At 41.9% G+C, this 71,377-nt stretch overlaps 5 protein-coding genes across 11 annotated transcripts in view; 2 read left to right on the top strand and 3 right to left on the bottom strand.

Annotated features, from left to right (window-relative positions):
• Positions 1-3,817: 3,817 nt before the first annotated feature.
• On the top strand, positions 3,818-9,096 carry LOC308097927 (uncharacterized protein). The gene is made up of 3 exons (XM_080446066.1): positions 3,818-3,966; positions 4,360-4,468; positions 8,486-9,096. The coding sequence occupies exons 2-3, from the start codon at positions 4,365-4,367 to the stop codon at positions 8,913-8,915; spliced, it is 534 nt and encodes a 177-aa protein (XP_080302192.1). The 5' UTR covers positions 3,818-3,966; positions 4,360-4,364; the 3' UTR covers positions 8,916-9,096.
• Positions 9,097-17,926: 8,830 nt separating this feature from the next.
• Positions 17,927-22,639, bottom strand: LOC308098564 (keratin, type I cytoskeletal 19-like). 2 transcript variants are annotated; one of them, XM_080446975.1, is made up of 9 exons: positions 22,410-22,639; positions 22,060-22,376; positions 21,213-21,295; positions 20,854-21,010; positions 20,529-20,690; positions 20,132-20,257; positions 18,883-19,103; positions 18,528-18,625; positions 17,927-18,313 (listed from the first exon to the last, which is right to left on the bottom strand). In XM_080446975.1, exons 1-9 carry the CDS (start codon positions 22,594-22,596, stop codon positions 18,111-18,113), a joined length of 1,554 nt encoding a protein of 517 aa, XP_080303101.1. In that variant the 5' UTR covers positions 22,597-22,639; the 3' UTR covers positions 17,927-18,110. The 2 variants fall into 2 exon arrangements, with proteins under 2 accessions (XP_080303101.1, XP_080303102.1); XM_080446976.1 differs by having other exon boundaries at positions 22,060-22,355; positions 22,422-22,639.
• Positions 22,640-27,505: 4,866 nt separating this feature from the next.
• Positions 27,506-34,933, bottom strand: ramp2 (receptor (G protein-coupled) activity modifying protein 2). 2 transcript variants are annotated; one of them, XR_013934256.1, is made up of 7 exons: positions 34,834-34,933; positions 34,057-34,122; positions 33,820-33,855; positions 30,914-30,946; positions 30,503-30,668; positions 29,382-30,190; positions 27,506-29,088 (listed from the first exon to the last, which is right to left on the bottom strand). XR_013934256.1 is itself a non-coding variant. In XM_080446304.1 (6 exons), the coding sequence occupies exons 1-6, from the start codon at positions 34,862-34,864 to the stop codon at positions 29,941-29,943; spliced, it is 582 nt and encodes a 193-aa protein (XP_080302430.1). In that variant the 5' UTR covers positions 34,865-34,933; the 3' UTR covers positions 27,506-29,940. The 2 variants fall into 2 exon arrangements, 1 of the variants encoding a protein (XP_080302430.1); XM_080446304.1 differs by having other exon boundaries at positions 27,506-30,190.
• Positions 34,934-38,005: 3,072 nt separating this feature from the next.
• On the top strand, positions 38,006-57,835 carry ezh1 (enhancer of zeste 1 polycomb repressive complex 2 subunit). 5 transcript variants are annotated; one of them, XM_080447726.1, is made up of 21 exons: positions 38,006-38,468; positions 39,542-39,733; positions 40,724-40,920; positions 41,204-41,329; positions 41,877-41,999; positions 42,845-42,962; positions 44,172-44,396; positions 45,246-45,348; positions 46,113-46,276; positions 46,456-46,547; positions 46,687-46,852; positions 48,383-48,567; positions 51,555-51,646; positions 51,938-51,966; positions 52,073-52,198; positions 53,928-54,106; positions 54,232-54,327; positions 55,036-55,117; positions 55,210-55,290; positions 55,412-55,496; positions 56,129-57,835. In XM_080447726.1, exons 3-21 carry the CDS (start codon positions 40,747-40,749, stop codon positions 56,187-56,189), a joined length of 2,307 nt encoding a protein of 768 aa, XP_080303852.1. In that variant the 5' UTR covers positions 38,006-38,468; positions 39,542-39,733; positions 40,724-40,746; the 3' UTR covers positions 56,190-57,835. The 5 variants fall into 5 exon arrangements, with proteins under 5 accessions (XP_080303852.1, XP_080303854.1, XP_080303855.1 ...); XM_080447728.1 differs by lacking the exon at positions 39,542-39,733; XM_080447729.1 differs by lacking the exons at positions 38,006-38,468; positions 39,542-39,733 and adding an exon at positions 38,873-39,118.
• Positions 57,836-63,030: 5,195 nt separating this feature from the next.
• cntnap1 (contactin associated protein 1) overlaps positions 63,031-71,377 on the bottom strand; it is a gene marked incomplete at its 3' end in the record, with an annotated part of 23,365 nt that continues 15,018 nt past the window's right edge. The window contains exons 17-24 of the mRNA XM_080448205.1: positions 71,110-71,328; positions 70,468-70,707; positions 69,721-69,960; positions 69,095-69,222; positions 68,768-68,861; positions 68,127-68,357; positions 67,586-67,630; positions 63,031-63,239 (exon numbers count right to left, since the gene is read on the bottom strand). Coding sequence (XP_080304331.1) covers positions 63,031-63,239; positions 67,586-67,630; positions 68,127-68,357; positions 68,768-68,861; positions 69,095-69,222; positions 69,721-69,960; positions 70,468-70,707; positions 71,110-71,328 — 1,406 coding nt within the window. The remainder of the gene's footprint in view (positions 63,240-67,585; positions 67,631-68,126; positions 68,358-68,767; positions 68,862-69,094; positions 69,223-69,720; positions 69,961-70,467; positions 70,708-71,109; positions 71,329-71,377) is intronic.

Genomic DNA, 71,377 nt, shown 5'->3' with positions numbered 1-71,377 from the left:
GATACTGACCATGATACTGACAATGGTACTGACCATGATACTGACATGATACTGACCATGATACTGACCATGATACTGACCATGATACTGACATGATACTGACCATGATACTGACCATGATACTGACATGATACTAACCATGATACTGACCATGATACTGACCATGATACTGACATGATACTGACCATGATACTGACCATGATACTGACATGATACTGACCATGATACTGACATGATACTGACCATGATACTGACCATGATACTGACATGATACTGACATGATACTGACCATGATACTGACCATGATACTGACATGATACTGACACGATACTGACCATGATACTGACAATGGTACTAACATGATACTGACCATGATACTGACCATGATACTGACATGATACTAACCATGATACTGACCATGATACTGACATGATACTGACATGATACTGACCATGATACTGACCATGATACTGACCATGATACTGACATGATACTGACCATGATACTGACATGATACTGACATGATACTGACCATGATACTGACCATGATACTGACATGATGGGGGGGCACGGGTTGGTGATCTCGCCTAGGGTGCAGGCATGGCCAGAAATGGCACTGGTGGTAAGTGTAACCAGTGAGCCTCACTGACCATGTACCATGGAAATGTCCAGGTATTATGTTACAGATGGATAGATAAATAGAGAGAGAGAGAGACACAAAAACACACGCACGCACGCACGCACGCACACACGCACGCACACACGCACGCACAGACAGACAGACAGATAAAGAGATATAGAGATAGAGATATATATCCAGCTATCCCTTCTTCCAGAAATAAGTGGATTGGGCAACCATCAAACAGACTTTCTAGATAGCCTGTGTAGTGCAAATGTTTGACAGTGCATGTTTGGTGCCATCTGGTGACTTTAAATGATCAAGGAAGGATTCAAATCAACTTCCACTTGCATGGTTCTTAAACCGGAATAGCAGCCAGAGCGTTACTTGTGCTGGTCAATGGCATTATGAACACATCACGAAACAAACAAAAAATACTGCATCACAGTAGTATGCCTCTGCCAACTAGTTGCAATTTACATCCATGTCAGTCCAGATTCATATGATTTACACGTATATATGTAGTGAAGACTAGTGAAGGAATTGATACAGGAGATTCAGCCTCTCTTCTTGTCTCATGTTGTTTTTTTCTTGTTGTCTCTTTCTCCCTTTTTTCCCCTTCTTTTTGACTACCTGTGTGAATGAAGCGAGGCAGGGACATTTCTGATTTGTGATATAGGGTTCTATAAATACAATTGATTTGATTTGACTTGACATTGTTATGGTTTGTTGTTCTTGTTCTGCCGTATGTCTATTAATGTGTAAGTTAAGGTGTTCACATGCTTGGCCAATAAAGCTTATTCTGATGGAACACAAAGTTGGAGCCATGACAGAACTTCAGACTCCACCTCCTCCTAGCACTCCTCTCTCCTCTCTCCTTCTCCTCACCTGTTTTGATAGATGCTAGTTACTGTGCAGATGTATGTTGGTTACTTGTTCATGTTTTTGAAGACTTAGATTTGTTTTTGCTTGAATATTATTTAGATAGCATATTGTTTAGTCAAACGCTAGGTTTGATTTTTACCTGGTGTCGTAGTTTCTTTAAAGCACTACATTGTTGTCCTTGCACTATATGTGACTATATTTACCCCGTAATTTGTTGACTAGGGTTCACGCCATTTACTTGAATGGCAAGATTCGAATTGAATCTTGATCATTAGGTCAAAATTCGTGTCAGATCCTGTGTCTAGGTGAGACATGACCTTTGACACGATCCAAACAAGGGAGACAAAATACGACCACCCCAATTATAAGTTATATTGTATTAATACTAATCTGTACCATATTTAACCAGAAATTCTGTCATAATTTAGTGTATTCATTATTGAGTTATCTCAAAAAACATGTTTGTGTCACAGTGACCTTGACCTTTGACCTTAGATAACCAAATTCTAATCAGCCCATCCTTGAGTCCAAATGGACGTCTGTGCCAGATGTAAAGTAAGATGTAATGAAATTCCCTCCTGTTGTTCCTACCTGAGATATGGCGTTCATGAAACTGGGACAGACGTGAGGACACAGTGACCTTGACTTTTGACCTCCAAAATCGAATGAGTTCACCCTTGAGGGCAAGTATAGTAGACATTTGTGCCAGATTTGCAGAAATTCCCTCAAGGCAGTCCTGAGGTATCACATCCACGAGAATGGGACAGACAGACGTTTGTACAATATGTACGTATAACAACCCGAAAAACATAACACCTCCGGCTGCGGCTGTCGCTGGCGGAGGCAGAATCATTTCTATAGCTATAGAGTTAATTACTATGTAACTTGAAAGCCGTTAATCATACAGTATTTATCTGAAATTATAGCTGTCAGATTATAGTCTCTTTGGAGTTCCACAGTGAAGTCAGCTTTACAAATTGTTTTGAGACATGTTCATTATAATATATTGATCAGTCCAAGTAATGTTTGGCTGCAATTCAGTTACAGTAATGTAATTAAAACTGTAATGTACTGTGCTCTCTTATACAGTATAGAACATTGTCATTATAAACTACAGGTTGGGTAGATTGTCCAAGTAATGTCCAAAACCGTTATTTGTCAGGAAATGCCTGGAAAAAGGAACCTGTGTTCCAGTGGATCCAATTAAGTTATTATTTAGTCAAAAGCTCTTGTTAATAGTTTCAAATAAATAAATAAAAATTCAGAGCTTTTCCGAAATGTTCTAAACTTTCCAAAACGGATCTACAAGCTTACAATTTGTCACAATGTAACACATTGCGAGCTTGTAGATCAGCTAATTTTGCTACTATTGCATGCAAATGAAGTATACAAAAAGTTAATTTAATATGACATTTAATTTAATTTAAAAAACATGAAATATGGTTTCTGCCTGACAGCGACTACATCGACATGTAGTAAGGGAGTCGTCCGCTCCATCCCTGTGGCAGTATGGAGCAAGTGAGAATATGACGTTTACGACGGTGTTGCAATGTGTGGCTGAGCTGTGGAAGGGTTGAGCCCAAAGGAATGTGTCACTTGCCAGCACCTGCAGCATGTACTGAACAAACACCAACAGAACAGACCTGGAGAAAGTCTCGTTCTTCATCCTAGTCAAGTTGGGGCATGAAATGTTCCATGAGCTTCTTTTGTACTGTAGAGAGTACTGTGTATATAGTACATGACTAGATACAGACCCTATAGTACAACGTATGCCATAAGAGCCAAGGAGAAGAGTTAATAGAAAGTTGAATATAGTGTGAATATAAATGTTATTATTTATTTATTTTCTTTGCCAAACATACTTTTCTAAAGTGAATATATTGAAGAATTAATGTCAAGAAGGAAACTGGTGCAGTGCTAAAGTACAAATAACAATATGGACAAATTAATAATTAACTAGTTCGATTTATTTTAGTCAGCAGGGGTCATGTGCCTTGCTTAGTGGCACATTGTGGGAGTTTCATTTGGTCTCTCCATTTGAGAATGTTTCTCATTATACAAAGTCTGTTAGTTCTCCAACAGCCGTTACGTTGAATTCAATCACAATTCTCACCAGAATTAAAACTAATTATTTTATCCATTTGTACAACCACAGCTTATTTTATTTTACAGTACGTTTACTTTACTGTAGGTGTACATGTAGTTACCGTTACCCCAGCGACTACACATTGGCAACAGATGTAAATGCAAATAATTATCTCACAGAAATGTCTTGTTCGATGAGTGGCAGTGCCACTGTTTGCTTCTTGGGTGTGGACACTTCTTGGGTGTGGCCTGTGTTTGTGTTTCAACATGTACTATAGAGGTGAAATCTGAAAGGGGGGATCTTTCTAACTCTCTGTGGGATCTAAAAGTACGGGACTCTACGTGGTGTGGCAGAACTAAGTGTATAACTCAAAAAGGTGAATATATTTAACTTTCTTTTAGAGCCCTTTTAGATGTGATGATATGTTTTAATCATCCTGTTAGGCAAGGTTTATTGAGACAGCAGGAGATGGCAGTAATTCTTATATACTGTATGCATACTGTCTGTTTGCATGAATGTTTGTGATATAACCCTTCTGGTGATTTCATTATATTATAGCGTGAGTCACCATATCAAGGACAAAATAATGTCAAAACATTTTAAGTGTTTATACAGGACTTGACATACAGTACTCTAGTATAATTTGCAACATATGCGCTTTCATGAGAAATTCCTTTGTTAAAATGATTTATTTTTAGTGTTTCTTGTGCGAAGGGTGACCTGCTTAGAAATACTATATTATAAATTTTATGTCCCATTCTCTCTCCAGCCAAGATGCCAGAAACTGCTGAGGCTGTGTCAGCCACTCTCACTACTAACAGACATTGCACCATTGAAATCACTAATGTCAGCAGTAGCTACTGCCTCATCAACCCCAAGTAAGTTGGAAACACTTAACTTACATACTGTACCAAAATTACAAATTGTAAACAAAAGTAAAAATGTAAAATCTGAGGAGCTGAAAACTGGAGGGTCATATTATACAAACACTGATTATTTTATAAATCCAAAGAGGGTGGTATGGAATTAATTTTAACTTAACAAGATAGTCAAAAATAGAGAAAAATACACTGCTCACCCAGTATCAGACTCAGCAGAGATGCTGTAACTAGAAAAGATCAAACTGAATGAAAAGTACATCCGCACACTCAGATCTGTGCAAGAATCTTTATAATTTGTGAGCTTTTGGTCAGAGACCTTCTTCAAAGCCTTGAAGAAGGTCTCTGACTGAACGATTGCAAATTTAGTGTGCAGATGGCCTTTTCATTTAACTTAAGGAGATAAAAAGAACCATGGTTAATTATTGGTACTAACAAGACCATTTAACCAGAAAAATCTCTCAAAATACAGTACATCCACACACCATGTTCCATGATGAGCACATTCATGGAATAACTTGCTTGCATCCATGATATTGTTCTGCTCTTAGCTAGCCTCTAGCATGTTTTTTTTTTACAATACTACATGGGTGAATACTCCATACTGGTAAAATTGTCCAGACATGGGCTTTGGATTGCAGAAGGCTAAAATGATTTTGAAGTACAGTATAATACATCACATTTAGGGCTCTATTCAGAGCCAGATTTGAACAAACCACTAATTAGGGATGAAGGACTAGGCAAGAGGCGTTTCCCCGCAAAATTCGGTATTCTATGGCACCCCCGTGACCCGCCAAACACCTGAGCTACCCGTTACATTATGCATAGGTGTGGTTTGGGCGTTACAATGATAAAACCAATCACCGTGCCAGAAGCCATTGCCTTTAAGAGAAGACTGCGCTAGCCGTCATCCCTATCCAATATATGCTCTAGCCTATCTACCTGTCTGCACTGTTGCCTGGTCTGATTATTATAAGCCACATTGGGCTTGTTTTCCTTCTTTTTTTTTATTTTATCCAAATACATTTTTATATTAATTTGTAGCCTATTGTGTTCACAATAAGCTTGTCATATTAGTCAGATCCGGAATAGTATATGAAAGCCATTTAAAATATGTATACTATTGGTACACACTGGCTGCTCCCAAATAATTAATTACATCATGTTGCGACAACGCTCCTACGTGGTACACAGACAAACAGTAGCACATGGGTATAATAAATTGGACAGTTTTAGGAAAGGTCTATAGCCTACAGTATGTACTCACGTTGGCTGTTATCGTTCTATTTCCACCGTTCTAATGGATTCCAGGGGTGTGTAAACATCTCTGAAGTTGCTCCATAGTTTCCTCTGAAGTGACGCAGTTAATTAAAGTTAACTTACATCCATATTGTCCCCGTTATCTTTCATCATCCACCTTTGTTCAGTAATCCCGAACAGAGCTAAACTTTAAGTTTACATCAATCAAAGCCTCTCAAATCCAGACACATTGCTGCGATGCGTATGTGCGTCGCCTATACCTACCCAAAATAACAGACATACAAGCTATCAACGGCGCTGCATCATGTCGTGTCGACAGCTACAGATCTGTTATTTTGGACAGCACAATGAGGCGCGCGCGCGCCACGGAGTAGCCTATCACTAAACCAAAAACATTACATTACGTGGTCAACAACATAGCCTACTAGACATGTAACTTGCTTGGAGCTTTTAATGCAGTGGTTCTCAACCTGTGGGTCGAGACCACAATGGAGCACCCAACGCCTGGCGAGCTTGTAGATCTGCTATTTTCACAATATTTATCTGTGGAACCGAGTCAAACAAAATGGGGGGGTCCCCAGTTCAAATATGGTTATTTTGGGGGGTCATGAACGTAGCGTTTGCATGGGAGGCGTTGTGAGCTTGTAGATCTGCTATTTTCAAATAGCTGATGTATATGTTAGAGTGCTCATGTGGCCCATAGTCGCTTGACTCGCTTCTTTTGGGCTGGTTTTCCTAGACCTGGTTGCTTGTTAGTTGTTTTTCCTCACAACACTGGCACTGATGATAACTAGACGGCAGCCGTCATAGAATCAAAATGACCCCGCTGGGAGTGGTGGTGGCGTTTGTGGTAGAGTGACCATGGGTTTGTATGAAGAGAGATAGCGCATTTGCGGTAGAGTGAGCATCGGTTTATATGAAGAGAGAGAGCGCATATGCGGTAGAGTGAGCATCGGTTTATATGAAGAGAGAGAGCGCATATGCGGTAGAGTGAGCATCGGTTTATATGAAGAGAGAGAGCACATTTGCGGTAGAGTGAGCATGGGGTTGTACAAAGAGAGAGAGGCATTTGCGGTAGAGTGAGCGAGCATGGGTTTGTATAAAGAAAGAGCGCATTTCACACACAGATCATTCATATATTACCAAGATTTAATGAGAAATAAGGCTTCTTTAGAAAAATGACTGATGGGCTGGGCTGGGTCTAATTTGTCAATTATTAGTCGAGCCGGGCTGAAATATTTAGGGGATATGAAAGCTCTAGTTAGTAGTTTGAAGTGCTCATGTGGCCTTAGAGTTGCTTCTTTTTGTTTTCATAGACCTGCGACTGCGGTTGCTTATTTCTCTCCAAGGCTGGCAACACGGCTCATGGTCCAACGCACAAAGCCATTGTAGTGTCTGTGTGCACTTGACGGGTGATTTTATAAACCAGCGGGTGCTTCTAGAATCCACTATCCCCCGTCCCCAAGCCGTACCCATGTGTGTCTGTAGAATTGCAATGTGGGGGATATAGCAACAACACGCCCACGGACACACCTCCACGCGCAAATAACGGCGTCGGCATAATGGTGACGGGTAGAGCAGGTGCTAGAATAACCTATTGGGGCGGCGCAGGTCCATTATCCCGATTTAACGGGGAATTTTTGGCCTGTGAATAGAGCCCTTAATGCATTACCCCAAGTCATTGTTTTGAATTGCAGTAACACCCAGTATTCCCAGAATATACTGAATGTTTGGATATTTGAAGCAAACAAGATTTTAAACAGGCATAAATGCAGTTCCATAATTTGCCAGTAAGAATGATAAATAAATACAACTTTAAGTGCACTTTTTTATGCATTCATCAAATCACTTGACAACTCATTATTTTTCAATTCTGTATTTTTCATCAGTTGCACTGGTTTAACTTATAATGTAATTGTATTTGTTTTGTTTCATTTTAAATTCAGATTTTGTTCAACTAAGAAGTTTGCAATGTGTAAACAAAAAAACAAGCAAGCAAATATTCACTATAGACTGTTTATTTATTTATTTACTTTAGTCAGTGGCATCATGCATGTACATTTATCCATATCTGGCAGGGTAGCCCATCTCGTGGACGGGTGGTTTTCATGTGTGACATCACTTCGCTGAGAACATCCACCTATCCATCATAGTGTGACACACACCGCCTCATTGCACATTGCATGCAGGTTCACTCGCTGTTGCTTACAAGTCCATAGCAGTACATGCCCAGTCACACTCCATCCATCAGCGTAAGCTGTTTCACCCTGGAAAACCCTCAAACACTCAAAAAGTGCAGTGGAACTCTCTACAAAAGTTACAAAGCGTGGCATCCTTCTGTTACAAATGTTAGTTTTTTTGTAACAGAACGTTAGAAAAAAAGCTTTTTCTTCTTTTCAAGAGATACCACAGGGAGATTCCACAGGGAAAGTGCAGGTTGAGACTCTGATGTTGATTTACAAGAAAGTGTTTCAGGTGCAGAGTGGTGGGTTTCAAAGAGGGGCCACCAGGGGGGCCAATTGGAAAACGAAAGAAAATAATTATGAATAAATAACAAACAAATAAATAAATGATATCCAAAAAAGTCTAAACATTTTCTTAATTCAAGCTTAATGTGATGCATTTTGAGCTTGTAGATCTGCTATTTTTGCTATATTGTATTTCTTTTTAACGGCTATGGCTATTTGGGGATCCTTGGCCTGGAAATGTTTTGGAAACCCTGTGGTAAAGCATATAGTCTCTCTCTGTCCCTTATAGGGTGTACATGAACAGTGGCTTCAATTACCACGCTCCCCAGCCCACCGTGCGCACCACCAAGACCGAGGTGTGCTCCTTCACCAAGGACGACAACACAGCTTCTGGCGCCGTGGGGTTGCTGACCTACGACGTGTTCCATATGCAGAGCAGAGTGTGTGCTGAGCGCATGGCCATCATGTTCTCCGTGCCCTTTGACCGCAACTTCTATAAGAACCGCCTGGCCATTGGCGTGTTTGAGATGTCCCGTGACTGTGACAAGCAGCTTTATGACCAGATGTACGACGCTAAGGACCTCAGCAAGTTTACCCGAGCAGAGGCCAATGGTAGTGGGCTGGAGTACAGGGCGACACATTTTGACTTGAGGGCCACTATGTCCACTATAGGAAAGGCCATCGTTAAGGTGGAGTTCTATGATAAAATGGGGCGCTAATGTAGCGGCATCTACTGTAGCATGATGTCATCTGTTTTCTTAAAACATTATTGTGTAATTTCTGTGCTGTGTCAGCTGAAACATCACAACCCGTCCATTATAGTTTGGTCTATTGCTTGGACCAACACAATGCATTCTTTTTTAATGTAAATAATAAAACGTACTGACAATCCTCATGTTACTGTGTGTGAGAGTTGGTGGTTGTCTTTTTACACCTTATGCACATAATATTCAATATAATAACAAGCCATTCAATTTGAATGGATAGTTAACAAATGAAATGTCACCATACATGTTTTACAGTGTCATGATACTGGATTTTTTATGTCCTGAACATACCCTTGTCCTAAAAATATGATTTTCATCATTTGCATCATGTTTTCAGAAAATAGACAGTTAGTTAAAAGTAGCTTCATACTGTAGGTACTGTGTTCAATATACAGTATATAATGTTACATCATTTTTGCACATTCTGTTTGCATAATGTTCCTGTCACACACATTATCACACACTTCCAGGACAAAAAAAGTGAATGTGCCATGTTTAGCTGAATGTTCTGAATCCAATAAGCCAGGTTGTACAGGTAGCCTACTGTATATTCAGTGGTGGAAAGTAACTAATTATATTTACTCAAGAACTGTACTTTTACTTTACTGGAGTATTTGCAATTTGCAATACTTTTACTTCTACTCCACTACATCTCAGAGACAATTTCAGACAAATATTGTACTTTTACTCCACTACAATTATTCAAAAACTTTAGTTACTAGTTACTTTGTAGATTTGAATTCTTATTACAAAACATACATTAACCTCTTCAGCCCTTTTTAAACTTTGGCTATTTGAAAATAGCCGATCTACAAGCAGCTTGTAGATTTGGTATTTTCAAAAGATTTTCATTCATTTTATACATAATATGTATAACATATTATGATACCTTGTGATGAAACGGGACATTCTGCATAATGAGTACTTTTACTTTTGGTACTTTTAAGTACATTATGATGCCAATACTTTTGCACTTTTACTCAAGTAAATGTATTTATTTATTTTGATTACCGTACTTTTACTTGTGAGAGAATGGGAGGTCGGGGGTTCAATCCCACTCGCTGTCCCTCTTCAATCCCCGGCCAAGTCGTACCAAAGACTATAAAAATGGTACCCAACATGGCGGTAAGTCCCCTTGCGGCATACTAGCAGGGGATGTACTCAATAGTGGAAAAAGTACTCAAATGTTTTACTTTAGTATCAACACTGCAATGTAGTAGTACTCTGTTACAAGTAAAAGTCTGGAATAAAAAAATTACTTGAGTAAAAGTACAAAAGTATTGGTATCAAAATGTACTTAAAGTACCAAAAGTAAAAGTACTAAAATGTTTGAAAATAGCAGATCTACAAGCTCACAATGCGACGCGTTGTGATCTTGTAGATCGGCTATTTTCAAATAGCCGAGGTATAAAATAGGGCTAAAGTGGTAAATGTATGTTTTATAATGTAATAATTTATATCTGCAAAGTAACTAGTAATTACAGTTTTAAAATAATTGTAGTGGAGTAAAAGTACAATATTTGCCTCTGAGATGTAGTGGAGTAGAAGTGAAAGTACTGATAATTGGAAATACTCCAGGAAATTTGTGCAAATCTTTGAATATATATTTTTCAAAGCGAACATTTGTTAAATATTTAGTTCCAGCAACCCCCAGAAGCAAAGATTTGAGTTACAAATGTCTGCTTAAAAAAGAAAATCTAATATTTGCCAACATTTTGCAGATTTGCAAAAAAAAAAGCGTAGCTATGAGCTTGTAGATCTGCTATTTTTGAATAGCCAAATAAATCTAAAATGACAGAGATGCGTTCCTGGATTGAATGGGTTAAGCAGCAGTGTTTATTAAAATACGATTTGATAGATACAGCGTATATGCTACAACGCTTTGGAACCCCCAGCATATACTGTAGAACTATAGCCGTTTATTGGGGCATGAATGTCTAATGAGGTTTGCTCATGGGGCATCCGTTTGATTTGTATCTTGTTCACTGTCAATAAAAAGGACCATTATTTTCTCTAGTTTTTTCTACTCTAAACTCATTATTGCATGGTATTTAGTGTTGTAATTGAAGAGGCACCCTCACTAATGAGGCATTGAGAGTCAGCCACTATTCTCTAATTGTTCACCACTGCTTTGAAATAATCTCTCATTAGCATCTGACTTGCCTCATACATAACGTAACTATCACAACATATTGAGACGTCTTCATGACTTATCTCAGGAGGGAGACAATTAACCGAGACATCTTGAAAGATGATTTGCAAGTCATGAAAAACCCATGGCCATGAAGAAGAGTGCATACCGTATCTGTGTCTATGTATTCCCTTTTCTACAGATGCAACTTTAAGTATTGCACAGTTGTGAGGCTTTCAAGCTAAGCTCAATGAACACAATGAACACATTTCTGTTGTGCAGAATCATACACGGACAGCAAAGCCTTTCCAAGATGACAGAGTTTGCCGAAGAAGTTGCAGCGGATATACTCAGCAAAATAAATTTTACCATTGAGATCGCTAACCTCACTAATAACTATATTCTGATTAACCCCAGGTAAGGCCCTTATGTCTACCTTTACGTTTGTAGGTTCATGCTCCAACAACGTACTCATGCACAATATTATCCTTAGTGTTAATTTATCCATATGTAACTCCAAGAGCATAACGCTCCCAAAGTTAAATTAACCACATGAACCCCAGCGTCCCTCTTCTGGGCATGTCATAATAGGAAACCATTATGGCAAATAAGAAATAGGAAACCAAATAGGAAAACATCTGACAAAAATAGAAGGTTGCGATGGGTTGTGAGGTTGTGGAGCTCTATATTCTCTATTTTAGGTACAACGTAGCACAGTATACAGTAGGGTGTTAATACTCACGATTTTACTGTGTGGATTACGATACGATAATACTTTATTGTCAGTTCACACTGAAATTTGTCTTGCGACCCAGCAGCCATGTATGCAACAATAAACAATAAACAGTACACACATTTGACATGACACAAGAAAACAAAACAAAACAAAATACATACATAAAGACATACAAAGACAAGAGCAATGTCCACCTCTCAGCCTACCCCAAGCCTACAACTCCTGATTAAGCCTCAATGTCGTCTGATGGACAAAGGACCTCTTCAGTTTGACCTTATTGTATGTAGGAACACTGTATCTCCTTCCTGAAGGCAGCAACCTATATTCTCCATACAAAGCATGGCTAGTGTTTGAAGTGATATTCCTTGCCAACCTTATCATACTGTCATTATACGTAGATGTATAGAGCCTCTGAAGTGGTTGTCCAACAATCTTTGAACAAATGTTCAGTTGCTGCAGCAGTTGTGACTTTAAGGCTACAGACAGACATCCATACCAGGTGGTACTACAGTACTGCAGAACACTCATAATAACAGAAGTGAAAAACAAAAGAAGAATCTGTCTACTAGCACCAAAAGATCTCAGGCGGCGAAGGAAATAGACTCTCCTAAAATAAACAATCTCCTCTGTCTTTTTTGTGTTAATGATAAGAGCGTTGTTATCACTCCACTCCACCACCTTATTTACTCTGTGTTGGTGCAGTCCAGGATCACTGGAACTATCCAAAAGAGAAATCAAAACTGTATCATCAGAGTACTTTAGAATGTATTGGTCTGGTTTGTCAGTGCGACATTCAGACAGACATTCCTCAGTACGACAGCTGTCAGTATAAAGGGTGAAAAGTACAGCTGAGCTTACACAACCCTGGGGAGCACCAACATTAGTAGTTAATGCTGAGGAGAGGGTTTTGTTCACTTTCACCCTCTGTACTCTGTTCGTAAGGAAGGAAGCATACCAGTGAATTAAGTATGGATTCAGTTCCAACTGTACCATCTTTGTCACCAGAATATCAGACTGTATTGTATTGAAGGCTGAAGAGAAGTCTAAGAACAGCACCCTTGCATGATTCTTGTTAGACTTATCTAGGTGTTTTGTAATGAAGTGGACCAGTGTGACAACCGCATCCTCTGTACCGCAACCTTTCTTATAAGCAAACTGACAGGGGTCAAATTTGTCTTTAGTTATACTTACAAGATGTTGCAACAGTATTCTTTCCAGTGATTTCATGGTCACTGAAGTGAGAGCTATGGGTCTATAATCCTTATGTTCTTTTTGGACATCGGATTTTGGGTAGTGATGGCAAGGGTGTACCTCAAGAGTGGGGACACATAACACACCTCAACCCACAGTTCGTCCCCTGAAGACAAAATTGAGCACCTTCAGCAAGGAAAGTGTCAAAGCTAAAGGCACTAGGCAGTGTCGGTGTGCTGACCTACAGTATGACCTATACGAAAGTACGCAGAACGGCTACATGGAGACTGTGGCCATGATGTTCTCTGTTTCCCTGGGACTATTATATCACCTGTAGAAGAACTGGTTCGCCGTTGGCATCTATGCCAAGGGCCTCAACTGTGACGAGTCTCTGTACGAGATGTACTATGAGAAGAGCCAGAATTGTTTTATCAAGGAGGAAGCTAATGGTTCGGGAATCAATTGCATAGGGAACTACTTAGACATCAAGGCCACCATGTCTCCCTTGGGCAGAGCCAGCATGAAGGTTGAGGTGTTGGATAAGCCCATAGTCCAGCTGACGTGCTCAGGTATTCCCCCTCACTAAATCTGCTTAAGATCACCGATTAGTTCGTTTACAAATCCAGGCAGCAATATCCATATTTTTTTTGAAGCCCCTGTCTGCTTCAATAGCATCCAGCTTTAAACTGGCACCTTTAGAAATTGAAATCAAAGGATGGCTTACCAGTGGACGAGGGTGCATAGCTTAATGAAACACACAAGGGCTCATCTGTATTTGCCTTGACATTGCAGACTGAGAAATAAAATAAGCCTTTTCGTTGAAGCTATTTGTGTGTGTCTATTGATTGAGTCTGGAATGGCAAACAAAGTCTTTAAAGATAAATAATATTGAATGGTTTGAATAAGAATACAGGAGATATTTCTATGTATGGCATACACTTAATGGTACAGAGGATGCTCAGTTTGCATTTCCCACTGCTTCAAACAGATCACTTTTGAATAGGGAGGAAAGGATACAATTTTCCCATGGAAGGTTCAGGTCCAGATCTTTCTGCTAGACCAACATTAAAGCAGCACTATGTAACGGCACGGCACTATGTAAAGTAGTATAATTCTTGACCTTACAAGTTGTAAGACCTTACAAGTATACTTATGTATACTAATGTTGCACACAAATTATAGTGCATTATAAGTATGTTTATAATGCATTATAGACATGGGATGCATAGCAAGCGCTACCGTTCTATATCAGAATTGGAGCACAGCGGGCCTTTTGAAGTGTTTACCCTGGCCTGGCCCCTACATAATCTTTCGTCTCTGAGCTAATGGGCTAAATGTGCATCTTTCCGTCAGCGACACATGCAACAGTAACACAGCCATTGTGTATTGAGCAAACAACTGAGAACGTGGATGCATTATTTGCAGCCTTGTAGGTGGTGGCCGCCTTTCACAGTTGGTTCTTGAGTTTCGCCAGCAGATCTTGAGATTAAGGAACTCACCAAGTCAAACATGGAGGAGAGCTGCCTGCCAAACAACAGCTGATTTGGATAGTGTGGTAGGATTCTCTTGGCTGAGGAGACTTTGAGTTTATCGGGGCGCAAAAGGAAGGAGGAAAATAGCAACCTTTGACAGTTCACAAAATGGGTGTGTAATGGTGAGGCTGGCAGCCAGCAGCACATGCTGTGTCTTGTGCAACAACTCCCTACACTGCCAGGAAATCCCAGTGGGGCTACCTTTTCATTCGCTGGGGCAGTTTTCCACAGCAGTACATACAGTATGTGGAATCTTGGATGGTGTTCAAGTTCTTCTTAAGCCACACAGCAGATTTTGACAGAATGTCAACCCAACTTTGCAGAATCAGGGTCCAGCAGAGAGAGGCCAGGGAAGTACAGTCCTACTGATGAGGACGTTAAACTACATTGTTCTAATTATACTGCTCAGTAAGTAAGAAATTCATGCTTACATGAATGTTGATTAAAGCACTAAGCACTGTTAAAATGCTATTTTTTTGTTGTATTTGGGAATAGAAATACCTATGGCTATAATATAAACCAGTTATGTTCGTTATAAGCTGCTGCAATGTCCGAGGAGCCGAACAAAGATGTGTATACTCTTATGTGCCTGTACACAGGACGTAACAATAAATAACTTTGAACCTTAAAGGGGAAGAGCAGGGAGGGAAGCTGTATGTGACGTCAGACCAGAGTGCGCTCTGTGAGAAAGAGACAGAGAAAGGGTGAGGGAGGGAGAGAGAGAGAGGGAGAGAGGGAGGAAGAGAGCTTTGCCAATGCTGAGTACTAGAACATGAACACACTGATCGACGCGCCGCAAAGCGACACGTTAGAGCAATAACCCCGGCAATGCTGGTCACGCTGTTAAGCTAATAAGCACCACATTTTCTGGCAAGGACAGTGAGAGAGGGAGGGAGGGGGAGAGAGAAGGGAGAGTCTGAGAGAGCCCTTCTGAATGTCACCCACGCAATACCCTAGCAAATGCTGGGTACCGAAACCTGAACACGCTGATCAATGCTTGTTATTGTCGGTATCAGAAGAGAACGTGGGAGTCTATCCCCATTTCAATGCATTAGAGAGCCCTGGGAGATGGATTGCTGAGGTAGAGCGCAACACCTAGCATCAGCTCTCAGTAGGGAGACCGGGGACAAAAGTAACAGGGGGCAAAAGTAACACACTCAATAATTCTAATTAGAAATAAGCTAGAGGGGTGAGACATCTTGTACACATGCTCAGTAGGGTCCTATCTCTACCTATGGAAGGATAGAATTATCATTTCATCTCAGCACAAGTTTTCAACAAAAAACTGATTTTGAGGTGTAAACGTACATTTTTGAGTGTACAGTATTTTCCTTCTGCTGTCTAAAGATAAGATGTCAGCTAATTTAAATTTAGATGAATTGTATCTCTATGTTATTGGTCACAAATTAACGTCAGCAGCCTATGCTAGTATAGGTGTTTCTAGCTAGAATATGGGATTTTATCATGGTTGCCCCATCGGGGGCAATTGTAACAAAGTGAAGGGAGGGAGAGTGCTAAAGTGAGAGCCTACAGCCGACACCTGAACACACAAATGAAATCATTACTTTGAATATTTTGATTTGAAAAGTTTCATATGTCTTCGAAACGCATATCTTAAGATATGCGTTTCGAAGACATATGAATTTCTACCTCCATTTAAAACATAAACATGTCAATTGACATGTTTATGTTTTAAATGGAGGTAGAAATTCATATAAATATACCTTCAGGCTTCTATACCGCATGAAATGAATTTCACCCACTTCTATAGATGTAAACCTGTTGAGTTGGTGCTACAGTATATAAGGGATATAGTGACAGGTGAACACGCCTCATCATTTCATACAGATCAATAACTCAATTAGACTTAAGTTTTTAGCCATCTCTCTTTCAGAAATGTCAATCTTTATCACATCGTCATAAACTCTGTTCTGTCTTACCCAAATGACAGGCCGACAGCAACATCTGCACGGATGCTTTCATTAACCTCAGGAAAACAACAGCTGGCACTGAGGTATATCTCGTCATTTACATTCCAGGAAGACATTATTGAGTTCCTAACCACAATTCTATTTACAATCTGAATACTGCTGTTTCCCTGCTAGGTTCATTATGCTTTTGCAGCATTAACTGGTTACTGGCACAAAGAAGCCCTGATCAAAGGTTTTTGCTTGCCGCCACCATTACATTTGCATACAAGCCATACATAATATAGAGGGATAAACTAGGTCTGTTTAGCCTCAATCCCTGAAGTACTGTCGAGACTCGAGTGTTGAAGGCCTATCGGAAGAGTGACATACGGTCCCAATAAACAGATGGGGACAGCATTCACACACTAAGCAGAAACTTTTGTTCCTCCTCGCTTTGAAATGGGGATAAATCCCCACACATATCTCTCAGTTTTCCTCTCCTTCAAGCGTGTGTATTCTCTACACCTGCACACCCTTAATGTGTGCTTTCATGTATTGTGGTGTATTGTGTTTGTGTACAGTAGATATTTCTGCCAGTGATGGGCATTACCTCTGCCAAATATCTGTAGAAATGTAGGCCTATTTACTTATTGTACTTTTAATATATGTATTTAGCAAGGTTGAAAAACTCTAAAATGCACACATTTTAACTTAATTATTTACAAAAAAGCAGAACAAAATGGACACATAGCCCATATCCCCCTGTGTAGATATTCTCTATTAGTTCAGAGCTTTGATATGAAACTGGTTTTGACCAGTTATGGTCAAACCATTAATGTGTGAGGAAAGTGTGAGGGAGACTACTACAAAAGTAGCAGTATTTATCTGTTGAACTGATGAATAAATTACAATATATCCAACAAATATTCCAACAGGAAAGACTACATATGAGTTCCAGTTACAAATCTTGATTATAGTGTTTTTGGACAAATTGGGTTTTGAACCAAGAAACACTACATTCTAAAACAAATATATAAACAGTAAGACATGTTTACAAGGCAAGTTGTTAAATAGATAAATAATAAATTCACATACAGTACCTCAGTTTTGACAGGGTCACTAGTATTGTTTTGTGTCTGATCGTTTGTTATTTAAGTTTTGTTTTGGGCTTTTCTGAGCCTTTATTTCATAAATACATTGTAGAGAGATGGAAACATTGAAGTCCCCGGGAATCAAACCAGGGACACGCTAACAGGCACTATCTAGCGGCTATTGGGTCGCACCAACTGGTATTGTTTGCAATTAAAATACATTTGCATTACTATATTTTTTGAAAGGAGCATTTTTTGTATTTGGATACAGTTTGAGAGATATTTTATCACACCTTTATCGATTTTTGTGAGGTCGCTCACTGATTGTAGAGAGAACTTCATCATCATTAATCATGGACAGTCACACAACAGTCATGGTCGATGTATCTCTTTTATTTGCTGTTATTTTGGGTATTTGTGGTGTATGTGAATGATTGGTTTTCAGTGGTGAAGAAAGAGTGGAGCAAGGAGTCAGACTACTCCTCTGTTACCACCACCTCCTAATGTGGTAGTTACGGTGGAGGTGTTGGTGAAAAGAGTGGAGCGAAGAGTCAGACTACTCCTCTGTTACCACCACCTCCTCTGTGGTAGTTACGGTGGTGATCACATCGCCAACTACTTCCTCCACCACCTCTGTCACCTCTGCCACCTCTGTCACCCCTGTCACCTCTGTCACCTCTGTCACCACCTGTGTCACTGTGGTGCTGGTACTTGTGTGGCTGTGGACGCTGCTTTCTGCCACCACCGCTGCAATGGATGCTGTAAAGATAAGGAAACATTCAATACATCATTGTTTGAACTACATGGGCCTTAAGTACAGCATATAAACTCAACACTCACTAAGGTGCTCATGTTCAGAGACCTGTGTGGCAGGTCCGACGTTTCAAATGAAGCCTATAATAATAGCATTATATTGATTGCGTTCTGGTACTGCACCAACAAAAGAATAAAAGGAAAATGCATTTTCTCTGACCTGAAGATTCAAATGCAACCACAGGTGCCGCAGCCTTCGTGACTGTTATCACCTCAACCTTGGTTGTGCTTTTACTTCCACCTCCAACTGCAACGACACTATGAGGAAGAGAGCACAAGTTATTCAGCCGTGAAGTGAAACACAATATAACACAGCAGCAACTTGAACTGTGTATGTTCTCCAAGGCTGCCATCTGGAGGCTGCTTCAATGTAAATTCTCATACAGTAAATATCTACATTCATATTTCACTTAATTTTATTTAATGACTCTACATAATAAAAAATGTCTAACTCATTGACTAGAACTGGCCAATGGCTGCTTTTTTTTTGTTGTGCTCAAAACAAACCCGCCTACCCTGTAAATTCTCCTTCAAGTAGCCTGCGGTATTCAGTGATCTCCATCTCCAAGCGGGTCTTGATGTCCAGCAGGGCTTTGTACTCCTGGCCAGTTCTCTCTGTGTCCGCATGGATCCGGGTCAGCTGGCCCTCCAGGCTCACGACAGACGCCTGCAGCGACATCATCATAGCTCCGTACCGGCCCTCCAACTCAGCCAGGGTGAGCTCCAGGGAGGCTTTCTACAAGGGCACATTCAAACAGACACAGTTTGAGCTGAGCTGAAGCTGTTTCGGTCGTTTTTTTTCTCCATTCCCCACAGACATTGTTCCTACTGTAGAGAGATGCAAAGGTCGAAGGTCACTTAAGGGGCCCCTTAGGAATTGTCTGCTCGCGTTAGCTTGTTACTTCGGTGCTTCTCGACATGCAGATGGACCCTTGTGACGTTTGTGAATCTTTCAGGGCATTATCAGAGATCACAGATCACATGTTTATTTTGATGATCATTCAATCGATTGAGTTCCACAGTATTATTTGGGTTTTAAAGGAAAAATGGCAAGACAGTAATATTATATTCATATTATCATTTGGGGCCCACTTGCAGTATCCTCACAGCCCACTAGTGGGCCCCGACCCTCGGGTTGAGAATCACTAATTTCGGGGTATGATGATGACTCTGATTGATTCATGTCCTAATTACAGTTGTTCAGTAAGTAATACATTCATGGGTACATTCATATTTATATCTATTTAAAGTATACAATCATTTTAGCAATAAGCACTGCTTAAAGGAGTAGTTCACCCCAAAAATTACTTATTTTCTATCAATTACACACACCCCATGAAGCCTTGAATTCATTGTTTTTGTCACATTCCAAAGCCAATAATTTGATGGCCAGGTCATCGGTCAGTAGGAGACTCAGAAGGAGACTCATTGAGTCTCCTACCGGAGACTCCACCGGTCATCATGTTATTGGCTCAGGAATGCGTCAAAAACGAATATATCACCATGAATGGGTTCATGGGTTGTGTAATTGATAGAAAATAAGTAATGTTTTTGGTTGAACTACTCCTTTAAGGGCTATTTTTTCTCTGTAATTGTGAATAAATATGGCTATGGGTATATCATAAATCAAGTTATGATTAAGTGACGATTACGGTAAAATGTTTAAATTTTCAAAGTTAAATTCACACTGGATTTTATAGTGCCTTCGTAACCAATGCCATGATATAGGCATCCCTACTACTCTGTGATGTCGGGTGTTCTTACCATGCTGAGGAGGGACTGTAGCGACAACTCCAACTCCATGAGTGTGGACTTGGTTTCTTTCACTTCCATGCTGGTGGTCTGGATAACTTCTACGCTTTGCATCACCTCCTGCTGAACTACTTCTGCCTGAGAGAGCACAGTGCACACACAAATCAGCATTACGAGGCACCACGCACACACAAATCAGCATTCAGATGCACCGTGCACACACACATCTGCATTCTCCACCTTTCACATATTTCTGATAATGATGTCAAGATAACAATTCATACACTGTGGGATTTGAAGTAGAAGAAAACAACAACAACAATGGAGAATCAACAATCAATCGTATAGGAACCGATTTCATTTCTGGTGTTTTACAAGTGTTGCTAGTGCAGTGTCATGACCCCCTTACCTTGCCCTTGAACCAGGCCTCTGCGTCTTTGTGGCTCTTCGCTATGCTGGCCTCATACTGCTCTCTGATGTCACTCATGATAACAGATAAGTCGGCTGCGGGAGCTGCATCCACCTCCACGTTGATCTGACCGCCCAGCTGTGTCCCTATTGTTAATTTGTCCTATGGAAACAAAAGCAGTAACTTCAGCACAGATGCACTGCACTGGAATGCACATTACCATTCACAGCACTGGCATACCAACAACGTTAACTGCGTCTACAATCATCTTGGTGCAATAAATTACAGCAAAACAACAGTAGCTATTACATGATGGTGCTCCTACCTCCTCGTGATTTCTTGTCATGTACTCTTTCTCCTCCCTTAGGCCCTCCAGCTGCATTTCCAGGTCAGTTTTCATGAGGGCCAATTCTCCCACCATCCTCCTCAGGCCAGCAATGTCAGCGTCCACAGACAAGCGAAGGCCAAGCTCACTTTCATACCTCAAATGAGACAGTTATGCCAAAGTTATGCCAAAGTTATGCTTTGGCGACAAAGTGTGAAAATAAGTCAGGTTTTAGACTTGTAACCTACAATAGTATAATTTATTTTTTATTTCCCCCAACTACATGGGTTTGTGCCAAAGATTTCTCTGGGATTATTCAGATTGCTCAAGCAAGCAGCAAGTTTGGATGTCAAACGTACTTGATTCTGAAGTCATCTGCTGCCAGATTGGTATTATCCACCTCAAGGATCAGCTCTGCAATCACAATGCCAGCAGCCACGATCTATCACATGCAAATAAGTACTTGTGTCACTTTACATCCTCTGCATCAGTGAGCATAATCATGTAATTTTCATCAAGACTGTCAAAAGAGCGTTGTGCTCATAATCTAGTAAATCAGTCAGAAAGTTGGGCTGGGCAATATATGGATGGATATTGATATAATATCCATATTGTGATATGAGACTATATTGTCTGGAGTTTTTGAATATCGTTATATTATGATATGGCATAAGTGTTGTATTTTCCTGGTTTTAATTAAGCCATATTTTATACTTTATAAAAAAAAAAAGAAAACAAAATGGCCAATCTACAAGAAATGTTGTATTATCGTCTAATACTATATATATATCACAATATCGATATATGGCCATACCGCCTACCACTAGTTTAAAGGTTTTTGTTCAAATCAAAGGCAACACCTAATAAAGAGTACTGTAACCTTCACTACAGCAGTGGTTCTCAAAGTGGGGTCCAGGGACCCCTAGGAGTCCCTCAGCAGCTTCCAGGGGTCCCCAGCTAAATTATTGATCGTTATAGGAACAAAATGGACCCTGACCGGTCTGTAACTCAGAATGTGTACTTTTGGTTCCATTACACTCTTGAGTTACAGGGGTCCATGGCCTCTAATGCATACCAAACTGGGGGTCCTTGAAATGAAAAAGTTTGGAACCATTGAAAAAACAGTACGTGACTACAGAAGGACTGAAACTACATGTCATCTGTGCATGAATCTGTTGTCATCAGAACAATGTGGTTGAACGTTACCTTGGCCCGGATCTCATCGATAATGATCAGATGGGCACTGAAATCTCGAGCTTCCACGACACGGCTGAGACCCCAGCTCTTGATCTGCTCCTCTAGCGTGAAGTTGGCTTTCTCCAGGGTGGCAACCTTTTCCAAGTACACTGCCAGACGGGTATTCAGGCCTTGCATCTCCATCTTCTCGCTGACGGCCACCACGTCACCACCTCCACCCCCACCTCCCATGCCGAATCCTCCACCTCCACCTCCAAGGCCGAATCCTCCACCTCCACCTCCAAGGCCGAATCCTCCACCTCCACCTCCACCTCCAAGGCCGAATCCTCCGCCTCCACCTCCAAGGCCGAATCCTCCACCTCCACCTCCACCTCCAAGACCAGTGGATATGCGGACACCCATGCCCCCTGCTCCTCCATACACGCTGCCAGCTTTCCCTCCCATCCCGAGGCGAGAGGACATGGCGGATCCAGCGCCCATTCCCACAGCCCCACGGCTGGAGAAGCTGCTGCTGCTGCTGCTGCTGCGAAAGGTGGAGCCCGTCATCACTGCAAAGAGATGAAGGTGTCTGGTGTCCTGTGCGAGGTGCTCAGATGGCTGAGTAAAGGCGTCCTCCCCTTCATTGATATATATACGCAGGGTTTGGTGGGTGTGACAGGTACTTTTTGAAGCCAGTAAGTAATTGATGGACGTGTGGAATGTGCTGACTTGGATTTCCTAAGGCAATTACTGATTTCACATTTTGTTCACTCTGTTTCTCACTGTGCTCTCCCAGTCACACATGTGCACGCATGTATGCATGCGTGCTCGAGCACACACACACACACACGCACACGCACACGCACACGCACACACACACACACACACACACACACACACACACACATTTATGCTACGGGGGGAGCCTTGTTCCATACTGAAACTGTTTACACTGCTGTTAGATATTGTGCATAATGTACAGCATTTGTGTGGTCTTATTTAAGTCCATTATTATGCAGTCAAAACTCTTCCACACCAACACAACATGTTCATATATTATCATAATCTCCATTAAGTCATTCCCTGGTATTAATAAGCTATGAATTGTACTAAATACACATTCATCAATTCTGTATGGTGTTACATAACAGAATGTATATCTACAAATGAGGGATTATTTTATTTGTTCCTCCAACATGTTCCCTGCTCCATTTGTGGCAGAGCGAGATAACAGCCCCATGGCGACCTGTCAGCCCATTATATGTCAGCGAAGATTGTTGAAACGATGATGCCTAGGGGACACTTTCATATCAGGTGATTTCACAGTAGTTTGTGCAAGTTCTGGCATCTCACAATGTTATGTAATGTACTGCGCCTTCGCTGAGGGGCTTTCAAGTATTGAGCTACAGGCGTTCTACGTTTAAAGATTTATTTCACAAAATAGATTGTTTTCAAGATGAGGTGACCGTTTTTTTGTATTCAGCCTGCATTTAATAGGTCAATAGGTCAAACACATAGATCACATAAAGTTAAATAAAATAGATATATAAAACGTTTCCTATGCCTGTTTAAGGTAGTGTATGAGTATCTAAGATGTGTGCGTGTAAGTGTGTGTGTGCGTGCATTTGCGTGTGCGTGTGCAAGCGTGTGTGAGTGTGTGTCTGTGTGTGTGTGTGTGTGTGTGTGTGTGTGTGTGTGTGTGTGTGTGTGTGTGTGTGTGTGTGTGTGTGTGTGTGTGTGTGTGTGTGTGTGTGTGTGTGTGTGTGTGTGTGTGTGTGTGTGCGCGTGTGTGTTTTACTGGGTGAATTAGCCTACTTGTTTTGTTATATAAGTTCATGTAACACAAGAGTCACATGGAGGAGCACCTGTACCTCCACCTGCAGCGACTGCAAGTGTAAACCCATCCTACATGAAACTCTGAAAACACTTTACTGGCATGTTATGTGACTGATGAGTTTGATAAATAATGTATTACTGTTTGTTTGTGGTTGTTTTTTGAGTCAGCAAAATCTCATGAATCGATGAGAACGTAAGGCAAGACCAGACAACTGCAGAGCTCTGACTGTCTATTTATTTGTTTGATTTGTAGGCAAATGAAGTGAGTAGGCAAATGAAGTGAGATCAGATTAAAATTCACTTAAGCAACTGATCCCTGAGGGCAAATTCAGTGTTACAGGAACAAAGACACAAACGGTGCATGACAATGTATACTGTAGCCAGCGAGGGGCAAAAATACATCAAAAAGTATTTTTATACGAATTACAAATACTGGGTCAAAACATTTATCACAATGCAAATACAAAATACTGGTCTGAGAAATTTATTTGAGATACAAATACATATTTTGTATTTTGAAAATACATTTTATAATGATTAGTCAATTCATAGATTGATTGCCAAATATTAAATTAATTGCCTATATGTCAGAATTTCTCAGAATAAATTGATCATACAAGCTGAGTATTTTTCAAGGTGTTAGGAGCAGGCAGCCAAAATGTTTACCAGTGTGTGTGATAGCGCAGGCCTTGTTATCGTTGAAAGCGAGACAAGGGCATGAACTATGGCATGAGATTGAATGCACAATCCTACACAGAGCTGCCTCTACGCTTGTTCTTCACAGACACCAGGATACTAACACCAGGTTACTACCAGGGTACTGACACCAGGATATTGACCAGGATACTGATTGGTTGATTGATTGATTGATTGATTGATTGATTGATTGATTGATTGATTGATTGATTGATTGATTGATTGATTGATTGAATACTTTATTAACAGTTTGCTGAAAGCACAGTTTAATACAAATACAATGCTAAAAGGATTGAACCCAGAAAGCACTATATGGTTTGTTTCCATTTGGATCCTGTGTATACAATTCATAGAAACATTTAGTGATGTTCTCCCCCTGTTAAACATGCAGTAATCCTGGTCACTATACTGCCTCCCCCTGGCCAGCCGGGGCACCTGATGGAGGGGAAGGGAACTGGTTGGAATAACGTGTTCCTTCCACGCGCTACGTCCAACCAGGGAAGCTCTCCCCTATCAGGTGACAAGAAGGTCAGTAGGCTCTCATGCATGCATTGAAGGAGGCATGAGCTCGGCCCTGGCCTCCCTAGGTTGGCAGAGGGAAGGTAGTGCCCAGGATTACAATTGGCACTGCGTGTAAAAAGAATGGGGTAACAAAAATCGTGGGATAAAAATTTAGAATACAAAAAAAGAAACATTTAGTGACAGACAAATAGTAAACGAGTAGTATTCAAAAAATAAAGATATGTACAGTAGACAGGTTTTGAAGGAGTGTAAGGATTCACACTTTTTTATGACTGTTGGTAGGGCATTCCACATTTTGGTGGCATAGTAACCCCTTGTTAGAGCTAAGTCTGGGTTGAACGTGATTTGTGGAGCTCCCTCTGGTGTTGTGTTTGTGGACATCTTTAACGTTGTTTAAGTAGTTTGACAGGTAGGCTACATGGGTGTCTTTGTGTTTGAAGTCTAGTGTATCTTGTAGACCAGGCCAATTGCAAGTTGCTGTACTCTGTCCTCTACCCTGAGCCATCCCACCCTAGCAAAATGAGCAGGGGTTAGATGAGTTGCAGGTGTCTGACCAGTTTGTTTTGGGATGTCTGGAGACATGTTTTTAAGGCCTTTGTGGTGCTATGGTACCATGAGGTGCATGCATAGTCATAGTGACATTGGATGAGTGCTCCAGCTAGAGTCCTCAATGTATTCCTTCTGACCAGTGAGGAGATCCTGTACAAAAATATTGTTCTACTGACACCAGGATACCGATAACAGGATACTGACACCAGGATACTGACACCAGGGTACTGACCAGGATACTGACACCAGGATATTGACCAGGATACTGACACCAGGATACTTACCAGGATACTGACCAGAATATTGACCAGGATACTGACCAGGATATTGACTAGGATACTGACCAGGATACTGACCAGGATATTGACTAGGATACTGACACCATAATACTGACACCAGGATACTGACACTAGGATACTGACACTAGGATACTGACACTAGGATACTGACACCCACCAGAATACGGACCAGGATATTGACCAGGACACTGACACCATGATACTGACACTAGGATACTGAACATACCGATATTCAGGAATATCAATAGCTGCCTACGCTACACATTAACAAAATGGGGAACACAAGGGAACTGCTACATCGTGTGCAATAGAAGAACAAGTCAGTTTACATTTTTGCTTTTAATGACTACTAGTAGGCTACTAGTCCTCCATTCTGCTCTGTCAGAGAGATTCAAAAGAAAGGAGAAAGAAAGAAGATTGTTTCTTTAGCTTACACACTGTTGTAGAGGAACAGTACACCAGTGACACCTGCTGGTTTGTAGAGGCATTGCACCCTTAAGTGTGATTTGTCCTCAAGAGTCAGACACCATAATAAGGGGCAAAACTGGATAGCTGAACATTTTCATAATATTTGGTAAATCATCAAGAGCTAACTATCCTTGGGGATTTACCATTGTAATGTTGCCCATGGTCTTACAGTAAAGAACAGTATGGCATGTATATTCCATACAAATATTATCTTATAACAAAAATGTTGTTATAAGAGATAAATTGTTGTGTACTTGGCTTTGAATTAGCTTTTATGTGTTATGTATCTGTGGGGGAAAAAACTGTTTTGGCCCTCTATAATAGAGTGAGGACTAATACAGTTTTGGGATGAGATCAGTAGAGGGCGGGACAGGGATGACCTGACTTGTAGAAAGGAAGAGGGTCACCAAACACACTTTTCCACCCAGCCCTGACATACAGTACAGACAGACACGCATGCACGCACGCACGCACGCACGCGCACGCACGCACACACACACACACACACACACACACACACACACACACACACACACACACACACACACACACACACACACACACACACACACACACACAGGCCCACCCAACAGTGTTGCGTGGGCCAGATGAGGGTGTGATACACTGCTGTCACTGCTTCCTTCACTACACTACATCAGCACTTGTAGACCATAGCAACTGTACACAAGTGTACACCGCACACAGAAGCCACAGTGACACATGACATGAGCCACTGAACAACTCTATTAGGGCAATTATTGATTATTTTCTTAGTGATCGATTACTGATGCGAAGAAATAAATGTTTTGCTCATTAACCACTTAGGCCCTATTTTTCAGTTTGTGGTACAACAGCGGCTGTTGTACCACAAACGGGGCGCAGCTTGTAGATCGGCTGTTGAACAGCCGATCTACAAGCTGCGCCTTGTTTGTAGATCTGTTATTTTTTATTAGTTTAAAAAGTTTGAAAGGAAAAAAAGCTATATTCAATTCCCCCCATAATCAATTATGTTTATTAAAATTGATTATTGATCAAATAAATTGTAATCGACCAAACATTTCGTTGGTGGTAAATGAGTCTTAAAATTAACCAACCACATACAGTAGCAATAGAAATATAGATTTTATTATATGATATCAAATAATCACATCGCAATACATACAGAACATAGTGTGAGAACAGACTGTATGTTAGTCCTGAAAAAAGCAGAAATATGGTACAGTATATACATACAGTACACATAATATTTCTTTGTTTAAAAAAATAACAGTGCTTACTTTGGTGTGATTGCCTTTCAAGGCTAAATATAAAAATCATATCATCGTGATCCAGGTAATACTTTACATACACTAATTATCATTGTTCAATTGCTCTATAGAGAAGAGCAGATGATTTTCATCTAGACATTTGATGGTACATTAAGCTACAAGCTTGGCTCTTCACACAACAGTGAGGATTGTCGTTGTCTGGAGAGAAGGCGCTGCCAAATAAACTCTTATCAGTTCACAAAATAGACAATAGCAGGAAAGACATGCCATATTCAGGGCGTACCCACACATTGTGTCCCGTCTGTGACCCTTGACCCGAACCTTCCACAGTCAGTGACTCACATACCGAGGCCAAATATGCTTATTAGACTTATCCTCCTGTCCATTATTTCAACGCTCACTCATACGCTATGTTGTTGGTCCAAGGAGGAGGACCGTTGTCATAAATTAAGTGTATTATCTTATTAAAAATATTCAATTTAGATAAGACCCTGGAAAACATCAAAGCAGCCAGTGTTCTGCTCTGTGGTGGCACATTAAAATCACAATCAGATTAGTTTAGAGGTGTTTCTGAACCGTAAATAGAGGTTATTTAGGCCAAAACTTTTCAAAAGGTTTCAAAATTCTTCACATTTCTTTTGAAAATATATTTTTATCAACACAATGCATTACAAAAAGTACATTAATATACTTTTTTTTCACCTTTGCAAGCTTTAAGAGCTTTTGTCATGAAACCCTGCATACGGACATGTATGCAGAACAAGTCAGTCCAGTTGAGAAGAAGCATTGCTTTCAGATTTCAGAAGATTCAGAAGGCGTTACAGTTGTAATAACACTTGTGACCAACATGATCACTGGTCGGGGGTCTGGCTCAGATATAGAGGTTAACAGTCCCAAGATATTTATTTTATTACCTAGTTTAGTTTTCACCATCATCAAACGATGTGGGGCACTGGAGTCATAATGGACACACGCACACGCACACACACACACACACACACGCACACACACACACACACACACACACACACACACACACACACACACACACACACACACACACACACACACACACATCTAGCATTTAAATATGCAGAATCCAATCATTTTGATGCCATTATAATGATTATTGTAATGTACAGTATCAGAACTTCTCAGGGACAATGAAGGGTAGGTACATCTGTCAGGAAGACACAGTCCTCCACAGGGTCATTGGTGAGTTGAAAGCCCAGCATGCTGGTGGTAAACAGGTAGCGCACGTCCTCGGGTCCAAAAAGACGGGCGATCTCGAGTAGGAATGTGACATCAGCGAGGAACTCAAGGGGCCATGAACTCACCCATTTTGGATGCTGTCAATGCACTGAATGGGACATTATCACGTTTAATCAGACTATTGATTGGTCGAATCAAGAGATACTGACCTACCGACGGGGCTCAGTAGGTGTTTTGTATAAAGTATAGTTTTGGACCGCGTCGGTGGCGCGCTGTCTCAAGCGAACTTGAGCCACGAGAGGCACCACCGAGCGAGCTAAAGCGAGCGAGTTGTCGTGCCGAACGTTGCAAAGTTTGCCTGAACCGACTCAGCGCCATCCGAGTTATGTACGGATAGGCACAGAATCGTAAATCATGTTTTGGGGTTAGCGTTTGCCCCAACTTTCATCAACCCACAGAATAAAAACACCTACTGAGCCCCGTCGGTAGGTCAGTATCTCACCTACTTAGACCAATCAATAGTATGATTTAAGGTGATAATGTCCCATTCAGTAACCTGACGCTTCCAGATCCAAAGAAGCTTTCGTCACACATTTGTTTCTCATGAGAAACTAGTTACTCAATACCGCCCCCATCTGGCAGAGTCAGGTTACCCATTCAGTGCATTGACATCATCCAAAGCCGGTGATGAACTACCCTAATGGTTCTCAGCGTCGAGTCTGGGGACCACCAGCGGCCCAAATTACGGGTCTATAACTCTGACAGTGTAAAAATGTAAACATTTGTACACTCTCAGAGTTAAATAAGCACTGAGGATTTTACAGTGTACATTGGGGTTCCAGTATAGTTTAGTTAAGTGATCCTCAACCTTTTTAATTCCAAGGACCCCCAGTTTGAGATGTATTAGGGCCACGGACCCCCATTTTATATGATTTGTTATCCCTGGGACCCCAAACTACACTGTAAATTTAACTCTGAGAGTTACAGACCTGTAAGGGTCCATCTGGACCGCTGGTGGGCCCCCAGACTAGACGTTGAGACACAGTGATCTACCGGGTCTATCAGGAGCTGCCGTCGCCATTTTTGGTCTTCAACACCACTAAGATGACCATGACGGGGATCAGGCAGATCGGCGTCATCACCAGGGCAAAGACGATGCCTGGTGGCGGTTCGGTGAGCTCCTCCGTGGGGCAGTCCTGGAAGAACTTGGCGTGGATGTCCACAAAGATCTGCTCCACCAGCGGGTTCGGCCATGGGATCAGGAGACACTCAGCTGTCTCCTCTGTGCAAATGGTGAAGTTATTGTACGCACTGCCGTGAGGAGGGAATGAGGGTTGAGAAGTGATACCAGCATAGAAAACATCTATTAGTGTGTTATTTAACCACTTAAAAGCCTATATGCATCATTGACTGGAGATCCCCCAGGGGTCTACATTCATCCCCTCCTTTTGTCCCCCTATACCAAATCTCTTCGTCAAAAAGAGGTGGTCTACAATGCACATGTAGATTGTGTCTACTATTGCCCAGAATATGGACGCTATAGGGTTCATGTGGTTAACCTGTGTACGACGTAATAATAATTTTATCATGGAGAATAGTATGAATGCAAATATGCTTGTTTACCTTCTTACGTTGCTCCAAATGCACCAGTCGGTATTGTTCAGTGAATTCATAGTGTCTTCAAACACTTTGGAGCACCGGTGTTGAACCAGAAATTGGAGGCAATCCAGTGGAGGCACTCCATGGCAGAAGTCACAGATGTCCTTACAAACTGTACCGTTCCCACAACCTACATGAATTCAAGTGTGTGTGTGTGTGTGTGTGTGTGTGTGTGTGTGTGTGTGTGTGTGTGTGTGTGTGTGTGTGTGTGTGTGTGTGTGTGTGTGTGTGTGTGTGTGTGTGCGTGTGCGTGTGTGTGTGTGTGTTTCAGAGAGAAAGAGAGACAGAGATTATAATTTAGTAAAGAAAGGATCTCATGTAGATACTGAGTGTCCCTTTGCATAGGGAAATGATATGGTTAAAATGTCATCCTACCATATGTACCAGCAGAATCAGCATAAGACGTATCTGGAGAGTAATAAGAAAATAAAAACAGTGTTAAGATTCAGAACACAACATAACAGCAAGTTGAAAAAAAGGCCTATACATTTCTACTCCGTAAATAAAACGTAAATTCTAACATGCAGTATACTTCAGTGGTGAAGAGAGTTTTATACATCAGCATTCTTGTCTATAGCTCATCGTCACTGAAAATGTCCAACACTGTGAGACACACATTTGCAGCTGTGAAGGAGAGAGCACACACTCACCGCAGAGAAAGGAGAGAAACACCCCAAAGAAACCAAGCACTCCCTTCATGTCAGAGAAAATCTATAAAGGTGCGTTTAACCCAACTGATGACCATGTATAATGAGGCTAAAGTTCCTAGACCGCGTACAGCGAGGCATAACAGGAAACCCGACAGGGTGGGAGAGACGCCGTGTAACCTTCGGTTACCAGATGTCCAAACGGTGTTACCCGCGGTTACCAGATGTTCTCCGAGGTTCCGTCTGTCTGCCCTGCGCCTTGGCAGCAGCTCTTCCTCTGTCCAACGCACATTTCTTTAGGATTTGCTTGCCTTTTTAAAGGGGTGGAGGCAACAACGATTGTCCTCTCCATTCTCCCAAATAAAAGGGAGCACACCCAAGCTAGGCTGGACTCACATCTGAAAACCCTTTACTCTTTAACTCTTGTTCTGCTTTTTAGTCTCAGTTTCTCACAGTGGAAGGCCTGGCCGGCTCGCAGCATGTGATTTATTTGCCTTTTGGGCTGCCTCTGCCAAATAGGAAACATAAGTAAACATTTAGGGCTTGGGGTTTAGGGGTGGATGTAATCATGACTCTGCATGGGTGTGCTGTGCAGACAGCCATGATTTCATATTTGGGTTAATTTAATCAAATCTGGAAGAAGTTGTTATGAGGGCTAGCCAGCTGTTTAGAAAAAGCCCATACCCACCCCCACACACACACAGACACACACACAAACACACAGTCACACAGTCACACACACACACACACACACACACACACACACACACACACACACACACACACACACACACACACACACACACACACACACACACACACACACACACACACACACACACACACACACACATGCAGGCTAGTAATGAAAACTTACTGTGTGAGACCTCCTGACTTCGCAAGGCTCAAACATGACGATCCTGGGAATATGGGTGGACTTTATGTGTAACAGGCCATCCCTGGCAATGTGGAGCTAATAAGTCTTTTATACCGGAAGGTTTGTTTTGCATCGTAACACTGCTTTTCAAAGATGACTCATTAAAGCTTTGCATCCTAACCCGCGATCGTTGCATGGAGCAGTGATCAAAGTCTAAAAGCATCTTGTGGGAGAGAGAGAGAGAGAGAGAGAGAGAGCTGCTTTCGTTGAATGAATCAAAGGATAAAGAAATGCTCCATGTCTTCTCAGGACAAACATGTTAATGTGTGTCACTGTGTCCACATGTTGAGCCACTCTCAACATCTGTTTGCTGAGCAACATTTTGATTTAGTAATGACATCAGGAAAAAGTGTCTTTTCGGCAGAGGAGGAGCTCAGGGTTTGGGGGGAGTTGGCAGGGGGGGAGGGGTAGGGAGGCACAGGATGAGGAACAGAGAAGGGGGCCTGCTCCACAGCTCCAGTTGTTTCACAATTCAGGGTTCATGCGTTGATCACAGACGTTGTATGGGGTGAATGACGAACAAATACAGGAAGTGAAACACGGCGGGGGCGACTTGTAATGAGGTTTGAGTTAACCTTTGACCCCCACACCATTGCGGGCCTGGTGTCTGCTGCTGCCGACCCCTTAAGCCTGATTTATGCTTCGTCGTACGACGTGTCATGCGCCGGAAATAGCAGACCTACAAGCTCAGGTCTGCAATTTTCTGCGCACGGCACCATCGTACGATGGTGCATGAGTTAGACTTCGCTGTGGAGACCTCCCCTGGAGTTTGTCTTGGGTTCTTGTGATAGCGCACACACTGAGAGATCTTGGCAGAGTGTAGAGTTTGTCCTGAACAAGGGGTTCGTCAGTTCCAAACCAGCCAACTGTGTTTATGAAAATGGTCCAAGAGTTCCCTGTGGATCTGTGTCTTATTTCAAAGTCAAAGCTTATTATTTACGTAGTACAAGACGTAGTACAAGACGACTCAAATCTTAAACCAACATACTGTAGGTGCAGAAGATGCCTATTGGCTGGGATGTCCAATTGAACTAATTAGATAAAATCAGACACGTGCACACATAAGAGCCAACCAGCGCCTAAGCACAATTGCCTTCACAGGAGAAAGTGCCCTTTTTATGGCTACATAATTTCTCTCATTTATGTCTCTCTTGATGAACCACAGTTGCTCTGCACACTGTCTCATTCAATACAAAGGCTAGAGTAGGTTGTTTTGTTTCCCCCTCCTGATCATGCACGTCACGGCCAAACGTGTGAACTTGTAAGGTTCCGCTGATAGGGTTTTTAACTGGTAATCGGTCAAAATTCTAAAGCCTTTTCATCCATGGATTTTTCTGTAATATATAAAGTATGTACATATACTATACTGTTGCTTGTCTGGATCTAGACTGTTTAGCTTCTCTGGTTTCAAATAATTCTACTGTCCTCCGGTAAGTAATTTTATTTTGTTGTAGTATTTTGTTCTAAATTCAGTTTTTATTCAGGTTGTAAATGAATTATTATTGCTTTTTTAATTTATTTTTGTATTGTGTGGTGTGTGTGTGTGTGTGTGTGTGTGTGTGTGTGTGTGGGGGGGGGGGGGTAGGGTTAGGGTTAGCTTCCAAGGTTAGGGGGGCTCCCAAAAGTGCACGCCCTGCAAAGATATTATGCATAGAAATCAATGACATCAATAAAGAAAATGAAAGCTGTCCACTTACTACCAGTGATGTTCATGGGCTCTGTTATTTGATACCCTGTAGAAAAGAGATGCCAAGTTAGTGACTGGTTCTATAGAAAAGTGTGAAGGATACATCACAACAAAATCCTAGTGTTTTCTGAGAGTGTATTTTTACTCTTACACTTTTAAACAAACACTCATGATCTTGCAGTGTCACTGTCCAGTGCTAAATGAAATGTATTTTCTTCATCATTTTAACAATAAACAAACGACTTACCTGATGTTGTGACATGTGGCACCTCTAACTCTTCATTGACCAGGCCAGCTACTACTGTGCATCCAGCTATGGGAGAAATACATTCACAATGCTATAATGAGCAACACAACACATAGGACTATACATAAAAAGATATCATACAGAAGTAATAATGTGATAAAGGATGAAAATGACATGAATATAAATGAGAGTGAATCAAACAGAAAACATTGGTCAGTGTTGAGTGTAGTGCATCCTCTCATTGTCCTGCATGCGTCTGAGGAAATTCCAGGGAAGGAAAATAGACCATTCGACCTGACTCATGCGGTTTCTTAGTAGGATAACAAACTAATCTGAAATGTTTTACAATGAACAAGTCAACTGTCCTTCTGAACTTGATAATAATGTACATTTCACACCATTAAGATCAATGTGAATCACAAATGTGAATCACAAATGTGAATCACAAATGTGAATCACAAATGTGAATCACAAATTCTTTGAATATATACATTTTTTAAAAACACTTTGCTGTCACAACTGTAAAAAAATAAGAAAAATAAAAAAATGATCAACACAGCTCAGGTTTACTTAGTGCCCCTTGAGCAAACCTTCTGTTGGTCTAAAACTCAATCACGGGACCAGCTAAGCTCCGTACTAAACACCCATTTGCTCTTCAAGTTACTGAGCATTCCACTTCTGAGGTGAGAAAAAGGGCATGTGTGTTCCAGAGCCCTCTAACTCCTCACTACAGGAGTGCTGCAATGCTGGACAGAGGGGGAAAAATCTACTACTTACCCAACAGGCACAGCACCAGAAAACACCTCATTTTGCTCTGTACCTCTTCCCTGGTGTGGACACAGAATACATATCTCAAACTTTTTAGCAGGAAGGCTCTATAAAACAACAGGAAGCTCTCATTTCCTAGGATGGGCGGATTGGGTGGACTCCCACAATGGGACAGCACAGAGAGCGCCCCTGATAAGGGGAGAAGAGAACTACTGTGGTGCACTGGTCCACCACCTTAATCCCCCCCCCCTCCCCTCTCTCTCTCTCTCTCTCTCTCTCTCTCTCTCTCTCTCTCTCTCTCTCTCTGTTTCTCTGACCCCCCCTTCTCTCACACACATTCTTTCTCTTACCCCCCTCTGCTTTTTCCATAATTCTGATGTAGCAGCTAACACAGTACAGTTGTCATACAACTTAATTGAGGCTTAATTGAAGTTAGCTCAAATTAACAAATTGTGTAGATATCTGACTGGCAACTCCATTTTCCATTTGTCCATCTTCTATTTGTGTGATTTCTATAGATTAAAAGTTTGTTTAGACCTTGGTTATGTTTTTGTTTGTTTTTTTAATAACGGTTGTCAGCTTTGTGTTTTTTTCTTAATTCGGCTATGTCGTCGATTTATTTAAGATGAATCAAAACAGCTATACTTTCAAAATAAAAGGGATCCTTATTCTGACAGCAACAGTAAATAACATGCAAATGACTTGTAGGCAAGCAGTGTCATTCGTTGGGAGCAATCACCAGGCTTTTGTGTTGCATGGTTGTATGTTTGCGGTAAGTTTATGCTCACTGTAGGACTGTATGCTGTACAGTACACTGCCTGTGCATGGCTGCATATCGTCGTTAACTTGCTGTTGTTTTGAGTGTTGCTGAATTTTGGAATATGTTTTTGCATGTGCTCTGTTACATCATCCCCAAGCCCCCATTTCTACCCCCTACCCCCCATCTGGCTGTGATACAGCGGACGGCCTCTCCCTCCCAGTGACGTCAACACTAAGCTGCTGTGGTACGGAGAGGCAGCGGGGACCTCCAGTGAGTCGAGAGAATGATGCACTCGTCCACGTCACTGATCCACTCTCCCTCAGCTGCCGGAGGAGTCTGGGACTGGGCCAGGTCAATCTGGGCCAGAATGACTTCCATGTTTCAATCCACATAAAGGACGCTTTCCTTTCCATCAAACAGATTCGGATAACACCAACAAAAATAAGAGCTTAAATGCATCAAAGTTTAGTTAAGTTGAAACGTGCCGTGTGGATTTGCCTGCGAGAGATAGCGTAACATGAATCATCTGTTCTAAAACTCAAGCCTGCTCAGTTTACCACATTTTAGGTCAGTAACGTTGTACCAAATGATTGAAATGTAAGGCTCAGATAAATGTTTAATGGTAAGACAAAACACAGGAATGCTCCACACATGTCAGTCAGTGCGTTTTCTCTAAATGATCGAGGGTTGTTTCTTCAGCTGCACAGTGAATCTTTTGAACTGTTGCATGCCCAAGCTTTTGACACAGATCACAGGGGCCGCAACATATCTGACGATATCAATCCCAAAGTCAGATGCCAAGACAAACGCTCACAGTTTACATTATACATAATTAAAATGCTTCCTCTGATAAGGCCTCCCTCCCGGGCTTATCTTTCCTGCGTGTTTGCTTTTGTTTTAAGGTCCCAGTATGTATCAACATGGCCTAGCTACTTCAAACAGCCATGTGTACGTGCCAGGCGTGCTGTATCAATAGGAGATACTGTCCTCACTGGACGTATGTCTACAGAATGATGACAAGTGGTAATGAATGAGCAGGCCTTTACAGCAGTGGTTCTCAAAGAGGGGTCTGGGGACCCCCAGGGGTCCTTGAAAAAGTTTGAGGGGTCCCCAGCCCAAATTTGCTAATATAGCATAAAAATCTGTTTAATCACTTTAAACCTAGATACATTGGCTATTTTATTATAAATATCCGTTCTATCTAGATCGGCTATTTTCAAAAAGTATTGAAAAAAGTGTGGAATATTTTAAAAATATTTTAGCAATACATATTTTGTATGGGAGGCCTTGGCTGGCACAAAATATTTTCTGATGGGGGTCTGCAGACTGTGGACAAATACATTTTAACGTGGGGGTCCTCCTTGACAAAAAAAAGTTTGAGAACTACTGCTTTACTGTGCTGCAACAGAGCAGCCTGGTGGAGAAACAAAAGTTATTTGAATCAGTCTCCCTCTTGACTGCACCACCAGTGCTGTTCCGTGTCACTCACCAAGTCAAGTACCAAGCGATGGCTTGCGTACCCTGGCCTGGACTGAACCACGTTAGGGCAGCAGCATCAGCGTATGTCACACCAATCATTCCAAGCCAGGTTTCATAGACCAGGGGTCTTCAACGTTTCTCAGGCCAAGGACCCCCTAGCCGAGAGAGAGATGAAGTAGGTACCCCCACTACATATTGTATGAAATTGTGTTGCAGATGAAACTTTTTCATAGATTTCATAGATAGCTTCATAGACTTGTTTGACAGCACTGTCATCAGTGTATGATGGATTCAAGTGTATTTAACCACTTAAACCGTCAATACTTCATTCTGTACTTAGTCTGCTTCTTTTTCCCTCTACACCAAACCTCTTTGCTGAAAATAGCCGGAAATGCAGGCTTGCATATTGGCTATTTTTGGCTAAAGTTCCACTCAGAATAGGGATGATAGGGTTCAACTGGTTAATGTAAAACATATCCTATTGCACAAAGATTTGGTGGCCCCCCCCCGTGGTAACTCTGAGGACCGCCTAGGGGTACCGGACCCCCTGTTGAAGACCCCTGTAACATAGACTGAACAGACATCTCCCAATCAAGAATCTGTGTCACTGGATACAACAGTAGCTTTACACTGCCATCTTGTGTGTAAAAAGAATAGAATTTGTGCCTGCCTGGAAGTGGAAGATGTTTTGTGGAAATTTGTCAAGAGGAAACAGAGTAGGTCTAATTGGTCTTGAAAGCAGATACCAGTCTTGGCAAGGCTTGTTGTTTGGATTAGTAATTGGCTCCATTAAATAACCTGGTGATGGGAGATCTTGTGTGATAAAGATCAGCTACTGTAGGGCGACAACAACAAAAAATCAACTCCACTGCATGAAGACATTTAATTGTAATTAATTAATTAATTGGTTTTATGAGTTTATTGCAATTCATAATTCATAATACCACGAGGTTCAGGCTTATCAGCTTATCAAGAAATTATAAGAGGTCGTTTGCGTTTGCACACTTTTTGGATGTTGAGTTAAAGGGAATGGCTGCCTGCCCCTCTGTTTTGCAAAATAACAGAGGGCTTTAGCTTTAACACGTCGTCGACGCATGCGCATTTGGAGGACATTGTGAAGCCTAAATGTATGCCGCGCGACCGAAAAACAAGCTCACAACCTCGGCTGTTTTCGATGCCGCGAGCGACACCGTCGTGCGGCGAAGTATGAATCGGGCATGACTTGGCCCTGCGTTCTGTACGTCCAGTAAACACACGCACGGAATAACGTTCTGCTGCCTGGAGGAGGATCAGGATGGCATTGGCAATGAGTCTGTCCGTGACAGTCCGTCCATCAATACCAGGACCAGACCAGGACATGATGTGGAAATAATAGTCTGGGGCTACATCTGTTAGAAATTGTTGTGTACGTTACCAATAATTTGATTAACATGTATCTATGTTTTTGGTAAATATCATGGCGATAATGGAACGTTTGCCTGGTTTATATTTATGAGCTAAAGATAAAATACAAAAAATAAACAAAATCCATCGGTAGGTGGTAATATAGGCAAAATAATATAGGCTACAGTCAGCTAGTGCGAACCTAGCCTTGGATCAAGACTATCATATATATGTATTTTATCGATTTTGACATTTTTATATATACGATATAGTCTTGGCTAGCACCCCCCAGTACGTCCTGCACTTTCACCAGTAAAGCCCGTACTTCTCCGTACATGTACAAAAAAATATATAAGGTGCTTACCCGGTTACCCCAAATGTGAACTAGCAGTCCGGAGTCTTTGTGCAATGTATTAGTCCGTATCTTTCAATAAATATGTGTTTTAATACCGTCTGTGGCCGAACGCCATTTTTTCCCCCCTCTCGTTTACTTCCTGTATACATGGAGTATAATTCCGGCTTTCACCGGATGCGCCCCGTCACTATCACCCATTGAGGGAACTTCCGACAGAATCCGACACAGACGGGATTAAAACACATATCTATTGACAAATACGGACTAATACATTGCACAAAAACTCCGGACCGCGAGTTAACATTTGGTGCAATCGGGTAAGCACCCATTACATATTTATTTGTACATGTACGGAGAAGTACGGGCTTTACTAGTGAAAGTGCAGGACGCATTGGGGGTGCGAGCCAAGACTATCATAGATACGAAAGTAAAAGTCAGACTCGATAAAATACATCTATAGTCTTGATCCAAGGAGGCGAAGCTATGATTTTAGTTTCCAGTAAAGAGGACCACGAGATCATCAGATCTGTGTGCATGATGTGTAAATGCCCATGCTGTAGCACACGCTACTTTCCTCCCATAAGACGTTACTTACTCTGGTAACCAGGCTATGATCATCATAATAAAGACGTCACCCTTCACTCGCTCTGCCTCAAAGAACCAATGCTATAAGTGCGCAGCTTTTAATTGCAGCCTTACTACTACTACTACAACGACAATCTATCTCACCATGCTTACAGAAAACGTAGGAATTCTCAGATCTGCTTCTTGCGGTGTGGACATCATCACATCTGCGTCAAGCTGATAGCAGAGAGATAGCGTTGTATTGCATTGGATCTGATCACTGAGGGGAGTTTAATACCATCGCCTTGCGGATTCTAGTGGCAGCAGCAGATAGGCGGCAGGAGTCAGGACACGAGGAGGATTATAAGGTATTTGTAACTGCGACACACGCATTCACGTCCACGAGAATAACATGTTGACCAAATTGAGCTTTAGTAACGAGCCATGTTGTCTGCACGGTCTTAAAAGTACCGAATATAAATGGATACGTTGCCTATTTCAATGAGACTGCAGCTTTTTTTTAAACGCACTTCATATCATAGCCGTGGCTGAAGCTTGTGCAGCTCATCGACTCATCTGTCCAGAGGGAAAGGCTCAGTATGGATCGTTGCAGGTTTTATGTAGGCTACTGTGTGTGTTTCAGATTAAACGGACGAGAAGGTGTGCATTAGGTTGGTTGAGAAATGCAGAAAAACTGTACTACGCACTTTTCTGCTCCGTTTTTGCTTTTAGGAAGAAGAGGCACGCCCACTTCTCCTGTGCAATATGTGTGTGTGCGCTTGGAAACGAAGGCTATTGCTGCTGTTAAATTTGAGATGGTTCCCCCCAGGTTCCCCCTGTGTATTCATTTTGTCTGTGAACTTGAAAGACCCCATGAAAGATGGCGAATAGCAGTCCATCTTTGACAGACACCGTTTTAATAGCCATGCAGGGTTTCGAAATCATAGTAATGGCTTGTTGACTATATACCACAATGTTGTTTTGCCAACACAGGGGGGCAGTCGTCCTAATACACGCACATACTGTGGATACTGTATGTATGTGAACCATGATGTGAACAGTGAAGTTTCAGAGAGAGAGAGAGAGAGAGAGAGAGAGAGACTGAGAGAGAGAGAGAGAGAGAGAGGGCAAGAGTGTGTGTGTGTGTGTGTGTGTGTGTGTGTGTGTGTGTGTCAGACATTTAAGGGAGACAAGAGAAAACAGTGTGACTTAAAAGGAATTTGGAAAACTCTTGTCATGGTGGAAATGTGTTACTTTGTCATCCTTTGGGACAAGAAACAAATTGTAGAAGAAAAAAAAGATTGGTTCTGTGGCTTAAACGAAACGCACTCACCCCCCACACTGCTTTGTCACCTCAGCTCACCTGCACCTCTGCAGAGCCATGGAGGACATGGCAGCTCCTGCAGTGGCACCGGCGCCTGCACCCCCAGACCCTGCACCTGAGCCTGTCTCTCACACCATCTCACGCAGCCAACAGGAGTGGAGAAGGAGGGTCAAGTCTGAGTACATGCGCCTTCGTCAACTGAAACGCCTTAAAAAAACTGAGCAGGTCAAGGTGAGCCAGTCTGCTTTTCATATGCTCTAAATTTAGGCTTATGGAAATTGATCTAAAGGTCAGCCTTTGTGTTTGAATGTGTGTGTGTGTGTGTGTGTGTGTGTGTGTGTGTGTGTGTGTGTGTGTGTGTGTGTGTGTGTGTGTGTGTGTGTGTGTGTGTGTGTGTGTGTGTGTGTGTGTGTGTGTGTGTGCGCGCGCGCGTGCACGTGCGTGCGTGCGTAACATGTATATAACATTATAACGTGTATGTAGCATCTTACAATATGTGTTTTTTTTCTTCTAGGCCCTATTTATGTCCAACAGGCAAAAGATTGAACAGCAGACAAACACTTTGAATGCAGAGTGGTCCAAGCTCAGGATTCAGTCCATTCCTCTGTCTACATCTAGTGGAGTTGTGCCTGGCAAGAAGGTGAGAGAGAGGGAGAGAAAATAACAGACCTACTACAATTATCCTATCCTGTCAACTTGTCTTGTCTGACTCAACTAACAATCTGACAAGACTGGCAGGACTGGCTTGGTTCATGAAGCTTCCCTGGCTGGTGCAGCTCCATTAGTAACCCTGTCTATTACTGTGCTTATTTGTAACGGCCGGTCTTGAGGAAAGTCCCCAGTAGTACAACACTAGTCATCTTTTACAGCCTTTGATTTTCCGCCCTGTTCTCTTACTGGGAGAGCTCTCCTACCGATATCACAGGGACAATCTGTATTCCATGAACCACATTGTGCTGACTTGCAGAGGTCTAACAGCACATAAGACTTAAGTCTCAAAGTTATAAAAACGCCCATAGGGTGTAAGAGCATCTCTGTGTTCCCAGATGCTGGCACGGTCTACCCATTATGTAATGTCACTGTGGGGAACTGACCAGTATGATCTGTATTCAGTTATTGCCTTTTTTTCAAAAATATAATTTGTGTTATTGCTCTGCTGTGTTGCATCTTCTTTCTTTGTGATACAGATGTGTATGGTGGAGTTTGGTTTCCCTGCATTCAAATCTCAGAGCACTCCCCTGAAGCCCCTCTCGATGGTGGTTGGAATCCCCTTCATGTACTCTTGGTCGCCTCTGCAGAACAACTTCATGGTATGAAATAGATCATATATATATTTGCACCCACTTAAACCCTATATGCTTCGTTGACCGAGGTCCCTCAGGGGTCTATCCTTGCCCCCCTCCTTTTCCCCTCTACACCAGATCACTTCGCTGACAATAGCCGATCTACAAGCTTGTAAATCAATCTTTGCAGATTGTTTGCCTATTATGACATGCCCATAATAGTGACGCGAGGGTTTAAGTCGTGAAATGCTATTTTTTAAGACACTTGTGACATTTATTCACAATGGACAATTAAGAGACAGACAAAGGTGAGTTTATAGTGGCTGGGTGACATGCAAACAGGTCCTTAAGCCAAACTGGAACCCATGACATTGTGGTAATGTGGTCAGTGTATTAAGTGGTTTGACTCACCAGGATGCTGCTGAAAAAGAAAATAGGCTACTGTATGTAATGGTATAATTACTGTGTTGCTACAAATTTGAGTTAAGCTGAAATCTGGGAATTCCTGGCCAATTTGTAATGAAATAATGCAATAACATAAGTTATGGAATTGTACATTATTCATAGCAACAGTAGCTTACCATACCTGTGTTCAGCCCTTTCAAACATTTCAATAGCAGTACAGAACATGGACTCCAACCATGCCACTTGGTATTATGTCACCTGACTCCATGGTCCAAATGGATAAAAGTAATATATATTGATGGAGAAACTTTAACCTTCCGTCAAATGGCCCTGAAATGAAATCCTAAACATCAAATCATACATTGAGACGCACACACACACACACACATGTGCGCACGCGCACACACACATGCGCGCACGTGCACACTCACACACCTGCTCACACACATCTCCATCTGTTCCTGCAGGTGGAGGATGAGACGTTCCTTCACAACATCCCCTACATGGGTGACGAGGTTCTGGAGCAGGACGAAGCCTTCCTGGAGGAACTCATTGACAACTACGACGGTGTCCATGGAGACAGAGGTGTGTGTGTGGCTCAAGGGGCAAACCCCCTTAGCTGGAATTGAAGCTCACTTCCGGTTTCTCATTCAGCCTGCTGTTCCTATTAATGGCCCAGCAGATGTTGCTATTCCATTTGCAATACATTATAATGTCTGTAGAAGTCAATGAGGTTTTGGGCGAACTTTACACTTGATTTTATTACCTTAGTAAACCTTTTCAATTTTCATAAACACTTTATGTTTTCAATCGCTAGTTTAAAGTCTTTTCTTTAATCATCATGATATGCTTTAGTAAATTATGGTCCCGTTAATTAAAAAATTCATGATAAAGTAGGGTATGTTTCTAGGGTTTCTACTGGTTCTACCGAAAAAGACCCACCCTCGCTGCGGTTGCAGCCAATAGCATTAATTTCCGGTTGCATTTCGGACCGGATATAGAGAGATGGTGGATTTGAAATCGCTGAAAAATAGGCTTCATTTACGGTCTATAGAAACCAATGACATCACTTTGTCCATATTTTTTTACGGTCAATGGTGTGGCTGCATTCCAGGTGCTGTGACACTCAACATGCTGCGTTGATGTCTCAATTATTTCTGACCTGCGCTGGTTGCACATGCTGATCATTGTGTCACTGCAGCATTAATCCTAAGATCAGTGGTTTTCAAACTTTTCATGCCCAAGGCACACCAAGGCAAGTCAAAATCTCAAGGCACACCCATATTCATAGGACAAATAGCAGATAGTGTGTGCACAAAGTACTGATATAGTAGTAAAAAAAAAAAGTAAATAATAGTAAATAAAAAAATCATAATTGTTTGTATAGTTGTGTATATTGCAATAATAATGTGTTGTCACAAAATCCCAAAGCACACCTGGACTTGTCTCATGGCACACCAGTGTGCCTCTGCATGCTGTTTGGGAACCATTGAGTTAGATCTTAGTTGGATGTTGATGATGGACTTGACGTCATTCTCTCACATGCCCTCCAGTCCTGGGAGGGAGGTAGAGAAAAAATAAACGCATTGTTGTCGGGGGCAGTGGTTTGAAAAGTGGGTTTTTTGAAAAGGTGTAAAAAATACTCAAATATACTCTTATGGGGATCCATGGCTCTAAATCTTTTCGGATGGGGTCCGTTGCCAAATACATTTGGAGGTCCTTGACATGAAAATGTTTGAGAACCACTGGTCTGGGGGATGACGCGTTGTCAGCTGTTTTTTCTGTGTGTCCCAGGTGGGGGGTTCATCAACGATGAGATCTTTAAGGAGCTGGTGGAGGCTCTGAGCCAGTACTCGGACCAGGAGGATGAGGACGAGGACGAGGCGGAGGAAGAGCCTGGACAGGAGGACGCGGAGAAGAAAGACGAGGAGAGGGTGATGAGGTCGTCGGACGGCTCGGAGGAGACCAAAGCGGGGCCCATAGCCTTCTTCAAGAGGAAGAGGAGGAATACTAATGAAGGTGCGTTGTAACAGCTGGTGTTTTGTACTGTAGCTGCGGGTGGATATAAAAGGGATCTTTGATGCTGTATGTGTGTGTAGATTCCTGCACTATTTCTGCAAGAGAACTGGTCAAAGTTTGAATGTCATCGTCACTGGTCTCCATGTTACACTGTGCTGGTGCCAGGAGGTTACCCTGGCTGTCACAGACCACAGCAGCGTTGGCACGGGCATTGTTTACTTTAGGTCCCTGTGTCCCAGTTTGGGGACAGTGTGTGAGGGAACCTGTTTGTCCATGACACTGATATGGCCTGGCTCTAATTACAGAACCTATTGACCTGTTGCAGCAATGCTTTATGGGAAACTAGGCCGTATACAACACTCACACAACAAGTAAAGAGTGAGAGACATGTGCAACCTTGGGACTCAGCTATTGTCAGGATTATGCAGGATTAATACTTAGACGTGAGCCAGTGTCGCACATTGAAAATAACGATCTATAAGCTCACAATGTGTCGCACCGCACCATGTTGTATGCTTGTACATCAGCTATTTTTGAGTGTGACACTGGTGGGCAATAAGTCAAAATCAGGCTTTACACTAGTAAAGGATACTATGTACAGTCCAACGATGATCTTTACAGTATGTGTGTACCCTAATATTCATAGTGACATTATACATCCAGACATCATACTGATGAGATTTCAGGGTCGGCTACAACATGCACAGACAGTCAACTGGCATGGTGCATTATGGGAAACAGCTCACACTTGTGAAGGAATAAACACCTGCTGCTTGTAGAAGATTGAATGACCTGGATAACTAACTCTCATTGTTCACTGTCTTTTCTTTCTGTCTCCGACAACCACAGTGAGGGATTTGTCCAGCAGTAAGAAGATCCCACACGATAAGATATTTACAGCTATCGCCTCAATGTTCCCCTACAAGGGCACCATGGAGGAACTGAAGGAGAAGTAAGACAAGTGCAGTGAAACTGGGCATCTATGTGCATGCTGAAGGGACTGTTGCTTAGTATTCACCATGGAGACATGAGCTCTTGGGGAGAAAGTAATAATGCTCACTCAAAGGGAGCAGTGGCATCAGCATCTGAAAGAGCTATTGACAACCTCTTCCAAATTCCCCCTCAAATGAACACACTGAAAGTCAAAGGAGAGTTCTTTACAGTTTCCATTTCTCACACCTCCAGGTGCATACTTAATATAACAGGGACTTTTTAAATGTACAGAGCTCTCAGAGAGGAACATGTGTAGCATTATTCAGCTGGGTATCATCCATTAGATAATGATAGAAGATGTTGTGGGTCCGAATGCGTAAAGGCATCACAAGGTATAAGTAGAAAATATAATGAACTCAGTGGAAGGACACCCCAGTAAGAAAACATTTAACTCCGGTTTTTGTGTGTTTATTTTGTGAATCCTTACAGTTTGCAGTATACTGTACGTAATAATCATTTTATAAAAGTGAAATGGCACTCAAATCCGCTCCGCTTTGTGGCGCGCCTAAGATCCCCTAGCTGTGACAATAATTCATGATATGCATTCATTCAAAATCCTGAGGAAGACTTTTGTTGAAACGTTCGTTTCCTGTACCTTTTAATAATTATTTGCATCGTGGCTAAGAGTTGTGCGGCCTCATCCTTCTCAACAATAATTCATGATATAGCATGGGTTCTCATGCCATATTGCTTCATTGCGACCACTCTGCCACCACTCCACAGATACAAGAACCTCCTGGAGCCCCCCAGCCCGGTGAAGTTGCCTCCCCTCTGCACCCCCAACATGGACGGACCCTTTGCCAAGTCTGTGCAACGAGAGCAGGCATTGCACTCCTTCCACACGCTCTTCTGCAGACGTTGCTTCAAATACGACTGCTTCCTCCACCGTAATCACTCCTCCGTCAATTGATTTCTCTTTCATTAGTATTCCCCCCCCCCCCCTATTGGGTGTGGTTTTATTTAACTTCTCTCCATTCCTCCTCTTAACATCCTACTGTATTTGTTTTTCCTGGTTACTTTATTGTACTGTTGCATAATGAAAGAATGTCTCTTTCTGTTACTGAAGCTTTCCACGCCACCCCCAATGTTTACAAAAGGAAGAGCAAAGAAATCCGCATAGAGACGGAACCCTGTGGCCTGGACTGTTTCCTGCTGCAGGTGTGCACCAAGCCCCTCGTTTACCAAACGCTGTTTCATTCTTGTTTTCTAGTCATTGTAGCGCTCATTAATGCGTCTTTTTTCTTTTCAATGGTTCTTTAATTTCTTTACCGGTCCTTCTTGTATTTCTCCTCTGAAGAAAGGGGCTAAAGAGTTAGCAGATCGGAGTATGTTACAATCGCAGAAGTCTCGCCGGAGGCGGAAACAACCCCGCGCCCCAAGCTCCAGTTGCTCTGGACCATCAGGTTCTGCTGAGGATGGAGGCAAGGAGGGTGACAGCGACCACGAGACCGCCTCCTCCTCAGGTAGGCGAACTAATCTTGTTTAGCTTTTATTGGCTTCCAAAACATTTGGGAGGGCCTAGTATTTGACAAATGAATAACACCATCAATTATGAACACAACATCCAATCAACCCCAAATTCTAATTAAATTTTGAGGGACCACTAGAGTGCAAAAAAAGTTGAACAATGCGTTATGTTGTGGAAATGCAATTTTTTCCCACGGATTCCTCTGGTCACAACGGCTGCAACACACAACGCGTGATGGGGCAACCACACTTTGCTATTTCTCAAAATTACCTAGTTCACGGTCCAGGAAAACTGTTTCTGATAAAAGTTTAGGTGAGGTCAGTTGCTCAATCTTGATTAATTTCACAGCAGCTCAATAGCTGGTTTACTTAAGTTTTCTTAACGTATGCTACGTGGCTGCCACTTTCCATATCCGTCGACAAATACATTAATTGAAACGGTCAAGGATAACACATCTCCATTGTGGTGTATCTACCTACCGTAAGTTAGAATCATGACAAATCCTCTATGCATGCAGTACAGCTGTATACTGTAAATCAGTCTGTACTGCATATTTATTTGAGTGTGTCAGTGTACTGTATGACTAAGTAGTGGATGCATCATTTACAGTAAACCTCCACCGCATCTGTTATAATGGCGTAAACTCAAATAACTGACTAGAGCACTTCAGAAAAGAGAAATTTGGCTTGAGATGACAGTTTGAAAACACTTTCTGAGCTTGACTTTGTTTCTGCTCCTCCGTCTCAGCTCACCATTCACTCTCACCCTCCAAACAAAATAAGCCAACCATCAGTTTAGCAGGCTCCAGCCCCAAAACAAACATTCCCTTCCCTCAGGCCCTCCTTTGAGCTTCGTTTCTTTCTTTTGACATTCTCGTGTGGAGAGCAGAGGGAGAGGGAAATAAGAGCACTCTCCTGTGGCTGTTTATCCCCTTCTTCCTCTCTCCCCCTTCTGTTATGTTCTTTGTACCAAACAGGCCTCACTGTAAGTCACTACAGACCCCCCAATTAGAAAACTGCTGACATTTGGTCAGTGACTCAGCAGAACCTCTCCCTTGTAAGGAAAACAGATTGCTGAACACACGTATAGAAGCATTCTCAGGACAGAACCGTGTCGCAATACAGCAGTGCTGCATTTCATCCTGTTGCCAAGCAACATTCACTGATCTGCCTTGAACAGTGGGTGTATGAACGCAAGTGTCAAATATCCGTCAAGCTAACGCGAACTTCCAATGGCCCTGTGTGAGCCTGTGCGTGCGTGCGTGTGCGCCGTGCGTGTGTGTGTGTGTGTGTGTGTACTTGTATTGCGAGGGACAGATGTCCTCACAAGTATAGTAGAATTTGAGAAATAGACTTAAAAAAATAAATACAAAAATTGCATTAATAATGTCCTCAAAAGTATAGTAAGGACGTGTGTGTGTGTGTGTGTGTGTGTGTGTGTGTGTGTGTGTGTGTGTGTGTGTGTGTCGGTGTGTGTGTGTGTGTGTGTGTGTGTGTGTGTGTGTGTGTGTGTGTGTTCATGACAGAGGAGACCTCGCGCAGTCAGACTCCCACTAAGCTGCGTCCAGTGGAGGAAGAGGCCGAGCAGCAGGCTGAAGTCCTGGTCCAGTGGAGTGGAGCTGAGCAGTCTCTGTTCAGGGTGCTGATTGGTACCTACTTCAACAACTTCTGCTCCATCGCTCGCCTCATCGGCACCAAGAGCTGTAAAGAGGTGATTGTCTTTCTACGAGCTGTTCCCTTGCACACTGTAAGCAGATGATACCAAAATGTTACATTGAGGACTCGTTGCTGTCCGGCAGGAACCAGCTAACTCCATTTTGACGCATTTGCATTTTCTTCCATAAATCAGGGCCATTGAACACCCTTTACGTCTGTGTGTTGGTAAAAACAATATTGAACCAATGAAAAGCATTAAAAAGCGCTTCTGACAAAACCAGCTAACTCCATTGGATCCTCAAATTTTCTGCTAAACCAGCGAAGTCCACCGGAGTTAGCTGGTTTAGCTGACTCCAGGCTCCACCCCATTTTGAACTCCAACCTCATTGTGAGCTTGGAGGTCCATTCAGCTGTTCTTATCAATGATGAACAAAACCTCCTAACTCCACTTTTTTTCATTTCCTGAAAAATGAACATTTTGGAGTTAGCTGGTTCCTGCCGGACAGCAGAGATATACAGTATATATAAGACACATTGAACAATATTTCAATATCGATTAACCCGCAAATCCCCATTTATGGACTACGCTGATGACATCAATATGACGTCATACTGGCCTCGATTTTTAGGCATGCATGACACAGAACTCCATATGGGCATTAAAGGGACACAGACACAGGCATGCTTTACCAACTTGCATCGTTCCAGAATTGCATCGTTCCCGAGTAGGCCGGTGCCCAACAACGGCATTTAAAAATGCATAGAATATAATATGTGAACAAGAAGTAGTGGTATTGAGCCTGGTGACAGTGTGCACATTACATTACATTACATTACAGTCATTTAGCAGACGCTTTTATCCAAAGCGACTTACACAAGAAATCTGAAATTTCAGAGCCCCGCCGTAAAAAAAATGACAAAAGGCAAATTAAACAACATGTGTTGTACTTTTCCAAGTGAAATATTGAATGCTATAGTAATAAAATGTATTTTCCTAAAACCGACACGTAATGTTTTAGCTATGAAGTTTACAAATTCACACCATACCTGTTTTGCCAAAATGTGGCGTCTTCTTTGCGTCAGCGCGAGTGTCGCAACGCATGCATCCGTTGCCTGTGGTTTTTATGGTGTGAGTAATTGGAGTGACTACAGGCAGAACGGCATGTGGCACTATAAATTAAGATACTTACCAGATGTTACGTGTTTCCCACTCCCTCACGATACACACATATGTCTTGGCCTGGGACGGTCCCTGTGGAGTTCGAAACCCCTGTCCTTACGTCAAGTGAACGTCACATGGATGTTGTATAGGCAGGAGAATTAGAGGAAACATATTACAGCCACGCGATCTCAAATTACAACTCAGAACTTCTTTAGATGTCATCGCTGTCTACCAGAACCCTTGTATCTCCGTATTTAAACCTTTTATGTTTTCCTGTAAATTAATGCCCTACTTTGTCGAACAAGAGTCACGCAAAAGTAACGAAAATGGCTGATCTACAAGCTCAGAACACGCCGCTATTTTGGCTGATCTGTGGGTTTTATGAATATTCAAACAATGAAAAGTATTAACAAGAGCTTGTGACTAAATAATAACGACATTGGATCTATCTATCTAAACAAAGATCTTTAATTTCCTGAAAAGTAATGATTTTGGACATTTCCACCCGACAGCAACGATTTGCACAGACACAATGCACATTATGAGACCCGTCCAAAAGGCAGACAACATGGCAGTGCTGCATACACACGATAAGGCTAGATTTGTCCTTTAACATTCTAGCCATATTCCTCTCCCTCCGTGCGATGTGATTGGTCAGGACTCTGTTCCATGACTGGCAGAAGCCGGCTGTCCTTCACATGGCCGCGCCTTCTGTTTGACTGAGAGTGGAAATGCTGAAACCAGCTGCAGCGTTATGTGTCTGTGTGTCCCAGGAAAGAAGCCAAATCAGTTCTTTGGCAGACAGAAGTGGGCAGGGTGTGTGTGTGTGTGTGTGTGTGTGTGTGTGTGTGTGTGTGTGTGTGTGTGTGTGTGTGTGTGTGTGTGTGTGCGTGTGCGTGCGTGTGTGTGTGTGCACGAGCATGTGCGTGTGTGTGCATGCGTACGTGCGTGTGTGTGTTCCTCTGGCAGCAGCAGTGGAGTTTTGACAGGAGAGGTGGGGGCAGGATTTTCTATGTCACATCCTGCTGATGTGACAATACGTTATCTCATTTCTATTTGATTCCTGGAGTGAGTCTGGCCTGATCCGCCTTTCTGCAATATTGGCTGTGTACGCCAAACGGACGAGCCTATCAGCGTCGTCGCTCATTGTTCTGTGATTGACAGCTTACGTTGGCCAATCAGGTGGCGAGTTCGAGTGAGCCCAAAACACGAACGGCAGCCATCTTTTTCTTGTCCGCTATATTCTCCGCTATTTTTTTACTTCAAAAAGCTCTCTAACTTCTATTTTGAGGCACGGAATTTACTTATAAGATATTGTTTGGATAGAATTTAGTTGTTTAACTTCATATATGTGGTCAATTAATCATGACAGAGCCTATTTAAAAATAAAAATTTAGAGAACCGGTAGGGGCGGGCAGTGACACCCATGTATCCGAATAAGGCAACCCATTTTGGGCATGGCTGTCTCAAAAGTCCCGTTGCGTCACATTAGACTGGTGAACTGCTGATTGGCTGAAGGGGAAAAATTATCATTGGCTGAAGGGGTTGTCAGTCAACGGTATTACTCCCGCCCAACTCCAGCACAGCCAATATTGCAGAAAGGCGGATCAGGCCAGACTCACTCCTGAAATCAAATGGAAATGAGATTTCCGGAGGGAGGGTTTACCAGGCTAGACTACCGTTACATCACAGTTACATTACAATTTGTCACATGCTTTCTTCATAGGTATATGAATTTGTCTTCATAGGTATATGAATTTGTCTTCATAGGTATATGAATTTGTCTTCATAGGTATATGAATTTGTCTTCATTGGTATATGAATTTGTATTCATAGGTATATGAATTTGTCTTCATAGGTATATGAATTTGTCTTCATAGGTATATGAATTTGCCTCAAAAGAAATCCTGATCCATCATGTTCCTTTGGAGGGTGGAGGGGTCGCTCCCCAAAAGAAGAAAAGAAAGGGAAGGCAAGATTATTATAAACATATAAATAATTTATTCCACTCTAGCCCTCATCGTGGCATGATGTCAAAGTGGTGCAGAGAGCATTTGAGGACAATGGAATATCCACACACAAGCTTAATCCTCCATTAGCGGTTTATTTAGCAATATTTCAAACGGGGTATTCTTCATGCTTTGTGGTTGAACGTTTGCTGAATAAACCACTCAAGGAGCAGTAATATTGTAGTTGTTTACAGCTGAGATAGACAGTAAGATTTATAACCTCTTCATCTGTTTTCTTCTTTCTGATGTGATAGATTATGGGCCAAGAATCAACTAAAGAGAGGTATGTTCACATAACATGTACTGCTATCCGGCCCTTTGAAAGACCATGCACCTTATATTGTGCCTTATCAAAAGACTTACGATTATTTCATGCACTACTGCTCCAGATAACTCATCCAATCAGGTGTACAACTACCAGCCATGTGACCACCCAGATCATCCATGTGACAGCTCCTGCCCGTGTGTGATGACCCAGAATTTCTGTGAGAAGTTCTGCCAGTGCGAGCACGAGTGTGAGTGTCACCTTTCACTCACTCACCTATGTCTCTCTCTCTCTCTCTCTCTCTCTCTCTCTCTCTCTCTCTCTCTCTCTCTCTCTCTCATTGTGTGTGTCTCTCTCTCTGTCTGTCTCTCTGTCTGTCTCTCTGTGTGTGTCTCTCTCTCTCTCTCTCTCTCTCTCTCTCTCTCTCTCTCTCTCTCTCTCTCTCTCTCTCTCTCTCTCTCTCTCTCTCACACACACACACACACACACACACACACACACACACACACACTTTGAAGCACAGACAGTATAGCGTTACACAGTAACATCCTTAGTGTTGATTTAACTCTGAAGAGTGTACAAATGGAGCAATGGAAGGTTTCATTTGTACACTATTAGGAGTTAAATTAACTCTGGGATTTTACTGTGTAGAGTCAGATGAACGTGTCAGTGGAAAGGTGATGCAGACGTTGTTTCCACTGAGAGCTCTGTCTCTCTCTCTGGACACCCAGCACTCTGTGTCGCCAGGCCACAATAGAGCGAGGCGGCAGAATGGAAAGTGATCCTGCTGCAGCGCTCTGACTGTGGTCACCCAGCACACAGAGAGACTGTCCTCTGGCACAGAGAGTGGGCGTCTGTTTGACACAGAGGCACGTTCACAGCGTGCCGAGGCATTCATCATGGCAGGAATGAGCCAGAACGTCACTTTTAGAAATGGCCACATGGCGGAGGAATGCATTTTTTTGCCAGCGACAGGAAAGACTTCTTGCCAGCGACAGAGAAAGGGAGAGAGTTGAGGAGAATATTTTGGCCTAGATGGACATACCTTTTTAGTTTCTATTTAACCCATTAAGACCTGAGGCGATTCGTAAAAAAAAATCTAAATCCTAACAGTTTTTTGAAAAAAATCTAAAGAATATTTTTTCACGATTTTTCAAAAATAGCAGATCTACAAGCTCGTAGCGCGGCACTCGGTGCCGCGCTATGAGCTTGTATATCTGCTATTTTTGAATAGCCTAAAGAAATCTAAAAGTGACACAGATGCGTTCCAGGTATTAATGGGTTAAAAGATGAATCACCATCTCCTTCCCCGCCCTTTTCCTCTTTTTCATGTCTTTTCCCGTAGCTGAGGAGAGCTAGAGCCAGACAGGAAGCAGCCCACGGTGTTACATGTGTGTGCACTAAAGACTTGGAGAGAAATCAAAGGGACGTGACAGAGGCTCCGTGCCCGAGATACAGCATCATCCACACCATTACTATGAGTCAGACAGCTGTGGCTTAACAATGCTCCGTGATATATACGCAGCCGCACGCACACCCACCGATACGGCACACAAACAAGGCAAAGGGATGTGTAATTATGATGGCAGAGAAGACAAATACTTCCTGCTGCCCTTGATATGGGCTATTTTCTCCACCGTGGTCTGCTGTAGCGGCAGTTAAGTTCTTGCTAGTTCTCTCCATCTATCTGGCCAGAGGGCGTTGCGCTCTGTTCTGCAGAGCTGTATTTCAGCATAGCTGCCAGCAGAGGTCCCTGATTGATGATATTTCTCTGTGGTTTTTCAGCCACTGAGCCTCTCTGTGTGCAAACTGCAATTGCAGTTTAGAGAGAGAATTATTCATCCAAATCGTTTTCCGGGCTGCCACGTCATCAGGAGTGTTATGTATCTGCGTTGCAGCATGTCATTTTTAAAAGGCCACTGCCACTTCTCGGTACTCTATCTGTCTGAGTTATAATACTATGTATAATTGTTATCTAGGCCAGAACCGCTTCCCAGGGTGCAGGTGTAAGACTCAATGCAACACAAAGCAGTGTCCCTGCTATCTGGCTGTGAGGGAGTGTGACCCAGATCTGTGCATGACCTGCGGCGCTGCAGACCATTGGGAGAGCAAGATGGTCTCTTGTAAGAACTGCAGCATCCAGAGGGGACTTAAAAAGGTACAATAGGTCACTAAGACGCTTAAACGTCTTGTCCACGAGCAGCCTGTCTGAATCCTGCTCAAACGTCCTGTTTTGAGGACATTTCTTCTAACCTTATATACATCTGACCTACTGTATTTCAGCACCTCCTATTGGCACCCTCAGATGTCGCTGGCTGGGGCACCTTCATCAAAGAGGCAGTTCAAAAGAACGAGTTCATCTCAGAATACTGTGGAGAGGTATTAAAGTACATTTAGTCAACTCAAACCAGTTGGTCCTTGCTGCAGCACATGGTTGGTGCATGATGGTGGATTGAAGTATTCATCTATTCTCTGCCCCAAGAATGGGTTAATTTTCTTTTGTTCAACTGCTCTCAGTGCAATGCACGAATGCCACCCCCTCATCCTTACCCTTACCTTAACCACACTACACCTATCCATGCGTAAACTGAACCATAATAACTGCTTAACCTCCCAATGTCCCCCACCTGTATGAATGAATGAACCATTGTAAAGCGCTTTGAGCACTTGGAAAAGCGCTATAAAAATGCAATTCATTATTAACATACAATTAATTAATCAAACCACCAAACCAATGTGTAAACTTAACCCTCTCTAACCTAATGGCTAGTGGGCAGGGCTAATCATTTCATGAACAGCACAACTAGAAACTTGCTATCGTACTTGACTCAAACCCTAAACCAGTGGCATGAAATCACATTTCTGGTTGGAATTATCTATCACTCTAGTCTAGTGTGAGCAGACTCCAGCATATTGCCACTTAGAAAATGTGCCAGCTGTGAACCTGGCACCTTTTTCCATTTTGCAACAGCTACAACAGTGTGTGTGTGTGTGTGTGTGTGTGTGTGTGTGTGTGTGTGTGTGTGTGTGTGTGTGTGTGTGTGTGTGTGTGTGTGTGTGTGTGTGTGTGTGTGTGTGTGTGTGTAGTTAATCTCCCAGGATGAAGCTGATCGGCGTGGCAGGATCTATGATAAATACATGTCCAGCTTCCTTTTCAACTTGAACAATGGTAAGTGTTTCTCTCCCTTCCTCTGTGATAATAACTGACCACATCTAGTTATACAGTAGATTTATTCATATGTCATCCGTGTAACTCAATAGATTTTGTTGTGGACGCCACGCGAAAAGGGAACAAAATACGCTTTGCAAACCATTCGGTGAATCCCAACTGTTACGCAAAGGGTAAGATACCACTTTGATACAATAATAGAAAGCTAGTACTGTATGTACTGTAGTAATAAACACAATACTTCATTTGAGCTGAGTAGATTGTTGTGGAATGGGTTTGCTGCTGTTCTTCTAGTGGTGATGGTGAATGGAGACCACCGCATTGGGATCTTTGCCAAACGGGCTATCCTTCCAGGAGAGGAGCTCTTCTTTGACTACAGGTAGGAAAATCGGAGCCTTAACATGCTTAACATGTTCAGAGGGTTTAGTTTACTCCCTATTACACCTGACTTCCTCTCAGCTTGAATCAGTCATCATTTATAGTCATCAGAGAAGAATGTGTTCCATTAGTGTCTACAAATCATGTCAGTTTTAGTTGTATTGCACGCAGGTGCAAACTCAATGCACTTCACATTAAAATACAACAATAGTAGCAAAATACACCAAAGTAGCAAAAATATACTAACCTCCCACCCACCCATCTACAGGAAGTATTTAAAATGCCACTCATCCACATTCACATTAATGAAAATGTCATTTAACCCATTTAGACCTGAGGCCGATTCTAAAAACGCCCTCTAAATCCTGAGTTTTCTGAAATTTTTTTTTTAATGAATACATTCTGTTGTGTAGCGGGAGCCACTGAAATGATCTGTTCAGTTCTTTTTGTCATGGTTAGCACTCTGTCTTCATCATTTTGTATGAGCTGGAGAATTCCAACAATCCTTGTAGGTAGTCAAGCAAAGAGGTCATTATAATAATCTAACCTGTTGGTAATAGATCAGTGTACAGTATTTTTTACAACGATGCATCATGACAACAATGCCCTTCGCTTTATGTCTTCCTCTTACAGATACAGCCTAGCCGATGCTCTGAAATACGTGGGGATAGAGAGGGAGGTACTTGAGGGATGACTTAGCTCCACCTGTTACACTACAGTAACCCTTCCTGAACATCTCTGCCATCCGCTAAAGCTTCTGCCCCTCCCTATAGTCTGGCCTATGGGCATCTATGAACAGTTACTGACTTGGCCCGCGCTGCTGCACTTCCTAACATATAAAGTTCCACCCCTGTTGGTGGTACATATTACTGCTCTGCAAACATTGTTAACACCTCCTCAGAACATCCTCATTGTATACTTTCATCCACCCCTATGCAGTACAGTAAAATCCTCAATATTCATTTTACTCTGAGAGTGTGTAAGGCAGGAAGGTTTTGCACTCTAGACTTAAGGCTTAAGGCTTACCAAAAGTTACATTCAGGTGCAAGGAGGCCAGCATCCTCAAATGAGAAAAGGCTCACACACTGAAAAAAGGACGTCAAGGCTCTTTGGAATGCAAAAATATATATTTTTTAATTACGAAAGTGAAAAAGGTGAGCGGACGTTTCGGTCCTCAGACCATCAGAGGACCGAAACGTGTTATTTTTACACTCTCTGAGTTACAAATGGATAAATGAAAACACTGAGGCTTTAACTGTACAAAACCACCCGCCAAGCTTATGAATACTAAACAATTTTAGAATGGCAATAATCTACCTACTGTTTGTCAATATTGCTTATCAGACCCAAGAGAATCACACCAGTCTGTTTTTTTGTTTTCATTCTGTCAAAGCAAAGAGGTACTGTGTGGTACTCTCTCAGTGGTTTAGTTACTGTATTTATAGCCAGGCTTCTGTTTTTTACCTCTCAGTATGTAACGCAAGCTTTTACATTGTACCTAACAGTGAAATACAGTGCATGTGTTTTCTCTTGGATGAACAGACCATTAAAACATGCCAAGAGTATTAGTTTCAGTCCAATGCCGCTCTATGGAATAACATTATCACGTGATGTTACCCTAAAGCCTAATTTAAAGATGTACGATCATGTTGCTCGCTTAAAATAAAATCATTATTATTAAAAGCAACACAATGCATTATTTTCAGTGGGCAACACAGTCATACAACAAAACATAGATTAGGCTTTACTGTCCCTCAGAAGATGCCATCTTCTCGGCTCAACTGGCACTAGCCCTGGGTTCTAGAGTTTCTGTATGCTCCAGTCAAGCTCTGTGTGTGAACCTGTACTGTGGCTAGCATCTACGCTAATGGTGAAATACTTTAACCGTGCATTTATGATATCAATGTTCTGCAACAACAACAACAACAAAAAAGAAATATATATATATATAATAATAGGCAACCGGACGAGAAACCGACTGACTGAATGTAAATTGTAGTTGGTGGTGGAGAGATCTCATTCCTCATTTTATTTTACAATTTAACCTGTGCCACTGGTACGCAAAGCAATGTACATTTACATCTAGACTTTACCATCGTGTTTACATGATCTTAAAGTCATTGAACTTCAAAGAAACTACACTATATATATGAATGAGTCTTCTGTTCCTTTAATAAATCTTCTAAGTGCCAAATGATTCCACACAGAAGGTTGTTACAGTGTGGATGTGTTGTTTAAGAAGCAGAGCTGTGTTGAAGGTAACCATTGTAAGGTTATGAGCTTGGGAAATAGCTAAATTAAGCATTTGACCAAATATTAAAGTGCCCCCACATAATCTGATTGGTTTTCACATGTCTTTTTTTGTTTTTTACTGCATCCAGGTCTTCTCTGTACTCAACCTTACATTTATCAAAACACGAAAGTCCAATTTCACATGAGATCTTTTCTGAACAGAGATGAGTGAAACAAAAACAGTAATCTATTGTTATGTACAGTGTATGCCTATAGAAATAAATCTTTAACTTTATACATTACCCATGTCTCTGATATCATTGCGTGTGGTGGGGTGGGGGGACGGCTGAAAATCCATACGCCTGATCGTGTCGCACATAGAAAATAGCCGATCCATAAGCTCACTTGGCGATCTGCTATTTCTGATGTGCAACACCGGCACGTCGCGACTATAACTAGGCCTTATTTTATACAGTACATACCACAATGCAGCAGTGATTTCCTTCAAGCTTCTTTTATTGAAGTGACAATTTGGTTCTGCCTCGATTTACATAATAATGGTCATTTACAGTGAAATTATTACAAAACAAAACCAAGCACACCAAGGAAGAAGTAACGGAAAAGTCCTTAATGTTAGTGTGATCACAAACACAACTTATGACGTATAGTCATCAACCTGCTTGCTCCTCCCTCATGGCCTGGTCTTCCTCCCTCCTCTGTACAGTAAAACACAGTGTTCGTTTCACTCTGAAAGTGTTTGGGTCCATTTTTCTAACGGACAAACGGCGTCCTCGTTGCCACATAGCGCTAAATCATGGCTAGTCCCCCCCCCCCCCATCTTTTTTTGCCTCTCTTATCAGGATGTTGGATTGGGCTCATCAAATGAGCTACGGTGTATGCGCAGTACAAAATCAGTGCTCCAAGTGTGTCTCTCCTCAGAGCATCAAGGACTTAAGCTTAATTTATGCTCCATGCCGCAAAAAAGAACTGATCTACAAGCTATATCGTACGATGGGAGTATGAATTAGGCTTAACACACAAGAACTGAACTGGGAGAAGCCATTCTGGGCAGCACCTACGGCCCTATTCTGGGCGCCGCCTTACCCATTATCCCTAAACTCTTCCACAATCTTCTAATGCTGCAGAGAGCACTTAACTTCACCTTGCAAAAGTTGTGACAGGAACCTGTCATCTGTTAGTCATTTCAGTTCACGAAAATATATTTTAAAATGTCTTAAAAATATACTTTTTTAATTTCCATTTCTACTAAACAGCAAGCTAGCTTCGACTAGTTCGATTTACAGTAGGATTTATCGGAAGTGGGGGGAGGCGGGACACTCGCTCTATTTTCTTCACATTTTCAGTGCTTCGGATGTACAAGCTATCAGACGGAAGCGCTTGAAAAACTGTGTGAGGCAACAATCTGTCTCGAGAGACTGGACAGCACCTTGACCTACAGCAGGTCTGTTATCTAGATCACCTTAATACTACTGGTGCACAGCAACACGTGAGGTTGATTATTGGCTTGTGTGCACAAGGTTTTCATTAGACACATTGCTCAACATTGGTAGGAGGGGGGGATCTTGGTGAACAAACAAACTATGAATACACAAACAAACATGTCTGTACATTCTGTCACGCGCACACACACACACTCTCCAGGGACCACACACACACTATAAAATCCTGACTGCTGAGAGTGTACCAATGTGGCGACATTTGTACACTGTCAGTTAAATTAACACACAGGACATTATTGTGCACGTGGGCGAACTAAAGAAAAACAGCATTGCAGCGATGCAGCTAGGCAGAAAGCTCATGTACGTAAGTGTTCGAAAATATCACTTTTAAATGAATACTGTGCAGTGTATACATCTATATGATACATTTGTGATTGGTCGTCTAGCAAAAAAAACAAAGCACAACCAACTCTTTGCATTGATCAGCGTTCACTCGGCTTTCTCACTGTTCAGTCTCCATTCAGCGTGTTACAGCTCACTCTTATATAAATATAGCTCGGGGGAAAAGCCAGGGATGGCCATATCTGTACATTTTTCATACAATAGTAATTCCTGCTGTTCATAGTATAGCTTAATATTCAACCACTCTCACGGTACAGTACATAACAATTCAAATGCATGTAGCTGGTTCTCTTTATAGACACTCACTCATGCTATTCAGAGAACCAAGGTTACACATTGGTTCTCAGCCTTTTCAGGCCGCGACCCGCCAAAATAATGTAATAATGTTTGACCCCCACCCTGACAAGCACTTGGAAATGTAGGAGTTGAGGCATTACATTTAGTTTGACTCGGTTCCACAGATAAATATTAAGAACATAGCCGATCTACAAGCTCACAATTTATAGATTGGCTATTTTCAAAATGTTCGCCTCTTATATTATTTGCCAATTTTGCCAATGATTGACCAGTTTTTATAGTATAGTTTGTTGATTACTTTTGATGCAGTAATGGTCTTTTTTCCTTCTCTCTTTCTTTTTCGAGGTATTAAAAAGTCCTAAATTGTCACTTCACTGTCATCTGGGGACCCCCAAAAAATGATGCGGGGACCCCCCCTGGGGGTCCCGACCCACAGGTTGAGAACCACTGCACTAGTAAGTAACCCAAAAAAGGTCCGTTCTGCAGAGAGAGCGGGTCCTGTACGTTCTTTATCCTGAGCATACTAGAAAGCTATGATGGATGTAATGGTACTTCCACTACAGAGCAGCGTTACATCAGGGGAGCAGGGCAGGTCTCACTGCGGTGTCCACCTTTACAGCAAAATCCTCAGGGTTAATTTCGACATTCATGATTCAAGATGATTTATTTGTCAGTCATTATAAGTACAAGTAGCGTTGGTGTTGGTGTGGTATGTACACTCCGAGAGTGTACATACATCTTACCAAGATAGACCATTCGGTTACAAAATGGATGGATCCTTGTTTGGTATACATTTGTACACTCTTTGTTTGTTCCAAATAGATAAATTGACACTGAGGATTTTACTTGTGTATATACAGTACATGACAGTCATAGGATTTACATTCAAAACGCCCCTTTTTTCTCGCCCTTCTTCTTTTTTTTTTACAAACCATGAGAATATAAAAGTCAATAAACACCTTGTTCACATGTTGTTACATCTGTTATTACATCCTAATCACTATGACAGTAATGCCTAATTTATGCTCTGTCATATGACAGCAAATAGCAGATCTACAGTCTCGTCAAACGTTGTGTGTGCATACACAATATGCTTTGAGCTTGTAGATCTGCTATTTTCGGTACACAATGCCGTCATACAACAAAGTATAAATTAGTCTCTATAAGTCTCTGCAGATGAAATGAACACATAACATCATTGGTGGATAATGCTGGAGAAAAGCTGATATTATTGCATGTCAATTCAAAGTGCGGTATTCATGCTCTAGATATGCATAGCTAATTATTAGGCAAATGGTTTTTTTCTCTCTTTTTTTTCCTTCCCAACTATAAAGTAGTGTCTTAACATCAAAGAGCGTTACTGTAGGTGATGATAGCTCTAAGCTTTACACACCACTATATGAAATTGCAGTTTCACCTTTTTGCAAAGGGAACCTTCAGTGGACCAGAGAGAGGATTCAACTCTCTCAGATGAAAGCAGCTAAAGAAGCAATGACATTGCACCGCTGTCTCGTAACAGATGCAAAATTACAGCAGCAGTGTAGCAGTTTGTTGAGAAATACATTTACACTCTTGTGGTCTTCTGTACAGTGTCTGTGCCCACTGCCCAGTGTGTGTATAGTACATGTTTGCTTGCTTTTTAAGATGGTCGAATTAGAGCAAATTCACCCTTAAAAGATGCTTGTTTTTCGGACGTAATTGATAGAACTGTGGCAAGTCTCACTCTTTTGTCCACCATCAGATGAAGGTGTTCGGAGATGCCAGACTCTGACTGTACTGTAGTAGTACCCAGCTCTTGGCAGCATGTCCATAATATAAGCAACTGGAAATAATACAGACTCCAAACAAGACCTTTTAAGTTTGAATGTCCCTGGTCTTTTAACTCTGGATTTGTTTCTGCACCAAGTCTACTGTATGTTGTGTCCCCTACCCATCTCACTGACCATTCAGAAGATCCTCATGTAATCACACATTAATTTGTAAAGCCCCACAGTTGAGGATGTGAATACCCTATTTGGCAAAGCTGCTTATCTATTAAAACTATGGCAATTCTGAACCATTAACGTGTTTCATTTTTATATAGGTGATAAAAAGTCATAGGCTGCAATACAACAAGTACTGTATAAGCATACATACTTTCCTTGGTCTTTAAATGTATATTTTTATACTAATCATCTCAAAGCTTCACATCTCAAAGCTCCATGCTTGTCAGGTTTGTTCTTTCTTCAGTTGATTCAAAAGCTGGGAAGAAAATGTGCTTGTTTATGAATATCAGCGTTGTTTGCTTGTTGCTATTTTTTTTCGTTTTTGTCTTTTCCATGGTTCTGGATTATTTTACCTGCTTTCAGATTAGTTCTGGCTTGTTGTTCAATTCAAAGCTATGGTGTCACAAATGGCTCAAGGAGAGATTGTCATCAAGATAATACCATACATAGTGTATACAGCAACATGTTGGTAGCTTCACCTGTAGTTTGATTAGTGTTTCACTGTATTTATGGCCAAAGACGGGAGAAACAAGAAATGAAAGACTGAACTCTTGAATACGTCAAAGGAAATTGCAGTATAATTAAACTTCACATTAAATCCCATTCCCACAGTGTCAGATTTTAGTCCCAGTCTGAATAAGCCAGTGGTTCTCAAATTGGGAGTCCAGGGACCCTCAGGGTTCCCTCCAAATGGTCCCTTACAGGTCTGTAACTCTGAGAGTGTACACATTTCATTGTATATATTACATTATTTGTACACTCTCAGAGTAATGGGGGTCCTTGAAATTAAAACGTTTGAGAACCACTGGAGTAAGCTATTGTGGTCAATTCTGATCAAGCTTGCTCCGAGGCACTTTAGTGTGTCACCCTGCTGTACAGTGTGAGACTTGTTAACTTACTCACATTATAGGGGGCTTGATTTGAACGTTGAACCTAGCTAAACCAGAACCTAGCATAACACTATGTAGAGCACCAGGCATCATATCCCATTGACGATGGGGAAATTAAAACAAACCAAAAACATAAATACCGGTAAATAAAAAAGAGAGAACAAAAGTTTGAAGGAATTGTAAAACATAAAACAGGTAATTGTGGTAGTCGTAAGCGCCAGTCCCTCCCCCACTCAAAACTCTGCCCATTTCCCATAGGTCCTGTGATGCTATTCACTCCTGAAGTCATCCTCAATTTCCGGAAGGTTGCGGTTTTCTTTCCTCAGGGTATCGGTCAGTGGTCTGGCACTGCTGGGGGAATCCAGATGATGCTTAGCCTTGGGCTCGTTGGTGTGGTAACTGCCCTTCTGTTGGTACACGTAGATGTAGATGCTATACAGGCCTCCGAAGAGCAGCATCGCTGCCAAGATGACTATGACTGGGGCGGAAAACAAACTCTGTTAACAACATAGACGTTGGCCATAAGGGAGGTGCAATGTGTCACCACTTCTGCAATGTGTAATGTATAACGGTTGTGCAACATGTGGGCCATGAGGATAGTGCAATATATCATTGTCAGCAGGTGTGTATATGAATTGTAGTATGTGTATCAAGGTACTATACTATATGTGTATGTTATTTTTCTTCTGTGGAAATTCAGGATGGGCATGAGTCCAATTTTATTGTTCCCTATGGGGACAATAAAAGTATATTGGCCCCGATTCACTAAGAAATGTACAACCATATTTTGATCTTACCGGCATTTAAGACAACATTTTGCATGAAGAAACTTGTCTTAAATGCCGGTAAGATCAAAATATGGTCGTAATTGCTTAGTGAATCGGGGCCATTGTATCTTATCTTATCTTATCTTATCTCTCCTGCAGCACAGTGCTCCTCAGTGCTCATTTCATTTACAAATGGATAAATGAACATATAAGCTTTTACTGTGCACAAAGAGAGAGGAGCAAAGACATTGCCGGCAGTTTTCAGGGGGATTAGGTGCATGCACCACCTGACTGACTTTGTGACACTGCCACATAAATCTGTGAAAGGGTAGAGTTCCTGTCCATGTATGGGTTTTGAAAGACACATAACATACTTGGTGATAACAAATATATAACAAAGGGAATATATTGGTTAGAAATATGGTTGAATATTTAACAACTACAAATTGTGTTGTTTTGTTTTGATGAACACATCCATTCATTCTCTGTTGTTGTCAGGGTTCATTTCATAGGGGGGAGCTGTGGGGGGAAAGTTCCAGGAAGTGATAACTGGTAGAAAAGTTCCAGGAAGTGAGGAAATGGAAATGGATTCCATTTTAGGTGTGAAAGAGTGTTTGGTGTGGTCTGACAAAGAGACTCTTTAAAGCCTACATTGTAATCCAGAACTTTAAACCATTGGATATTGTGGTCGATAAACGTTAAGACCTAAATAAGGGAAGCTTTGCCGAAATTAAGAGGATATTCTGGTGGTGGATATTATGAACAGAATAAAAGAACAAAGAACTCTCCTGGAGCCTCTTGGCATAAGGTTGGTTGAGAGGAATATATTTTTTCTTTTGAAAAACGTATTTTCTTTTTGACTTCTTCTCTCCCTTGCTACGAATACATTCTTGGTCTTCACTGTTTACAGCAGTGGTTCTCAATCATTTTCATGTCAAGGACCCCCAAATTAATTCATGTATTTGGCCGCGGACCCCATCTGAAAATATTCGTTCATACAATATTTGTGTTAAAATAATTCAAGCAATATTCCAAATGTTTATATTTTGTCAAGACCTTTTGAAAATAGCCCATCTACAAGCTCACGACGCGTTGTGAGCTTAGATCGTCCGATAGTATATAGGGTTAAAGTGGTTTTTGATGTTATATTAACACATTTTTGCTGGGGACCCCCTGGTACCTCCTCAAGGACCATTGGGACACTTTGAGAACCACTGGTTTACTGAGTATTATTGGTTTCTAGTGTTCTGCTATGAATGGACCATTTGCCACCTGTGTCCATGCTGCTCTGGAAGCAGCAAGCAACAAGATGGATTTCTCTCATTTTCAGGCAATCTGGTGACTTTCTGCTGTAGTGCATCTTGAGAACGTCTACAGTAGGTGGCCCTTTTACTTTGTACTGCTTACTACAGCATAATGGAGATAGATCGCCATTCATCATTTCAGCAATATTTTTGGTAGCCCATACACAGTTAAATCCTCAGTGTTAATTCTCTGAGAGACTGTACACATGGAACCAAAAGCATAATTATTTATGCTTTAATTATTTAGTATCTAGGTTAATTATACTATTTGGTATTTCTGTATTTCCATTTTATGTTGCGTCCCTTACCCCTAGACTAGGGGACGTAACACACTATGTATTTTTTTTACTGTGTATCTCTCCAGTATTTTAAAGGTGTGCGGGAACACAGAATAAATCCATAATGCGATCAAGGAACACATGATGTGAACCTTACCAAATGACTAGTGCAAAAACTAGCCAAAATTTATCTGAAATAACTTTTTGGCCGAAAACTAATTCTGCCGAAAACAAAGTCCACAGCCTAAGCACAAAAAGAAAGAGAGCGGTTAGTAAAGAATAATAGCCTATGTTGTCTGTGCTCTGTGTACAGCATAACATTTCACCTATAGGCCTCCTTTGATACAAGAGATGCCGTTTCTCCAGTGGCAGCATATTGTTATGAGCAGCTTATGAACCATGGCTGATGTGTGATAACCAGAGGAGGTCATTGTCTGCACTGTTATCGCTAATGACATGCTGATGTTCTGGCATCAGCATAATACCTCTTCAGTAAGCTAAAGCATTTATCAGAGCTGAATACTAAACAGGGTTCGGGTAATAGGTGGGGTAATACATACTCCATCGCGCGACAGTGGCGCTTGCCGACAAGATCTTGCCGGCAAGTGACACCATTGCACGATGGGATATAATTTAAAGCTGCAATCTGGTATCCATTTTAATGTATCTGTATGGCAGAGTATGTTACTACAATATAACTAGCACATCTGCAGTGGTTAGAGGTGGTCTCCGTACTCTTCCATTGAGAAATGTAGATCCTGGTGTCGGGTAGAGCGCTTACTATTTGACAAGCAGTACTGCCTGAAGCTCATAAGTGCAATAAGCAGGGTTTCTGTCTTGGAAGATTGCGTTCAAATACCAACATGAAATTTATGGATCGCAGCCTCAAGCTTAACGCTGCTCCAGCAAGGATCTCAGACAGGGATAGAGTAGAGACTGAGATCTTTTCTAATCCTCAGACCTCTGGCTTTCATGCTCAACAGCATGCTGAATGTCCTGCTCTGGTAATAATACACCATACACAGGAAACAGGCCATTCCTCACTCAGTGCGATGCGCCCACACAGTAGGGATTCAACATGGCCAACGTGAAATCGCGCAAAGACACCAAGTTGATATTTTGAGGGCTACAATCAATTAATTAAAAAAGATTGCATGCATGCAAAAGACAATTCTCTTTCTTTGTGCTCCCCCACTCATAGAGAAAGTTAGGCATGTGTGGATTCAACCACATGAACCCTTGCGCCCCTATTCCGGGGCAAACATTCCACAAAAACAGCCAATTTACAAGTTTGTAGATCGATTATTTGCACCAAAGAGCGGTAATCTGAAGAATCAATTTCTTCAGACTCCACCTCGCCCCTAGCACTTCACTCTCTCTTTGCCCCTCCTTGCCTACTTCTCTCTCGATTGATGCTAGCGACTGACCAAGATATGTCTATGCAAACATTATCTTGTTCACTAGTTCTCCTGTTTCTTTTTCGTCGGCTTGTTTTTCTAGACCGCAAATGTTAAGAATGACTTTTAGATAGCATGTTATTTAGACAGATGCCAGGTTCATGGTTTACCTGGTATCCTAGTTTCTTGAGGCACTACAATGTTCTCTCTATATAGGATTATTTACCGTGCTTATTGTAAGTCGCTCTGGATAAGAGCTGCTAAATACCTAAATTGTAGGGGTAAAGCGTTGTAGGGGGAAAATGAGCATACCACATATAGACCTCTCGGGGGTCATTAAAGTATATTGGGTTTAATTGGTTAAATATCACACACTTACGTTCTCTAGGAATACACCCAGGGAGATTAATTAAGGAATGTTTCATAATTCATAACTGGATCAGGCGGAAGGGGAAGTGGATGTACTGTTCTTCTATATCTGAGGAGCAGTTATTCAGTGTGAAATTACTGCTTAATGTCTTCCTGCTGTACCTATTTCTACAAAGCATACTCTTTTCTCTGCTCTGTATATTTTATGATTTTCAGTCAGGGGGATTTATCAAACACCCAAAGCCTGGCTTTTAAGAGTTCATTCAAATGATCAACCCCCCTCATAATTTAGGAAGGTATTAAGATAATAGGAATGAGGAGTTCTTACTGCTGAATTGTGTGTGTGTGTGTGTGTGTGTGTGTGTGTGTGTGTGTGTGTGTGTGTGTGTGTGTGTGTGTGTGTGTGTGTGTGTGTGGGGGTGTGTGTGTGTGTGTGTGTGTGTGTGTGTGTGTGTGTGTGTGTGTGTGTGTGTGTGTGTGTGTGTGTGTGTGTGTGTGTGTGTGTGTGTGTGTGTGTGTGTGTGTGTGTGTGTGTGTGTGTGTGTGTGTGTGTGTGTGTGTGTGTGTGTGTGTGTGTGTCTCAACAATGGGGTTTGAGTCTAAAATGAATGGAAGGATTGCGTTAATGTTGTTCCCGGCTGGCCAACATGTGAGCTTGGTTGTCTAAATATTTTATACTTTACTTTACAAATGGATGGTTCAGACTTACTAGTAATCCAAAACAAGCCCAGGTCATCGTGGATATAGAAATATTCTGGAATGGAAGCATACATACAGGACATACATAAGAATCAGAATAATACAGTGGTATATAGAGTACAGCAGTGGTTCTCAAAGTGGGGTCCAGGGACCCCAGGGGTCCTTGGAGGGGTTCCAGGGGGTCCCCGGCTAAAGCAGTTAATATAGCATCACAATCATTTTTACCACTTTATCCATTTATATGTTGGCTATAAAAATAATAGCAGATCTACAAGCTCACAGCACGTCACTTTGTGCCACGTTGCGAGCTTGTACTGTACATGACATAACATGTACATCTGCTATTTTTTAACATCTCTGAAAAATATCAAAAATGCATGGAAGGTTTTGAATAATATAGCATTATGTTTTTACATAAATCCTATCTTCTGGGGATTCACTGGCACAAACGCTTTTCAGATGGCGGTCCGCGGCCAAATACATATCATTTTGGGGGGTCCTTGACTTGAACAAGCTTGAGAAGCACCGCAGTACAGAAGGTATAATCTCACCTATGCCAGTGAACCAGGGATCCACTTCCCATGGGACGTAGCCCAGGAGCGGAGGGAAGGCCCCGCAAATGGACTCGGTGACGATGCCTTGCACAGTCACCGGGGGGTTTGTCTCGTTTGGCCGGAAGTAGGCCTTCAAAGGGGCGTAGACGTTGTACCTCACCCCGGATATGCAGCCGATGAAGCCTGGAGCGTTGTGCTTCTGGATGACATACTCGATGTCACCAACCTCTGATGGCGGAGGGAGACAAATGAAGGGATTAAACGGATTCTCTGCTTTTACAGATTGGTTCTGCCAGACAGTAGGATTTGTTTATTACAATGTTAGAATATTAAAAGCTATAATACGGGACTTATTTGAATGATTTAAAAAAGTTATTTTAACCAATCTGTAGAGTATGTTAATACAATATAACTATCACATCTGCAGTAGTTCGAGGTGGCCTCCTCTTCCCTTGAGAAATTTGGACCTGGTGTCGAGTATAGGACACCAACTGATTGTCAATAAAGTAATTTGAAGCAGATTTGGGGCGCCACCCTCTTTATTAAAGTTCGGACATCGTTGCAAGTTTTTTGTCCGATTTACAATGGAAATAAAGCTTGTGGATTGTCCCTTTTAACTGGAAAGTAAAAACATTTACCCATCACTCTGCCCAGGAACATGGATTTAGGAGAATCAAAGCTGGAATCCTCCACGATTGTAAACTTGTCCACTATGGGCTCCATATAATCAACCTAGGTAAGGATTAAAAACAGGATAAAAAATGTTGTATTAATATTGTATTATTGTATTACTAGAATTGTATTATCAACTATAGATATGAAATACACAACTTATCAGGGTTTAAAACCAATGCTTAATTTATACTTGATGCAACGTGTTGTGAGCTGGTAGATTGGCTATTTTTGGCACACAGCATGTATAAATCAGACTTGTATGATAATGATGTGCAAGCTTGACCAGTCACCTGTGTCTTAATGGTTCTGTTGTGTCTGGTGATGTTGATGTAGTGCGGGTACCCGTCTGCCAGGTTTCTCGTAGTCAGCGTGTACGTGTGGCTCATCATCCCCAGTTTATACATCAGCTGTACGTGACCTTAGAGGGAAAAGGTGACATAGAAATCATCAGCTTACAGTAATTATGAATAAGTACATTCCACTTTGCGGTGGTGATTGTGGCTTCACTGTGCCATTCTGCTCAATGAAGCTGACCCACAAACTTCAAATTTCCTAACTTTGTTAAAGGGACACACACACACACACACACACACACACACACACTGTTGATGAGCATTGCAGTTCGTTGTTGACTGTTATTATAGTCTATCTATGGAAACAACAATATTCATAATACAACCCATATTGACAGAGAAAATTCCCCTTTCTGTATTTCATCCATTGTCTGTGTAACTACAGTCCCTATAATGCAGTTTGCAGGTGTTACATTCCAATATGCACGTCCCCTCATCTATTTTCGCCGAATGTTTGCCTGTTTTCGCTGAATGTTTGGTTATTATCACACGCCCAGAATAGGTACGCTGGGGTTCATGTGGCTAACATGAGGTGATGTGTGCGGGCTACTGATCTCTCGTACCTTCCTCGGTGAGAAGGACAGCCATGAAGTCCTGGACGAAGGAGCTGATGTACAGCAACACAGCAGGGGTGTGGACTGTGCTGAAACTGAACTCGATCATGTCAGCCGTGTCGTTGTAGCCCAGGCTGAAGTTGTCGTAGTGAGGGTCAATCCAGATGGCCCACGCCGCTTCCTCTGTCGTGGGCTTCTTCCGGATGTCGTACCGCAGCCACGAGCCGATTTCAAAGTAGGCTCCAATATCTTGAGTGGGAGGAAGGAAGAAACCGTTGTTGTTAAATTAGGTGTCTACCAGGACTGCTACTATCGATTATCTTCTTAGTGATTATTCTTTTTGTACAACAACAACAAGTTTTCGATTAATCGAATACTTGAAAAGTGTGTTTTCAACGAATCGACACAAAAAACATTGAACAGATTTATCTTTTTTATAATTGACTAAATCGAGTCTGATTAACCACTTCATCACTATTTTATAATTAAAAAAACTAGTGACAATATCCAATTTTAGAAGCTTTGCAACACGTTGTGAGCTTGTAAATCTAAAGCTATTTTCGCTATTTTGAAAAATACAATTTGAAGAAAAAAGTGATATTTCAAATTATTTCCTCCATCGATTATTGATGATTTTTGTATAATTGATTAAATTAATTAGTTCGATTAACTATTGCACCCCTAGTCTGTACTTCTGCTTGTAATAAGTGACCACTTCACTGTTTTTTCACAGCTTTTTCATATGTGTAAACTGACCTCTATGACAGTAGAATCCATCGAAGGCTGTGTTGTTACAGTCACACCAGTAGGAGGCGTAGCCGTCGATGCACTGACCGTCGTTCCGACACGGTATGGTTGCGTTGAGACACTGGCCAGTGCAGTTCCTCCGTATGCCTTGTTCTTCGTTTACTTTCCCCTCTAGATCCAGAGGCACGCCATTCATTCGTAATCCACGCATGCAGCCCAGGAACGGTCGATGCGTCTTGTTGGCTGCACCTGGGTAAAACCATAGAGTTACTGTCCAGTGTCATGTCCAGTATCATGATCAGTATCATGGTCAGTATCGTGTCCAGTATCATGGTCAGTCAGTATCATGGTCAGTATCATGTCCAGTATCATGGTCAGTATCATGTCCAGTATCATGTCCTGTATCATGGTCAGTATCATGGTCAGTATCATGTCCAGTATCATATCAGCATCATGTGTCCACACGACCCCTTCATATGCGTAGTAGTGTCTACCCCTGTGCGCAAGTTCTTGAGTTGAGCCCAAAACCGTTTTCGCTCGTTCATGTAATGGGCCCCAGCTGTGGTAAGCTGCACTACCAGAGTCTCTGTGGCTTAATGCATATCAAACTGGGCGTCCTTGAAATTCAAAAGGTTGAGAATCACTGCTTACCTACAAGGAGAGGTTGTGTAAAAGCCATGGTGACAAAGGTCTCTCCAGGGAAGCGTTTGACAGTCCACGGCTGCCAATCAACTTTGATCCGGGCCACCTTCACATTGAGCTCAGCTTGGACAAAGTGCCACTCATTATCGTCGAGGGGCACAGGTGAATTTAGTGTGACATTAACGATGCCGTCGCCAACCATGAATAGAAACACGAGGTTATGGGTGGCTAGTAAAATAAAGAGGAAAGAGAGAACAAAAGAGAAAAATTATTCTAA

The sequence above is a fragment of the Gymnoscopelus braueri genome (assembly GCF_963280865.1).
Source record: "Gymnoscopelus braueri genome assembly, chromosome: 13".
Lineage (NCBI taxonomy): Eukaryota > Metazoa > Chordata > Actinopteri > Myctophiformes > Myctophidae > Gymnoscopelus > Gymnoscopelus braueri.
The sequence above is the reverse complement of the archived record's forward strand: the minus strand, read 5'-3'. Positions and strand labels throughout refer to the sequence as shown.

Bases quoted from the DNA above. Each gene is read 5' to 3' on its own strand.
- ramp2 (XM_080446304.1), bottom strand. From the start codon at position 34,864: ATGAGGTGTTTTCTGGTGCTGTGCCTGTTGG. The intron at 30,947-33,819 runs GTAAGTGGACAG...ATTACTCTCCAG, and splicing joins GCCCATGAACATCACTGGTA to ATACGTCTTATGCTGATTCT. The intron at 30,191-30,502 runs GTAAACAAGCAT...TCCTCACGGCAG, and splicing joins ATTTGGAGCAACGTAAGAAG to TGCGTACAATAACTTCACCA.
- ezh1 (XM_080447728.1), top strand. From the start codon at position 40,747: ATGGAGGACATGGCAGCTCCTGCAGTGGCACCGGCGCCTGCACCCCCA. The intron at 40,921-41,203 runs GTGAGCCAGTCT...TTTTTCTTCTAG, and splicing joins AAAAAACTGAGCAGGTCAAG to GCCCTATTTATGTCCAACAG. The intron at 46,548-46,686 runs GTGTGCACCAAG...TCTCCTCTGAAG, and splicing joins TGGACTGTTTCCTGCTGCAG to AAAGGGGCTAAAGAGTTAGC.
- LOC308098564 (XM_080446975.1), bottom strand. From the start codon at position 22,596: ATGACGGGCTCCACCTTTCGCAGCAGCAGCAGCAGCAGCAGCTTCTCC. The intron at 21,011-21,212 runs GTACGTTTGACA...GTCTCATTTGAG, and splicing joins GCAGATGACTTCAGAATCAA to GTATGAAAGTGAGCTTGGCC. The intron at 18,626-18,882 runs GTAGGCGGGTTT...TCTTCCTCATAG, and splicing joins CTTGAAGGAGAATTTACAGG to TGTCGTTGCAGTTGGAGGTG.
- LOC308097927 (XM_080446066.1), top strand. From the start codon at position 4,365: ATGCCAGAAACTGCTGAGGCTGTGTCAGCCACTCTCACTACTAACAGA. The intron at 4,469-8,485 runs GTAAGTTGGAAA...TGTCCCTTATAG, and splicing joins TACTGCCTCATCAACCCCAA to GGTGTACATGAACAGTGGCT.